Below are 72,089 nucleotides of genomic sequence, written 5' to 3'. Positions count from 1 at the left end.
AAATTCATCCCAAACCTGGGCATAGCCCAATGCCTCTCAACTGCATAACATATAAACAAACTATAATATATCTCCAACAATTTCAAGGAACTCAACACAACAAAGAAGAATCCCCAGTGCTTTATATAAAAGCACAGAATCCATTTTATATACTATATTCCATTTTTATGACATTTTGGAAAATGCAAAAATATCCTTATGAAGAACAATCTTGTGGTTCCCAGGGTGGAAGAGTAGAGAGCAGGTTTTGAATACAAAGGAAGCAAGCACACAGGAGAATTTTTGGAGCAGCAATGGAATTTTTGTACATCTGGTTTGTAAGGGCAATAAGCATTTGCCAGGATTTACAAGAGCAGCAAATCTTACTAGATTTTACCAGATTTTCAATACATTTTGAAATTTATAGACCTCTCTGTGTGCTTATGAATGGGAAGTTTGTTTAGGAACTTAGTGAACGGATGTTAGACCATCTAGTTGTTCTATAACTCAGTCGTTACACTTTGGATACTTGGAACCAATAAACTTGCCATTTCTATTTCCCTGATTATCCTCACAGTATTTGGATCCTTTTCACAGATCCAAAATACATATGTAAACTATCTTCCACAGTCTGGTTACAGTTTATGTATTTTATGTGACAGCTCACAGAGACTGAGCTAAAGCCTTGGTTTGGTTTTAGCATAGGTCAAACTGGAATCATCCCCAAATGCAGTAATTTTAGAACTTTCTTTAAAAGTGATTTATACTTTGTCTCCCTATCAGACTAATCTTAATCAGATTAATATGGAAATAATTTCCTTGATGGGGAGAGGTGGATAAAACATCAGGTTTAACAACTGATTTTAAGATTAGCTTCAAATTAAAATAAAAACACCAACAGTCTTTATTTGGTGAATTTGACATTCCTAACCAATTCCACTGTAGATCATTTTGATTAAGGTCATAAATGTAAATATCTATTTCATGGGAAAAAGAGAGGTTTACTTGGCCAAGATTCAAAGTGAATTAATAGCATATTTCACAACAAGCTTCTTAAAGAAGCTTGAAGATTTGCATTTGTGAAAATAAATACTATAGAAAACATAAAGATACAGTGTGTACATGTATGTGTGTAGTCTTACTAGTTATGAATCTAATCTTGTATATGTACAATTTCACTGTATTAAAAAAAGCAAACAAACAACTGTATCCTGCTGGGGTGATCAGTCACTGAAACAAAGTGGCCACAATTTCAAAGCAACCAGGCTAAGACTCAAACAGAAACTCCCCAGTAAAGAAAAAAAGAAACAAGAAGCAAGCAATGTTTATGTTGCATCATAATGATAATTCCACAGTAGAATTCAGAAAACAAATAATAATTTCCCATGAACCAATGCAGAAACAAGTCATCACTTCCCATAAAGTGATGTCGATTCTGTTTCTATCCCCTTATACACATTTTCTAATGTACAAATCTCTTTGCTTGTCCTAGCTCAAATTATTTCTGTTAATACTGTTGTTTTGCTTCCTCCTCACTTTGCAACAAGATAGCTACAACTCTCTAAGACTTTCTGATCACATTGCATCTTTTTTTAGCAGTTGCTTGTGCCTGAGAGGAAATGGAGCTACAAGTGTTTCCTTTCCATTCAGAGCTGGCACTTTTTTTGGTATTGGGGGAGGTAGCTGAGGGCTTACAGTTTGCTTCTAATAGCTTGAAATAGGACTGAGTTCCCCTGTGAGCTTTTCTTGAAGTTTTTTTTTATTATGAATTACTTATAAATATTATGAAAACCTCAGGATGCAAGTTAGGCAAATTCTCCTGTTTCCAGATGGTTCCACAGACTTAAGTTGTTCTTGCTCTATTGCATGCCCTGTTTTTATTGCCCCACATCTCAAAATACATTCAACAAGAAATTATGTTTTCAAAATTTATTATTGCACAGGCTCCCAGGCAAAAAATTCCTCCCCACAGGTGAACGCACAAAGGGGAAAAAAGTAATTGGAGCTGACTTTATCTTGAGCTTAAAGCAATGATTTTGATCCTTCAAACTTTCCCATTTAACTCTTTTAGGTGGGAAGAAATAGATGCCACCTCAGAGACTATATATATGCTGTATATAACATATAGTATATAATATATTGGATATATTTAAATTATTTCAATAGAGACATTCTACTTCGTTATATATGCCTATGGTTTAAAATAAATTAATGTTTGTGGTTTGCATAAATTTAATATTTGTAAATAATTATTTCATAAGTGTGGCTATGTTTGTGGTATGACTTAGAATTCTTTGGGTTGTAAGCAACAGAACACATATTGCTTGGGCTTGCAGAATGAAGGCACCTATTGAACCACAAAGGACAAGAGAAAGGGTGATTCATGGACTTGAAGCTGTCAGTGTCTTTTTCCTCTCTGCTTCATGCTCTGCTTGTAAATGGTTAGGCCACATTTCTGTTTTGCCATAAAAAAAAGAACCAGTGCAGTATATTTGTGAACTACTCAGATTGCACATCAGAGAGGTGGAGGATGAAGGGACTGTTCTCCAGTGGCAGGGGCAGAGCACAGGCATGGTCCCTAAGCAAACTCTTTTGTAATAAGAGCTATTTTTACTCTGAGGATTCATGTCTTTCAGGAAATAGGCGTTAGGGTTCCCAAAATTATTTTATGTGTCTTTGAGAAACACAGATATGTGTGTCAGACAGCACGAGATGAATAATTATTTGGTGAAGAACCATCTTTATTTTCTGATAAGACAATCAGATGGATAGTGAGAGCCTTAGGCTCCTGTGAGAGACAAGGCAATGAGAAAGAACTCAAAATTAAGCAAGTTAGGAAAAATTAATCAGAATGTTGGCTTATGATGTAAGAGAAAAAGAAAGAAAGTGAATGAAAGTGGAAAGAGAAAGACAAGTTGATATGAATCTGGGAATGACAATAGAAAATCCCAATAGTGACAAGGCCAGTGGTTTTCTAAATGCTACGAGATGTGGTATTTAATTTGGAGAACTTATTTTCTTTCAGAGGTAAGCTATAAATTTTGTTTTCTTTTCTCTTTCAAAAACTTAGACAGCATTTTCCAGCTTTCCTTGTAGCTAACTATTTTTATGTGACTAGTTACAACCAATGAAATGAGGGCAAAAATAAGTGTTTAGAAGACCATAAACTCATGAGGTTTGAAAAAGTATTGAAATGGGCCTTAGCTTTCATGCATTGATGACAGAGGATACAGAGAACTTTTTTGGAGCTAATGGGTCCAGTAACCCTCAACAGCTTAGGAACTTTACTTGGTTCAGGATGCTGTAAGTGAGAAAAGATTTTGACTCATATGACAAATATGGGGGTTTTAAAACACTTGTGACACACAAAATTCTGGCATAATACTTGAGTCTTTTGAATGCCTAAACTAGCAATGAAAAGAGTAGCCAGGTACACATTTCCATCTGTCTCATTCTAAGTGCTGCTGTTTGCCTTTAAGGCATTAATGTGATATTTGTTATGGCATTTGATTTTTGGTATTTGTTTGGTTTTGCCAGTCCTGGGGCTTGGACTCAGGGCCTGAGCTCTGTCCCTGGCTTCTTTTTGCACAAGGCTAGCACTCTACCACTTGAGCCACAGTGCTACTTCTGGCCTTTTCTGTTTATGAGGTGCTGACAAATGGAACCCAGGGCTTCATGCATGCTAGGCAAGCACTCTACCACTAAGTCATATCCCCAGCCCTGGCATTTGATTTTTAATCACACTTTCCGACTAGACTCTAAGCTCAGCAAGGACAAGATCTACCTGGCACAAAGCATGGCACCTGCTACACGGTGGTTGAATGCAGGAAATTCACCTGACCAAATATATGTATATATACATATATTTTAGTTATGTGTTCATTTGAAAATACATACATACATACATACATACATACACTTTTCTTTATACAAGAATGTAAATATACAGTATTTATCATTAGGAGTACATTTCTCATAAGTGAATTTACAACAGTCCTATAGATATCAATTTTTATAGACAATTGTTTTCTAGAAAGCATGTGAATCTTTTCTCCATGTGTTGTAACCTAGACAGAGTTTAAAACCAATAGTGTTCCCCCTTTGAGCCCAGGCAGCAGAGATGCTAAGTAAAAGCCTTTCTGGCTGAACTTTGGCTGGCCTGTCTACTGGAACTTTTCTTATCAGAGTTCCAGGAATGATCACTTATATTTTTTAAGAGCACAATCTTAAAAGAGCATAGCAATACGTTTGCCTGATGCCTGTATTTGAATCTTGCAGTTCTTCCACAAATAGCACCATTTACACTTTTAATTATATATTTCCTCACTATAGTCCACTTTCCTCTGTTAGAATCCAAAAGTCCAAACTCCCACTTTAATATACAGCAGTTTTTAATATTTTTGTCAAACTGACATTAAATATACATGTATCTCCTTTCCTTTCTTTATTTGTAAACCTAGAAGGAGAAGATTCTACAAATACCTGCTCATTTTCTTTTCTCTCTCATTTTGAGAATAAGCCCTTGGGATCTTGTTTACTCCTTAGAAGAGTAGAAAGGAGAAAGAATAAATTCTACAGCAACCTCTCTAACAGATAGAGAGCTAAGACCTAATGTCTTGCCTGAAGTCAGCCAGATAGTTAGTAGATTATTGTTCTACTGAACTGATTTTGATACAACAGATTTTGCTTTTGGTGGGGGGAAGGGAGGGCGGAGGCAGTTGTGGACAGTACTAGGCATGAACTCATCAAGGACCACCAGCTAGGCAAGGGCTCTACCATGTGAGCCACATGCTCCACCTTATTTCCTTATTGACCTTGGGTCAATATTTCCTTAACACAAGTGTTTCATTTGTATAGCAAATGCTTACTTTGAGTTTATAAGGATACTGCAAAGTAATTTACAGTTTACCATTATAAATAGACACACATCACTCTAAGAGCAGAACTTATAGTAATGGTGAATTATATTACATGGCTCATTATGCTAAGTTTATACTCCATGAAGCCTCTTGCTTTACAGCCAGGATTTTGACAAGAATGTGTTTCCCCAAACCTAGCACTGGATTTTGTACTTACTGAACACAATATAATCAAAGGAGTAACTGAATTAATGAATTAGACATTGTCTATAGAAATTAGTTCTTCATTTCTTGGAGGTACAGCTCCAATACACATACACACACACACACACACACACACACACACACACACACACACTATTATTCTAGGGGAATGAAAATTAGAAGATCAGGGTTTGAGGTTCTGCCAAACATTGTGGAAACAGCTAGGCATGGTGGCTCATCTCTGTGACCTCAGCATGCAGAAGGCTGAAGCAGGAGAGTTGCAAGGCCAGCTTGAGTCACATAGTAAGATCCTGTATCAAAATTGTGAGGAGAAAAACGAGTGAATCACTGGAACGATTGCCTGTTCAGTGGAGGTGGATGAGAATGTTCACATCCATGCAACTGGAAAGAATATTTTGGGACCCAACACAATAAAAGCAAGTATAGTTCCATGTGATTAGAGTGATTTAGCCCTAAGATAACCCTTGATAATGTGCTTGACAGAGTTAAGTATTGCATTAGTCAACTTCCCACCACTATGACAAAATGAATCAACTTTTAAAAAGGGAAAGATTGGGGCTGGGAATATGGCCTAGTGATAAAGTGCTTGTCTTGTATACATGAAGCCCTGGGTTCGATTCCTCAGCACCACACACACATATAGAGAGAGAGAGAAAAAGCCGGAAGTGGCACTGTGGCTCAAGTGGCAGAGTGCTAGCCTTGAGCAAAAAGAAGCCAGAGACAGTGCTCAGGCCCTGAGTTCAAGCCCCAGGACTGGCAACAAAAACCAAACCAAACAAACCAAAAGGGAAAGATTACTTTGACTCGTGGTTCTAGTTTTTCTGTCCAGTTCAGATAGCTTGGCACTTTGTTTTTGGACCTGTGGTGAAAACAGTTACAACATGGTGGAATTGCATGACAAAGAAAGTTGCTCACCTTACTCCAGCAGGAAGCAGAAAGAAGCAGCCATGGACCCACTGTCCCCTTTGAGAGTTAGTTCCCAATGATCTAACTTCCTTCCGGTAGGTTCCACCTCCCAATAGCTCCATAAGCTGGCGAGCCAGCCTTCAACACATAGCCTTTGAGGAACACTAGACTATAACAATCCTCAAAAAGGATTGGTTTGTTTTTATTTACTCTTAATAAGTAATGGCTTTCCAGAAGCTTACTACAAAAAGGAATAAAAAGTAACTTCTGAGCTCAGGGAAAATAAGAATGCTACAATTGGTTAGTCATGTCTGCTGCAGGCACAAGAAAAGGAAATCAAGCCCTTGTGCTGGATCTATACTCTATTGGCTTAAGATAACTCACAGCCAAAACTCAGAAAAACTTTAACAAATGTGAAGATCCAACCACTTTAACATTAGCAGAATATACAAATACTATTTAGTATCAATAGCTACATTGTACAATAAAGTAGCTATCAGTCATATGGGAATTTAAATTTAAAATTCAAATGAAATGAAATTTTAACCATAGTTCCTCATATTTCAAGTGCTCAATAGCCAGATGCCCATACATGGAACACTATATGCATTATTTTCATGGTCTTTTTTTTCTTTCTTGTCGGTCACCGGGCTTGAACTCTGGGCCTGGGTGCTGTCCCTGAACTCTTTTGCTCAAAGCTAGTGCTCTACCATTTTGAGGCACAGCTCCACTTCTGATTTTTTAGTGGTTAACTGGAGATAAGAGTCTCACAGACTTTCCTGATCAGGCTGACTTTGAACTGTGATCCTCAGATCTCAGCCTTCTGAGTGGCTAGGATTACAGGTATGAGCCACCAGCATTAGGCAAGAAACTTCTATGAGACAGAGCTCTCCTCTGTTTTCTTACATGTTACTTAAGTTAATGCCTTTTAAAGATACTTAACTGATATATAGCTCACTTCGCCAATATTTCTTATTATGAATTTGTTTGGTTAATGTTCATATTTTTCTAAAATTTCAGAACTAATGTGTCAAACTATCCTCGTGCTAGCCAGTAATAATTAAATCAGATATGTGATATGTGATGGATGGTTTCACTTATTAAGGAATAGAGCACAAAAAGACAAAAAAGTGATATCACTGGCTCCATACCAGAAACAAAAGACAGAGGTAGCCATCTTATCCTGTGATTTAGTGCCAAGCTTTAGCAGGATTGTGGTAAACTAATTATGACCACACATTCTTTGTTATTTCTCCTGTGGTACCTGGGTTGGACTCAATGATTCACTGTACAAGTAGAACGTGGCAAAAGTGATATTCTTGTAGCTCTAAGGAGAAACATGGCATTCACGGAGCTCTGTGTTTCTTTGGAAACTCTTTTTAGAAGCTGTGAACTGCCATAAAAGAAAAAAAAAATTGGATTTCCCTGAGATACCAAACTAGAGAGATGATATGAGTTGGTTCTCCTAGTGACAGCCTTAGCAGAACCCAGCTTCTAGCCAGCCCTGTCAAAATACCAGACATCAGGTAAACCCATTCTAGACCCTACAGACCAGCCTGCCCAACAGCTGAATACCACAGAGTGACTGACTCTTCACACCACAAGTAGGAAATGAAACACGCAGCCATGTTCTGTTCAAGTCCCAAAGCCCCAAACCACAAGCCAATAAGTTCGGGGTTCACTATGTAACATACAAATAAATAACAAAAGACCACTTTATTATTTAGTAATTGTTCAGAATTCTAGGAACAGGCCATTTCCTTACATAAGAAATACTACCTTATTTAAACCAATCCCAAGATTATAAAGAAGACAGATACTCAGTGACATCATAAAAAATACAAGAATGCTTCCTTTCAAAAACTGCTATTTAAGTTCTCTAGAATTTTAGGCAAATTTCAATGAGCAGTAGCAACTCTGAGCTCTCTTGTTCTCTTGTTCTTATATGTTGGTATAACAAAGTGCCTGCTGCAATTCAGAGGCTTATTTAGCTCATAGTGCTGGGGGCATGTAATCTTAAGATTAGGCAGATACATTTGGAGAGGACCTTCCGTTGTACCATAATATGGTAGACTGCATCTCAGGGCAAGAGCACAAATGAGGTCAGTGAGCTGGGTATCTGATGCCTCCAGTGACTGCCTGATGTCTTCTTAGACCAACTTTGTTCCAGCCCCTGCTGAGCCACCTACTTCCCCGGCCTCTCTCACTCCAGGCCTTGTCCACTTGGCCTCTCTGACACTTTGACATCCAGTAGAATGCCTGCAAGAACCCCCATTCATCCACTTATGGTTTGAGATCAAAGTCAAGAGACCTCTGCAATAACAGAGGGTCTCCTGCTCAAGTGGGCTTCATTTTTAATTGAAGACTGTGCTGCTTCTATCTTAAAATTCTTAATGTGTTTTTTTCCTGCACTCAACAATTTTGTACATGTATAGCTGATCCTGCATGCACTAAAACTAGCAGAGAATATAATGGGCAGCTATCCCTTCATTTTTCTCACAAATGGACAGCTGTGGGACGGTTGGATTCAAAGAAGATGCCTATCACATGATCCCGTCTTGAGTGGTCACCAGTGAGCACTTGAGATCAAACATCTGTGTTGGTTTACCCTCGTCCGCTGTTTTACTTCCCCAACCTCACTCCTCTCTCATGGGTTCACTTCCCAAAATGCACACAAGCTCCAGGAAAAGGCTTTGTTTTTCTGGAAGGAACTCAAGCCAAAGTAGTATTTTTTGAGTACCTCTGTGTGCCATAGTTCTAGGTTCCAAAGATTCAGAAGTAAACCTGAAAAGTCTTCCTATTGTCGTTTACGTACCAGACGGTAATGATACTAAATAAATGGACAAGAAACAAAATCATTGTAGATTGTGGTCAAGGTCATGAAGAACACAGGTCTCATTGACATCATAAAGGAAGAGTGGGGATGTGGGTAATAAAGACATGTTCCAAGTAAGATGGAGGCAAAAAATATACCAGTGGCTGGGGAAAGAGAGAGCAGCAAGTCCAAAAGGTCTTGAAAAGAAAGAAAGCCAAGAGGTAGAAACACATAGAACTAAGAGGAGAGAGAGAGAGAGAGAGAGAGAGAGAACAGAATGCTACTGGAAAAGATAACAGAGGATTGATTAATTAAGGCTATCTTCAGGAATTGATATTTTACCTTAAATACTTTGGAGAGTCACTGAAATGTTTGTAATAAGACAGGGCATTCTAGTTTAGAGTATAAAACTACTACCCTGAAAAGACAATGGATTGAAGAAGAACCATTCAGAAAGCTACTGCAAGAGTCACAGTGAAAATTGCGGTTGGACCAGAAGAAGGTAGGAGCATGAAGAATGCAAAGAGGGAGGACTTAGATCAGAGCAGATTCATTCAGCGGCTCTCTGAGTCTGACCTCCTGGCCAGGGATGAACAAGCTCCTATTGGAGCAAGAAGCATGCTGACTTCTCTCCTCTGTACAGAGGCTGTGGCCATTGCCAGGACCCAGCAAATGAGGAAGAAGAGAAAAGAGCAGGGCTGAAGTGGGAGGAAGGAAAGTCAGATCACTGACCACAGTCAAGAGCTCAGCACACAACTGCCTTGGGCAAGCCCCTGACCAGCACCCAAGGCTGCAGAAACTCTGTTTACCCTACAGCTTCTACTTCCACCCTCCCAAAATAAGAACAATGTCCACTGCTCTCCTCCTCCCTTACCCCAACTCCATCCTCTCCTAGCTCTTTTGTTGTAGGAGTCAATAGGAAAGAGCATTATTCACACATTTTCAGCACCTGACAATACCGTTGAAATAGGAATCAAAGGCATACAGATTGGAAAATGTTTATGTTTCTTCCAAATCATCTGGTTATAATTCATATGACTCCACTATAAATCTTTTAACATTCCAAATAAAGTTCTTCAGGTTGTCAAATGCAAAATATCCAACAATGTCAGGCCATATAATAGTGAGGCTAGCAGATATGATAGGGTCCATGGATTGATAGGGTTACTTGCAAAACTGCCCAATAGCTTCACCCATAGATCTACTGCTGCCTAAGGTATACCCCAAGACCCTTCCAGAAGACTCCCAAGACCTCCAGCCTAAAAGGTGCCACATCTGATGTATGTAAAGCCAACCAGAGCCCTTACCTGGTGCACATGTGCAGGGGACAAGGGTGGCATCTTGACAAATGACCCTCAGCACCATGATGCCTGAAGTCTCCATTTGAGACGCCAGTCTCTGATGAGCATGCGAACATTCATTCCAACAGGTTCAAACAGGTCTGCTATCAACACATAAGCCCAGTCTATCGATTAACCTATCAGAGTTCACAACAAACAAAAGAATTCCCCCCCCCAAAAAAAGAATTCCCCAATTCCCTCCAACTATCCACCCACTTTTCCTAATTACCCTCATAAAATTAAGAGGTGAGGTCAGCCTTGGGTTTGGAGCCCTCTGGTTCAGCCTCCTCCTGCACTCTTGCAGAGCTTTCTTTCAGGTTCAATACTTTGCACTGCTTGCTGCTTTTCTGTGCTCTTCAATTGTTTGTTCAGGACACAAAGGACTTGGAACCAAGACCCACGTGGGAAATCCCTAAGACTTACAATACATCAAAGGTTTTCACAGAATCTCTGAGGATTGGGATTCTAGAACTTTATTTCTCCTGCATGGTCTAAATCTTACAAAATTAAATCTATGAAATATTTTAATAATAAAAACATCAGTGAGCACTAGATTATAGGTAAAGAGAATTATTAGGAAAGTGACTTGCACTTCTCTGAGGAGACAAATTGGGCACTGGTTAGAGAAAGCCCCTGTATTATATCAGCAGTAACTATGACAAGTACCTAAGATGAATCAACTATAAAGCAAAAGGGCTATTTTGGCTCATGGTTTTAGTGGTTTGGCACACCCATTGCTTTCAGATCTCTAGTGATGTAGCACATTGAGGTGGGAGCATGTGGTAAAGCAAAACTAAAAAGGGAGGGAAAGCCAGGTGCCAGGACATTGACCTGTAGTTCCAGCATTGGGGGAGGCTGTGGTAGGAGGATCATGAGTTGCAGGCCACCCACACTACATAGCAAGACCACATTTCAAAATACAAAAGCCAAACAACAGAGAGAAGAAAGGACCAAACTCCCACCATCCCATTTGGGATCATGTCCCAAAGACCTTAGGGCTGCCTGCTAGGCTGTACTTTGTAAAGTTTCTACCACTTCCCAAAAGCACAGAGCTGTGAGTCAAATCTTTAAAACATGGGCTTTGGAGAACATTCAAGATCCAAATGCACTCTAAATTTTACCTGCTCAAGCCTACAAATAGTGGCAGTGAACTTTGACCATTTCTGTCCAATGCAGAGCTATGAAGGAATGGACCACAACCCTATAGGTCTGGAATTACTCTGAATCACTCAAGCTATGAGCACTGGAGAAGATAAAAGAGATCTATTCTCTGGCTCAAAATACTTTGATTTGATAAGCACAGCTTAGGTTTGATAAGTAGGTTCAGACTCTCTGTTTTATTTATACAGTATGCCTTAGAGTTATAAAAGACAGACCAGAAAACATGAATTCAACTCATAGAGGTCTGGTTAATTTTGTTTGTTGTTTCGTTTTGTTTTGTTTTACAATGCTGGGAATTAAACTACAGCCTTACACATGCTTGTCATGTGTACATAGATGATAAGTACTCAACCATCAAGCTGTATAGCTCTAGAGATATGATCTTATCATTTAATCTCTTCAATCATTTAATTCCTTTAATCATTTGAGTTCTCTAAATTTTAGTATTGTCAAACAGGAATAAGAGAAGTACTGGCCAGTCAATTCAAATGCATTCAAGAGTAATTGACAAATGGGAATCCCCTAGATAAATAAAAATCATTTCAATTAAAATAAATAAAAATTATAACTAATTATTTGATGCATTTAATTTCTCCTCCCCCCCATAAAGAGTGTCATTGTTATCTGGGCAAGAGCTTGTGTATCATCAAAGGAAGGATGGACCCATTGAACTACAGATATGGCTGCTAACCCAAGTCTTGAGAGCACAATCTTCTGAAGTTTTCTGCCCCTTCCCAGTCCCCTAGGCTCTCACGAATATGAAAGGATCTGAACTCTATTACTGAGCTACAGCTTAGCCAGCTTTACTCTATTTCAAAAGCTACTTCCTTTATGTGACCTGAATAGATGTTTAATGTAAACAAGCAATACATTTGAACTTCCTAAGGGTGTATTTGCCCTGAAAGTTACATGTTTGTCTGGTTGGAGTGAATAGCAATCTTTGAAAACTCTCAGCCTCACCCTTCTACACATGAAAAAGTTACTAATCACTTTGTCTTTAGTTAATAAGTACTAGGAGAAACACAAATACACCAGTTGTTAGATATGATTTTTTTTATCCAAATATTTTTTGCTTTATCAAGCCCAGGTGAGGTGAACGTGAGTAGCTCCTGAGGCAAGAATTCATTAAGGCCTGAGAGGCCATTCAGTAAGCTTCTGGAAGACAAACCACAAAATGAGAACATTTTTGGGGTTTTTGTGGGTTTTTTTTTAAGTCTTGGAGCTTGAACTCAGGGCCTGAGCACTGGCCCTGAGTTTCTTTTGCTCAAGGCTAGCACTCTACCACTTGAGCCACAGTGCTACTTCCGGCTTTTTCTGCTTATGTAGTACTGAGGAATTGAACCCAGGGCTTCATGCATGCTAGGCAAGCACTCTACCACTAAGCCACATTCCCAGCCAGGCAACATCTTTTAACATCATAAAACAGCATATGCCTGAGATCCCAATAAGATTCTGTGCAACCTCCAGGGATCTTGGTCTCCAAATGTACAAGGAAAACCAAGACAAATGTTTAGTTTAAATAAGACAATTTTTAGCTCACTAGTCCATGACTGTTGAGGTTGATGTGGTTCTTGACCCGCATTTCCAGTCTTTCTGCCTAGACCAAGGACAAATGAAGTTTGAAGTTTCTCCACTGCTCCTTGAGCACCTGGGAAGACATATACCCTTCTTGGAACTCAATAATTCTTGGAACAGTCTCTCTGAGGCCTCCTCTATAGAAAGGATTCTAGCTATTTTTATTTTATGGTCATGTAAAACATGATTTATAGTACAGCTGATAAATTACCAAACCTATTTACAAATACACAATTGTATATAGATTGAAAAACCCAGAAATGGCCACATTGAATGTTTTGTGTGTATCTCCTGGTTCTTCTTCCATCACACTCTAAACATCAGCATCTAGTTTGTATTTAACACTTCATATTAATTTATTCATTCACATATTGTCAATACAGTACATTTTTTGTACACAAGAATTTTCTACAATATAAAATCTTAAATCACACAGATCACTAACCAATTCACTGTTAATTCATACTTGGGACTTTGACTTTTTTTTTCCATATAGGAGTACTAGACAATTTCTGATTATAACCTTTGTGCAGGTGGGTTTAAGTCAAAAGGAACCCATATTTTCAAGGCTTTCAACATAGAATAAATAATAAACTGGATTCTAGCAAAGTGATACCAATTCACGCTGCAACCAGCATCAAGGAAAAAGAAGTATGTAAAGTCCTAGCTAGCTTTACTTCTCAATGCCATGAAAGGAGAACACCACAAAACAAATTCGAGACCTGAGTAACTTGAAATAAACTGTTTACCCAACTGTTTCGTTAATTTCATTTGTAGTGAAAACATTATAAGGGAGAAAGAAGCATGGTGGTGAGCTCTTTGGGGTGTGTGTGAGGCCAGAGTAGGATGAGAAACGCATGAGGGCATTCCTTTCCTGACATCACTCAGGTGGCTGCCCTCCCAAATCTCATGAGATGCTGCTAAGGCAAAGCTGGGATGATACACTTCAGCAAGAAGTTTGCATGAAGAAATTCAAAATGAGCAATCCTACATTAAGCAATCCCACATTAAGGAATATAGCCTTTATAGGATTTCCTTCAATTCCTGCAATGGAGAACCTGCTTGATAGCTATGTGCACCTTCGTCCTCTCTTCTGGTTCTCTGCCTTCAGAGTCATTCTCATAAGCTAATGGAAGATTTCCAAGATTTTTTTTTTTTTTTTTTTTTTTTTGGCCAGTCCTGGGCCTTGGACTCAGGGCCTGAGCACTGTCCCTGGCTTCTTCCCGCTCAAGGCTAGCACTCTGCCACTTGAGCCACAGCGCCGCTTCTGGCCGTTTTCTGTATATGTGGTGCTGGGGAATCGAACCTAGGGCCTCGTGTATCCGAGGCAGGCACTCTTGCCACTAGGCTGTATCCCCAGCCCCAGCAAGATTTTTTAAAATTTAACTTATTTATTAATTGAACACAAATTTTTTTGACAAGGTGTTGTGCAAAAAGGGTACAGTTACATAGTAGGGCAGTGTGTACATTTCTTGTGATATCTTACGCCCTGTTTTTCTTTCCCTTCTCTAGGTCCAGTAGACATATATACAATATACAATGTATCAAGAACATATACAGTAGCCACGTGGCCAAGCCCAAGAAAATTCACCTAGGGCTTTAAATGTAATGTCGATATTCCAAGATTCTTAAAGTGATAATATTTACTGATTTACTTCCTTTTTTTTTTTTTGCCAGTCCTGGGCTTGGAGTCAGGGCCTGAGCACTGTATCTGGCTTCTTTTTGCTCAAGGCTAGCACTCTGCCACTTGAGCCACAGCGCCATTTCTGGCCATTTTCTATATATGTGGTGCTGAGGAATTGAACCTGTATATGAGGCAAGCACTCTTGCCACTAGGCCATATTCCCAGCCCCTATTGATTTACTTTCTAGCTTCAGGTTCAATTCTCCATTTTAGTTTGCCTCAATAACAAGGTGATTGCCAATTGGTTTCAATTTTTTTTTTTTTTGCAAATGTCTTCATACTCTTCAAGACTGGCAAATAAATGCTAACATCTGAGACGGGAATCGTCAGTTCTTATATTTAGTTTCACAAATTTGTAGGCATAACCTCTATGGGGAAGAACTCTGTCATTATGCAACTTCTCCCAGATACAAATGTCAGCTTGAGGCTCCCACAGTGTTATTAAACAGTGTGATTTTCATGGCTTTGGCATTGTAGGCACTTTTCCAGGCTCAAGTACATTTTCCAAACATAGTTGTAAATAGATCTCACTTTCTATAGAGACACCTGCCATTCAAATATGATAAAAAAAAAAAAGTTCTACATAAGCTCTTACCACATGCTCACTCCTCCACTTTCTGGCTTTCCAAAAAGAACGAAGCTCAGTTTATCCAGGCAGCTGCAGTGGACAGAGCGTTTGGTGAGGTTGGCTAGCATGTTAATGACTCCCTTGAAGATATCTAGAGAAGCTTGGTCCACAATCTCCACCCAGAAGCTGGTGGCTGCCCTCTCCCATGCCCAACTGTGCTGTGCTGTGGTTTGGGTCTCTAGCCTTTGAAGATTGTCCACCTGTGGCAGAGCCACACTCCCCAAATTAGTCAGTATGGACTGCCAGAACAGAACACAGCAGACTGCCTGGTATCTGTCAGAAAGGTACTGAAGCCATAGAGCAGGATCCCAGCATAGTCCCTTTCTAGTTAGGGCTCTCTTCCTGGCTGGCAGATGGCCTTCTCCTTACTTCTATCTATCCTCATCTTATTGATGAGAAACAGAATTGGAAAGAGTTTGGCTACCTTATCCAATATCATTCAGCTAACAATTATCAGTGCTAGATTTTAATATAGACACACTGCCTTAAAATCTTGTTTTAACCCTTATGCTATTATCTCCTTAAATAAGAGTTAATATTTATCAAGTGTTTAAAGTGAACAAGACCTATACTACTAGCTCATACTATGATGTTGATAGAATCATTTCTTTGTTTATGGGGTAAATCACTACTTTAGAAGGATTAGGAGAACCCTTATTAAACCAGGTTGGCAAATCCTTACCTGGGCAATCTGACCCAAAGCCAGTTCTCTTAACTAAATCAGTTTAGCTTGTGCAATGGCCTTTCTTTGAAGAAGAACAACACATAGATGGTGAGGAGAGCCTGGCCACCTCAGAAGGATAGATAGTACCACTTAACCCTTGAGGAAATCCATCAGTCCTCAATAAAGAAATTAATGGTCTTCAGAACTATGACAACTTGAGGAAGTTAAATGGATTAAAATTACAGATTGTGTTTCACACCGGGAACTGTACTTGCACTTTTAGTTCCTGTGGCTTGAAGTGAAATCCCAGAGTGAATCATTACCTCTGTACTCTGACTTGAAGTCCCAGTGAGAGTGAGCGGCTTCCCGGAGTTCAGGAGCCACTTTGAACAGGAGAGCTCTGAGACAATCTAATGCATGGCTCTGTTTTAGTCTAATCTGATATGATCCCAAGCCTGGCATGATATTAGATTGTGTCACGAGAAAGATCTTTAGCACTGTTTCCTTGCTTTAAGGCATTGCTCTAATCCTTTCAATATGGTTGAAGGTTGGAAACATGATGATGATCTACAGTGTTGGACAAATATACCATTTTAGGTTCATATCCAAAAGTGTCTTCAGAGTCAAAGGGTTAATGAGGGGCAGAATAGATCTAATAACCTTACTTCCTTTCATTCCTGTGACCAAAAAAAGGAAAGTAAAGGAGAAAAATAGAAAAGCTCACTTTTCTTCCTCTATTCTGGTGACCCATGTTAGCCTGTGGTGATGTCATCTATGTGATTATTGTAGCAGAGGAACTAATGAATCCCCATGAGACATCTTGGTTCAACATTGCTTAAGGTGTTTTCCAGGCTTTTTCTCTAGTGGAAGACTTTACTAATGGTCACAATCTTTAAAAAACATTGTTTGATTTTGAGGAATACATTGCCTACAGTTGGTTAAAACTAACAGTTAACACAAAAAGATCTTTAGCTCATGGGGAAAGATGGCTACTCACAGTGTGATTTCTGAGGCAGGATCTCATGTCTCAAAGCAACAACAACAAAATGTGTGCACACATACACACACACTTTTTCTCTAATTTAAAAAGTGTATACAATAAAAAGTGCATGCAAAACATATATAGCCTGCACCCTCAAATTCATCCCCAATTAATACCTTATTTAAAGTATTACTTTAGTTTCTTTGGCATTAAAAAAAAACCTGTGCTCTTGTTCATAACTAGACTATCTAGAGCATTTTCTTCTGCAAAATTAGCATCCAATTCAGTTATATGCAAAGAATTCTATAGATGAAGTGACAACAAAAGTTCTCAAATTTAACATGTATCAGAATCTCCCAGGAAGCATTTGAAACCATAAATTATGAGCAAGGTGTATTTATTATTATTAAGATAGGGCATCATTTTTATGCCTGGAACAGCCTGGATTGTGATACGGGTATTTGTGCTTCCAGGAATCACTGAGATGATACGACAAGCATGTAGCATTACACTCTGCCATAGAACTTCCTGTAGCAGTGTTCCTGCATCCAGCCATTGGTCGAGATAGAGCCATATTCTTCTTCTTTTTTTTTAATCCTGATACTGGACTGGAACTATTAGTCCCAATCTCCATCTCCCAAGGAGCTAGGTTTACAGGTTTGAGCTACTAAGCCCCTCAGCAAATTTTCATACATTTTCTCCATAGGGTAATACTCCTGCTAATTTTTTCACCAGATTGAAAATTACTCAGCTAAGAGTGTCCCCAAATTAAGGATTATTAATGACAAAGCCAGTGAGTCAGGATCATATTCTTAAAATCCCTTGTGGTTTTTATTTTCCCTTTTTCTGTAAGTGGATAGGAAAGGGTAAGTAGCAAGTTGGGAGTAACAATCAGATACAGAAACTGAAAAAATATGAAAAAATATGGTTGGACCTTTCTTTTGGACTTTTACCCATCTACTGTCTTTGGTCCTAACCAATTCCTGCACCAGAGACAGAGAGCTGACCCCCACTGGTTGATCCTGAAGTACACTGCTAACTTTTAACTATCTCATCTTTTGACACCCCAAAATAGGTGGGTACTCCAGGAGTGGAGATGAGGCGTTCCAAGGGGCATTACATTAAGGGTGCCTCCGTTTCCAAAGGTGTGTGACTGGCTCCAGATCAGATTTAAGACAATGATCTTGAAACCTAAGGCCCGGCTGAAGTGTTAGCCAACCCTTATCTAAGGGCAAGGTATTTAACTTCCTGCAATCTCAGGTTTCCCAACACATAACATGAGGAAACACATTAGCTTACACAGAGCTATTATATGAACAAGTAATGTGCTTTTATTTACTAGAAAGAAAAATAAATACTCATATAGATTTATTTATTAGGTTGGAAAATGCTTCCATTTTTAATATTGTAGGCACCCAATTACCCCATTGGAAATACACAAGAAGCTTAGAGTTGATAATTTTTTAACTACAACTCTTATACATGTATGTAAAATTCAGCCTTCTGTTTAAATATTTCTTAGATCAATAATCAATTGATTGAATGAAGGCATTTTCAAAATCAAGTACACCACTACTAAAAAAAATATCACAGATTGTTATCGAAAATAAATAACTTTGTGACTGTTTCCCAAGCAGAATTCATTATGGTAGTCTATAACCATCTTGCATTATGGAGATTAAATATGTGAAATCAGTAATAAATTTCTAAATTAATCAGTTTACTAATGGCTGGGTTAGTGCAGTAATCAGAGTAGAAAAGGTACCCATCACATTAATAAGATCTATTATTTCTTGTTGTGCGTGATCAGAAATAATGTAATCCCCAAAGCCCCTACCCTGCTCTACCTCCATAGCAATTACCAGCTTCCAAACAGTATGCATTTGGCCTCTGTAATATGTTTATTATTTATTTTCTGTCTTTTCCCCCTAGTACTATGAGGATAGGGATATTTGTCTATTTTGTTCATTGATATAGCCTTGCTTTTAAATCATCCAGCAAAAGTAGATACTCAATAACTATTTGTTAAATTAATCAATGAGTGGAATAATAAATTCATATCCTTTTTGTGCCATTCCACTGCTATCCAACATTCATATACCCTATGCCCATGGAAAGGAAATGAACAAGGCTTTAGACACATCTGGGTCAATGGCTTCCAGAAGTCCATTCAATAAGTGCCAACTTTCACTGATTCTTAGAAAACATGTGTATGTAAACTTACCATATGTAATTCTATGTTTTCTTCCCTTTTGGACATTAAAAATTATTTTTATTTTGTAGAATGGCAATGATAGCAAATGGCAGTTGGGTAAATTGTGTGTGTGTGTGTGTGTGTGTGTGTGTGTGTGTGTGTCCATCCCTTATGTTATTTATTTTTATTGTGTGGTATGTGAAATCTCACACATAAGGAACTAATGATTTAGTTGAAGACCTCTTTACAGATAAGGAAATTCATGCTTAAAAAGTGTCTAATGCTGCTTAGCTTATCACTTGGAAAGATAAGGTTTAAATTGAGCTCTTCTAACAGTCAAAGTTTGCTTTATTTGGTTCTCTGGTTTTGAGTGCTGGGAATTGACCATAGGCCTTGTGTATGCTAACTAAGCATGCATTTTACCTTCCAAACACTCCTAGCCAACAATCCAAAATTCTTTACACAGCATCAACTTTTATTTTCATATTTATTTCCAGTACTAAGGGCCAAAAGCTCAGCTTATTTGTTCAGCTGGCTCTCTACCACTTGAACAATGCCTCCAGCTCTTTTGCCTCTTTTGGATATAAAATTGCTCAGACTTTTCTGACTGGTCTGAATTTGGATCATGATCCTCCCTATCTCGGCCACCAGAGTAATTAGGATTGCAAGTGTGAGCCACCAGTGCCTTGCTTGTTTAGGTTTTGTCTGTACTGAGGAGAGAACCCTGGCCTAGTGCACACCAACTAAGCATTCTTCCATTTGAATCAGTCCCAAGTTTCCAGCATCAACTTTTGAAGAGGAAATTCATTGTACTAGACTAGCTTTGTTTTTACCACAAAACCAACCCATTCTTAGAGTTCATATTTGTGTGTTGAAATGCGAGTTTTTTAACTTCCACATTTTATATGGTTTCATACTTGATAAATGACTAGTCTATTACATTAAAAGACCAAAGAAAAATGTTAAGTGGTCACATGCTTAAACTCTGATATGTCTTCTGGATTGTTTTTGTGGTTTTTTTGTTTGTTTGTTTTTTACTTTTGGGGGAGAGTTTGTTTGTTTTTGCCACTCCTGGCACTTGGACTCAAGGCCTGAGTACTGTCCCTGGCTTCTTTTTGCTCAAGGCTAGCACTCTGCCACTTGAGCCACAGCGCCACTTCTGGCTGTTTTCTGTATATGTGGTGCTGCGGAATTGAACCCAGGGCTTCATGTATACAAGGCAAGCACTCTTGCCACTAGGCCATATCCCCAGCCTGGGAAAGAAGTTTTAGGTTTGGGGGGATCTTGATTGTTTTCGGGTTGTTTTGTATTCTCTTGTTTTCTGCTTTTGTGGTGTTAGGGTAGAATCTGGTGCTTCATACTAGGCAAGCTACCACTGAGCTATACTCTATTTCTAGTGTTTTCTGAAAAATCCGAACCAGCATTATTTTATGTAGAGCCCAGTAGAAGATATGGAATCTAACTCATAGGAAGCAATGTTGATACATTGGTCAGAATGCACTCAGAATACTATGTTCAGTTCTTACACCATCATTTTGACAAGACCAGCATAAGCTGGAGTGATGTAGTGGACAGTCACACTAGACAGCCATTTCAAAGAATGAATGCCAGGATGGGCATAACAGCTAAGAATTAGGGCATAAAAGAGGAGCTATAGAGTGTGTGTGTGTGTGTGTGTGTGTGTGTGTGTGTGTGTGTGTGTCTGTGTCTGTGTCTGTGTCTGTGTCTGTGTCTGTCTGCCTGTCTATCTGTCTGTCTGTCTCAAACAGATTCGGTTTCCATAATAAAATCGTATAGACTGAGTGGCTTGGAAAAATTAAAGTGAACTTTTCCCAGTGCTGAAGCCTCTGAAGTCCAACATCAACGTGCTACCTAGTTTGGTTTGTGGAAGGGTCAGCTTCAAAGTTTGAAAACAGCTATACCTTTTCTCTGTGTCACCTTGCGGGGAATAAAATCATCCTCTCTCTTTTTCTCTTCTTATAGGACTAGAAATTCTATTGGATTTGAACCCCCACCCCCTGACTTCTTTTCTCTTAAATACCTTCAAAATTCCCAGTCTCAGTGGAGGTTAGGGAGCTCAAAGAATGAACTTTAGAGATACACAAATCAGATCTTTGTTTTGTCTATAGTCCTCTAACGTACTGTCATACAGTAAATTATCTGAGAAGCCACATTTTGAAGGATCTAATCTTGGAGTCTTTATTAGAGCATTAGCAGTCTGCAGGCAGCCAGTTGTTACAAAGGTCTATAGCCTGCAAATACCCTTAACACTGTCAGGAAACAGGCCAGAGAGGAAACAAAGAACAAAAACAATACCAGCAAACCAATTCAGTTCCAATGGAGAGCTGACTTGGGATGCCATGGTGACCAGAGATAAGCCAGGAGACAGGACACAGGTTGCAAAGACAGAGTCATAGCATAAAGGTGCCTGGGCTGGCCTGACCCTAAATAAGATCAGGGCAGGGGGCAGGGTCACAGGAAGCTCCTAGTCCCAAGCACTTGACTAAAAGGTTCAGCAACCCACAGGCCAAGGGCCCACCTCTCTCCAGGGATTAGGGAACACCTATCACCTAAGGATGGGATGTCCCTTCCTCTAGGAGTTCAGGCACACCCATCAAGACAAGATGCCAGATTGTACAACTTCCATGTGGCCAATGATGGCGCTGGCCAGATCTGACCTCCATTGTACAGTTGGAATCACACATTAATTGCTCATGTTCTATGTTGACTTGTAGAGAAGTATCCTTAGTCTCAAAGTACCGCATAGTAAGAGAATCCTGTAATTTCCATGTGAAAATGCTCAGGACCCTTCTGAGTGTGAAGGAGAAGACAATCATACTAGCTGCAGGCCTAAACAGGGACTGTGCTGGGAAAAGCAGATCATTGTGTTGCTGCATGTTTGGGAGATAATGATTATTCTAAGATAGTGGCCTTCAAGTGTGTTCTCAGAATGGCAAAGCCAGCATCTCTTGCCAACTTGTTTATGAAGGATTGATACCCACCTTATTGCCCCAGGCACATACAGACACCAGGCAATACCTCAGGTATGAGCAAACCTGCTTTGATATGCAGGCAGGGCAATTCACCTAAGCCCAGCTGTAAACAATCCTTTGTGGGCCCAAGGAAGAGCAGCCCACTTCCTAGACCCATCTCCTTGCTCTGTCCTCTTGCTCAGACCCCTTATAATATAGCTTGGTCCCAAATTCACCCCTTGGCACAACCAACAATCCCACAGGAAGGTCTGTGCCCCTCCTTGCTGTTCCTCAATAAATAGTCCTTGCCTGTTGATGACTGGTTGATGATCCAGTCCAGCCTATTCTTGTTCTCCTCCATTTTCCTAAGTTTACAATGTAAATTCCTGCTCTGAACAATAGAATCAGACATTCTGAGGCTCAGCAAAACAGCAATAATGTTCTCACAAGCTCATTAAATGACTCCAATAGAACTAACCTTTAGGATCCACTGGTAGAAGCTACTCATAAGCCATTTCCTTTAGCAGTGTGGGGTTTAGAAAGCCAATTTAAGCCAATGAAATAAAAAGAGAAGGTAAAGTTAGTGGCTTCTGGGAAAAATAATTTTTCTTACGTGGGATATGAATGAAGAAACAAATTACCTGTTACATCTCTATGAACTCAATATCTGGCTCTTCAGTGGTGCTGCTGGGCTGCTAAATCAAGTTACCTAAGCCCCACCCCATCTAAGAACCATATGAAAAAATTCAGTTATTTAAGCCCTTCCTTCTTTCTTTCCTTCCTTCCTTCCAAAAAGCACTTATTTAAGCCTTTCCTTCCTTCTTTCTGTCTTCCTTCCTTCCTTTTTCTCTCCTTCCCTTTCTTTCCTTCTTCTTCTCCTTCCTTTCTTTCCTCGCTTCCTTACTATATAGTTATTTCATAGAGTTGCTGTGAGAATGGACCATCAGGATGCAAAGCAGAGAAAAATAACCAGCATATAGTAAGCCGTACATGTTACTGTCATCCTGATTTTCACACACAGTTATTGTTATGCATGGAAATTACTGCCATGATGCTCCTGTTCCAAAGCATTGTGGGGGGAAAAAAGAGTGGTTTCTGTTAGTTGATTATTTTTTTCCAACCTTTCCATTCTGGTCCATTTTTGACAAATCAGAATAATGAACCTTCTTAGATGGCATTTGTGAGACACCTGAATGAAATGGCAAGATGCCACCAAGGAAAAGTACAATTTGGAGAGCAATAAGGAAAGATTCTAGTCCCCAAGGGCAAATTTCTAGCTGTGTGCCCTTGAGCAAGTGGTTTAAGCTGTCAGAACTGACTTTCCTCCTACATAAAATAGGAATGACAATAGTTTTCATACTGGTTCATTTTAATGATTAGTTGGAATATAAAGTATCTCACAAGAAGATACACATAAGAAAGGGGAAAAGATATCATTTTACTTGCTATTTGTGACTTGAAAATTTGTCTCTGGTCAGACATAGAAAATACCATAACTTATCCCAACTTTAAAAAAATCACATTTTCTTTTATTTGAAATCAAAATCATAGTCCAGATGGTTCAGAATAGTTTTCTGTATTTCAGTGAAATCACTCAATCCATCTGTTGATGGTCATAACACTGTTTAAAAGTCATGTTTACTCTCTCTTACCTCCTACCACTAGAGATAAACACCAAAGCACTATGACTCAATCTTTCATTTCTGTTTCCACCTTCATGCATGCAGAACAAGAGTAGAGAATATGTAAAGCAAAACTAAAATGCAAGTAAAAGATGCTAAAAGGAAGAAGCAAAGGAGGAAAGAATGAAGGAAGAGATGAGCACAAGGTGGGAGGGCGCTGCTGCTCACTTGACCACTGAGTCAACTCTCTTATACTCTGCATGCTAAAATCAGAGCTGGACACAGACAAGTTCAGTGCCTAGAAGCCTTAAAAAGTTTTTAAATCTAAATAAACAATCTTAAATTATCACTGGGAAATTCTGGAAAATTATCTGAGACTCCGGATGTGAGAGAAGAGGTTGCATAGATTTGGGAGAGGTTACAAAACATATCCATATTTCAAGATATTTCAATAATTTGTTCCAGGTTATGTTTTTCCTTTTCCCTACACTTTTTATTCACCAATTCTCACTCCCCTGAAAACAAAATGTAACAAAAGACACAAAACTAATTGCTAATAAAGGTAAACACTTGTCTTATGAGTTCAAAGCCTTAGTTGAAGTAAGTATACAATAGGAAGACTTGGAAAGAGGAGTTTTTGATCTGTTTTTGTTGCCTCTCTGATCAATCTCCCTCCCCATCTCCTGCCTGGATAAAGATCTTCCAAGTTAAGGAGTGAGAACGTGGAGAAATGAACGTAAACAACACAACTATAGGCAGTGAAGAAATAAGAAAGGGTCTTCCTCCATTGCCCTGACTTAGGGTTAGCTCAAGATGGAGAGCTACGGAGCTTGATGAGGTTGATGATAACATTGAAGACCTGTAAACATCTGGAAACTTGAGAGGCAGCAAATTCATAATTTTTTTCCTAGAACATGATGTTGTAACTTCTTCCTGACAAATGTGTTCCACTCTTGTTCACTATCACCTTGCATTCATCCCTAATGTCTCCCTCACCTCACTTCTTTCCAATGACAACTAAAGGAAGTTAAAATTACACATCAACTTTGTTTTTGTTTTTGTTTTTTTTGGCCAGTCCTAGGCCTTGGACTCAGGGCCTGAGCACTGTCCCTGGCTTCCTTTTGCTCAAGGCTAGCACTCTGCCACTTGAGCCACAGCGCCACTTCTGGCTGTTTTCTGTACATGTGGTGCTGGGGAATCGAACCCAGGGCCTCATGTATACGAGGCAAGCTCTCTTGCCACTAGGCCATATCCCCAGCCCTACACATCAACTTTGGGTGTGTATTATGTACTAATTCTCATGCCAGTTCTTTGCTTATGTCATCTCATTTCAGCCTTCCACAAACCCAGGATAGACATATTGTATCTGACTAATTGTACGGATGAGATGTTGTACATCTCCCGAGGACTTCTAGTTATCAACAGCTGAGCCTGCGTCACTAAGAATGACACTCTAGTCCAAGCCCTCATTAGCATCAGTGCAGACTCTAAAGTCCCTTGCTCTACCAATTCATCAGAATTCACTCTTAAACCATAAATGTCTTCACAACAGTCTTCTATTTCAAAAACTTCATACAAAATAGGGTCCACTAAAAAGAGAATTTCCATATGACTCATCAGTACCACTCTTGGGCAGTTACCTGAAGGAATATAATACTGTACATAATTGAAGTACCAGCACACCCATATTTATCGCAGCACTATTCACAACAGCACACACACACACACACATACACACACACACGAGATCAAGTTGGGTAAATACAGGTGTGAGACACCATGGTAAAACCTCTCTGAACAATTAATATTCACTTTAACAAAAAAAGAATATTAAGAGGTTTAAACATGGCTTATCTGAGGTGTAGAAAAACAAATGGTTGCGGTTAGACAAATGAGAATGGTAAGAGAGGGAAAATATAGTCAAAATAATGTATATCCATATGTGAAAATGGGACAAAGAAATTTGATGAGACTAGTTTGAGAAGTAGAAGGGAAGGGGGAGAACACTAAAGGGATGACTATAATCATAACATATCACATACATCAATGGATTTGTTAAAATGAACCTGAACACAACTATTTAATATAAATAAATATTTTAAAATTTAAAAATATAAAGTCTAAATCCTTCATGTGATATGACTCTGCTGTCCATTTTATAAGAAATGTACAATATCTGGTAGCCTCCTCATCTGTATAATTGGTTCTATTGTCTTTTTTCACCCCTTGCTCTTTTTTCTTCTCTCACACCTGTCTTTTCACATTTCTGCTGCTTTCTCTTGTGGTTCCCCAAGCTGAATTGTCTCCTTCATTTTCTCACCTGGTGAGCTCCTATTCATCTTTTAAGAGCCTGATATACTATCACACCTCCTTTAGAAACCATCTTCACATCTCTCTGGACAACATAATCATCCCCTCTTCTGAACCAACATGGCACCTTGTTCACTGGGCTAGGCACAGCATTCATAACTTTGTATATGTTGGGAGAGAATAACATGAGAAGCAAGAAATCTTTCCAGTCTACTATGTAGCCCTATGTTCATTTGGGGCTGCTGGATTATTTTTTTAATTGGAAAAGAGATTTATGTAGCTGATAGTTTTGAAGGCTAAAAGTCCAAGATTGAGTGGTCCTTTCTATTGGCCTCTGGTGGGTACCCTGGAAAGAAAATGGCCCAATGCAGAAGAAGCATGTGCATGGGTGACCTAGCCTTGATGATCCACTATTAGCCATTCTGAGGTGGTGCTTCTGGAATCCAACTACCTCCCACAAGGCCCCACTTAAAGGTTCCACCTCTTCTCAACCTCATCTTACCAGCAATGAAGCTTTTGGCACACAAATATTGGAGAAGATTAATGCACCGGTTTTCCTCTATTCTTATTTTCCTCTATGGCCTAGAAAACTCCAACCTCCTCAGTTCTCTTCTAAGGTGAAAGATTATTCATTTGGAATTATTTGCATTTCTGCTGTAATTTTTTCATGGCCTAGAGCATCTGCTCTGGGAGAACATAATATCCTGAGTGAATATTGGAAAACAGTGAGCAATTAAGTAAAGAAATGAAGACAGCAATGATAGACCAAGGGAACAGCCTAAGTTGTCTTCTTGGCACAAGAGTCAGAAACAGATTATTGGATGCTGGCCCAGAAAGCATTAGTAAATAGGTAATGTGTGATCCTAGAATTGGAGGTCATGTTAGGAGATAAAGCTAGAGGTGGAGGTCAGATAATGGAGGACTTATCACATATAAAAGGGGGCTTAGATGGTAGGAAGGGAGTGACAAGGTTCAAAAGAGTCAGATGGTCCCATATTCAATACCGTGTAAGAATCATTTGAAGATCTTATTATGGGTATATAGTGCTCCTGATGAACAGTAGCTTAACAACAAGTATTATGGTATATCTTACCATTTTTGAGTTGGGAATTTGGGCAGGGTTCAGCTAGACAATTCTACCCTGTGTGGCATTGATTAGAATCACTTGGCAGTATTTATCTCATGGCCAGGAAGTTCCAAGATAGCTTTACTCAGATGTCAAGTACTTGGATGGGACTAATAGGAGCATGGGATTGTCTGAGCCATGCTCCTTCTCTAAAGAGGCTCAGATCCCTCCAGATGTTTTAACAATTTAATTGGACAGCTTACATGGTGGGGCTCAAGAAACCCAGAGGCAAAGATGTAAGCTCTTTTTATAAAAGTTAAGCCCCCAACTGATAAAGAGTCAGGTTTTTTCTCTACTCATTTGGCCAATGCCATACTTAGACCTATATAGGATAATAGCTTAATATTATCCTTGTAGCCCTCTAACATTGTTATAATGTTCATTTATTCATCAAGTTCATTATACTTTGGGACCCGAGACAACACACACATCTTTTTTAGACTGATGTCTGAGTGCTGACCTATAATTGATGCTCAGTAAGTGTTTACTGAATACATTTGAATCATCAGCATTCTCTTAACTCTTGGGACTTTGGAACACCAAAGCAGACTCCTGATTGATAGAATTTTCTACTCTAGATACAAATATTCTTAAAATGTGTTTGTTTTTGTTTTTGTTCCCAGTGCTGGGGCTCAAACTCAGGGCCTGAGCACTGTCCCTGGCTTCTTTTTGCTCAAGGCTAGCACTCTGCCACTTGAGCCACAGCACCACTTCTGGCTTTTTCTATATATGTGGTGCTGAGGAATCAAACCCAGGGCTTCATGTATATGAGGCGAGCACTTTACCACTAGGTCATATTCTCAGCCCCTTAAAATTTGATTTGAATGTATAAGTTTGATTTCAATCTATCCTTGCTCTAGTGGTTCTCTGGCGTTGCTTTTTTCATTTGTAAAAAAAAAAAAAAACTACTTCATATTTTTAGTTCTCTACCACTGCTGTGTAATATATTACTAAAAAGTATACACACTGATTATGTTACAGATTCTGTGGGCCAGGAATCTAGGCCAGCTAAACTGGATTCTCTGCTCCAGAGTGGCTGGGGATGCTGTTTGCATCTGAGACTTGACCAGATGCAAGATCTGAATTCATTTCCTTGAGAGGGGGGACTGAAATCTTTGGTTTCTGGTTAGTTTTTGTCAGAGGAAGGTTGTTCTCAGTTTGACACTTGGCTCTCTCCTTATTGAAGTTCATGTATGGCAGTCTGCATCATTAAAACCAGGAAAGGAGAGACATTTGCCTCACAAGACAAGCATCAAAATCCTATGTAATACAGATGTCTCAACACAGAAAGGGAATGAGAAGCACTAGCCAGACAGGTACTACAATCTTATATAACTTAATGACACAAATCTCTTCACACCCCAGGAAATCACACCAGGAGCACCAGGAAGCAGAAAGTCATGAAGTTCACCCTGAGAGTCTTTCCAGCATGCACCTTTACATCAAAATAATGATTCTCATCATTTGATACATGAGCTGAATTAGTTTGATTTCCTATTTCATTTGACTCAGATACTGAATTCATTGTTGATCATGGAACATGGTCATACTCTGAACTCCTAAAATCATAGCAGATGATTTTCAGCAAATTTGACCCTCTCCAGAAGCAAAGTCACTTTCAGTAGGCCTTTCAATAGGCAATGACATCTTCCTTGCCAGTGGTCAATACACATTAGCCTAAGCAACTTCATACAACCAATATTTTTCTCTTTATTCAAATCCTGTGTTGGGGGCTAGAGATGGTTTAGCCACAAACCTAAAAAATAAATTCTTCTTAAGTTCATATTGACTTAAAAAACATATTTGGCTGTATCATGTGTAATTTGGAATCAAGGAATCTATTTCATAATGGCCGAAAATTCTTTGGAGGAAGATTGCTGAGATGAGAATCTACAAAGGAAGTCTTGCTTCTCAGCCTACTCAGAACAAACGGTATTCTGAAGCAAGCCTGGGCAGATCCACAGCTGCAGCTCCAATTCATTACTACCTTATCTAATGCATATGTCTGGAAGTAGATTGGACCTAATTGTTGCTTGTACTTCTGCACTGGCCCTTCACTCTCTGCCGGATTCTCTATGAAATAGGACAATGCAAGAATATTAACTAGCCCCTCACCATTTAAAAGGGTACAGCTGAGGTTCAGAATATGAAAACTGAGACTTCTCTTCAATCTGCATTTAACCCTTATACAAAACAGTACTTCCTTCCAAACCTTCTTGTTCAAGAATAGTTAAGCATTAAAATGAAATAAAATAAAAAATGCTAATGCTATAAAGAAGGTTCTGTTAACTTTTCAATTTTAAAATGATAGCCATGAAAGTATAAGGTTGGAAGTCAGAATTCTTCTGGTAACCAGGGAGCAGGAGGGGCTTTGAGAGTACTGGCCACGTTCTGTTTGTTGTTCTAGATACTAGCTATATGTGTGTGTCCAGTTTGTGGGATTTTTTTCAAGCCATTTTCTGGTTTGTTCATGCTTTTAATCTGTATTATTCATTAGTAAAGCCTTTGAAATTATACTCTTCATGTGTCTTAGTTTTATTGCTCTGAAATGATTTTTGCTAGGTGTTTTTTTTTGGTTGGGGGAAGGAGGGCAGTTGAAATAGGGTCTCACTGTATAACTCAGGCTGGTCTCCAATTCATTAGCTCTCTCTGGCCTCTGCATCTCAAATGATGACACTATAGATATATAATTGAGCTATGCCTAGATCCGTTTTGCCTGTCCGATTGCTTGGAAATTTCATCACAACTTGATTTAAATTCACTGTTCATATTAAACTCATTTTGTCAGGTGGATTATAATGAAGTTCAATCTACTTCATTTTGAGACTTACATGTACTTAATTTTTGTCTGGTGAATTAGATGCTGTTAGGGTATAAAGATTTGCAGACATATGGAGAAGCCATCTACAGTTCACTACTGCGTTAATATTTATTTTTTTAAACTCTCTAAGGTATTTAACATTAATAATGAAAAATTAAAAATGTAAACTGTGGGACTGAACTTTTAAATTAATAGGCCTTTCTTTCTTTGAAGCATAAGAAAAAGGAAGGGAAGAGAAATACAGGCAGGAGTGGAATCCTAAGTTGGAGAGAAGACAAAGATGCTCAAAAATGATAGTCATGATGTTTTTCTGGGAATAATGGAATACATTTCTGTACTAAGAATAAATGCTGGGGTAGAATTAATAAATTCAAGGAGGTGAGTAGTTAGGAAATGGGTTGATAAACATGGCTGTAGGTCAAGGGGAGATACTAATGAGAATACAATTCATATGGCTGACAAGATTTCATGGCTTAGGAAAGTAATAGAAGACAGGAAAAAAAATGATAAGCTATGAGAACAAAGACTGGATGGAGGTCAAGCTGAGGACAAATTGCAGACTCAATGAGAGTCAGTCAAAAGGGAAGTAGAAGAGTAAGTGGCTATAGTACAGAGAAGGAAACACATTCAAAATTTTGAAGGAGTAATTTCATGCAATGACTTGGTTGAAGGTATGGTTTCATGTGTGGGAGGTGTCAATAGAATAAAGTTGATGATCCTGGGAAAAGAAAACCATGACACATTATGAGATCAGGGTGCCAATGGAGTCATCTACAGGGATGCTGAAATCTGTCCTGATGCAGGATATGTGGTTAGTTTTCAAAACAGGACTGGACACAAGCCAGGAAGAAAATAGATATCCTGGTCATGGCCAGATCTAGATAAACAGAAAAGTAGGCAAGCTTTGCCTGCAACATTTATCACCTTTGATCTATCATGCTTTTTCCTATCTATGTTCAATTACTCCCACATAACTCGTTGTAATTGCCCTGCCACTGCACAAATTACTCATTCTCTGCCCTTAACAAAAAGTCCCAATGGTCATGGCCATCAGTAGAGAGAACTCACTACTATTCATTTTTCTCCACTTACCTGGAAATTTTGATAGAACCAACCAACCTTTCTTCCTGTCCTCTTCTCTTTTTTCCTTCCTTCCTTACTCTTTCCCTTCGTTTTTTTCCTTCTTCTTCCTTCCCCTCTCCTTTCTTTGTGTTCCCCTCACTCTCCTTTCCTTCCTTTCTTTCTTTTATCTCAGGGATGGTATTTATTATCAATCAGAGTCACAAGATGCCACAACTGTAATGAAAAAGCACATTCATTGCAATCTTTCTAATGACAAATTCTTAGCCAGAAAGTGGTCATTTCAGGGCTAATATTCTACAGAGGTCTGCAGAGTCAAGTAATCTCAGCAGAGTACATTTTTCCTGCTGTCATGTTGTTCTAAAAACTCTTTTTCTAGTATTTATCCTTTTAGTCTAGGATTTTAATTACCTCTGCACAATGTGAGTTTCTTACAGGCAAGGTCTCAGCTAAGCCACAAATGTATTGATGAGACAAACATAACTGAAAGTTAATAGAACTGTGGGTACTAGTGATAGGACTTTAGACCTTTGCTTTCCTGACCAGTGTGTCAAGACAGACTAGTGTGTTGTAAGATAGTGATTTCTTCCTGCTCACCTCATGCCTGAAAATGATATAATTTTAAATATACTTGGGATGCAAAAGTTTTGAGAAGCGTTGAAATTGGAGTTCTTCAATGATGGCAACAGCTGATATGCCTTTATTTTTTTAATTTTTATTGTCAAACTGATGTACAGAGAGCTTACAGTTTCATACATTAGGCATTGGATTACATTTCTTGTACTGTTTTTTACCTCTTTCCTCATTCCCCTATCCCCTTTTCCCCTTTCCCTTTCCCCCCCATGAGGTGTTCAGTTCATTTACACCAAACAGTTTTGCAAGTATTGCTTTTGTAGTCATTTGTCTTTTTTACCCGGTGTCTCTCAATTTTGGCATTCCTTTTCCATTTCCTAGTTCTAATACCAGTTTACACGGTTTCCAATGCACTCAGATAAGATACAGAGATAGTGCAGGTACACCACAGGAAGGGGATACAAGAAGATCATCAATAATAGAAGCTACGGTTACACATAGCACGTTGAAAGTACTTACAACAGTGATATAACAATCGTTTCCATAACATGAAGTTCATTTCGCTTAGCATCATCTTGTGTGTTCATAAGGGTATAGCTATTGGGCTCTTGTAATCCTCTGCTATGACTTGCCTAAACCGGTGCTAATTATTCCCTATGAGGGAGACCATAGAGTCCATGTTTCTTTGGGTCTGGCTCACTTCACTTAGTATAATTTTTTCCAAGTCCTTCCATTTCCTTACTAATGGGGCAATGTCATTCTTTGATAGAGGCATAAAATTCCATTGTGTATATGTACCACATTTTCCTGATCCATTCATCTACTGAGGGGCATCTGAGTTGGTTCCATATTCTAGCTATGACAAGTTGTGCTGTGATGAACATTGTTGTGCTGGTGGCTTTAGTGTGTTCTTGTTTGTGGTCTTTTGTGTACATGCCCAAAAGTGGGGCTGCTGGGTCATAGGGGAGCTCTATGTTTAGCCTTCTGAGGAATCGCCATACCACTTGCCAGAGTGGCTGAACCACTGATGTGTTTTAATAAACCTGTTTTACTTTTCAAGCCATTCAATCCCTGTATTAGTACTATTAGGTAGGTACCATTATTATAACTTCACACAAACTGAACTTGCAGAAATTACAGAAATTGAAAAGATTTTCCCAAGGTCATGGAACTGGGAAGTAGCAGTACTAGGATTCAAATTTAGTAATATGAAAACAGAAGGTACACATTACCCTACTCACTGCCCTGAAGCAAATGTTAGCTGGATCTATACAAAATTTCCATGGAAGTTTGTTTCTGCAATAAACATCTCTCCTACAAATGGCAAAGACAGAATACAGCCTGGTCACCCTCTGCTAGTTAGTTGCAAGGTAACTGGATGAACATCTCATTAGTTGTAACACCATTCCCAGATTTGCCTGATACTTTTTCTTTGATTCATTTTCAGTGCCTTTCCAAAATTACCTGGTCAACAGCTAAAAAGGATCATAACTTAGGGCTGAAGATGTAGCTCAGCGATAGAAGTCTTGCCCAGTATGTGTGAGGCCCTGTGTTCCACCTCTAGTAGTGAAAAAAAAGAAAAAACAAACAAGGTATCAGTACCTTAATTTTGATGTTTTAGGCCATCCCAGTCCTCAAGATAACAAAGGATTTTGTACTTGTCTGAATTTACGCTATAATTTGGTCATCAAATTATTATGGACTTCCTATAGCCTGCCATTCCCTCTAGAAGTCAATGCATTCATCCTCTATTATTTCTTTCAGATATAGCACCTCTTAAAGTACCCCAGGCGTCTCACCTTGCTTTGGAAAATACAAACAGTAACGTGAGACTTCGATTCATTTTTCGGAAGGGGGAAGAGGGAAGTGGGGGTGAATTACACTGAAACTGGTTTTTAACTAGGTATTTTTTGTCACCGTTTTGGAGGCGCAAACCGCAGGAAACACTAGTTTCTTGGCAGGTCACCAGGTCAGAGATTCATCGATCACATCCAAACTCACTAACTTAAGAAAAAAAAATTACATTGTGGCAAGGTTCCTTTACATAGTAAGACTTGGACCAAAGCCGCCACCGCAACCTGCGGCTGAGCCGCGCAGCCACAGTCGCCGAGCCCGGTCCCCAAGGCGCTCCCACGGCCCCAGGGGAGCGCGGCGCCCCAGAGGCTCCGAACCCCGCCGGGAGCGCTGACGGGCTCGGCCTCCCCGGAGAGAGGGGAGGGCGGGAGGCGCAGGCAGCACCCGGGGGCAGTTCACGACCCCGTTATTCCACGGAAACATGGAACATTCCGCTCCTTCCGCCCGCGGGGAGGCGGGGGGGGGGGGACCCTTCGATCTCGTCTGGGAGAGGCAACGGGGGCTCAGCCACCAGAATCCGGGATGCCGAGAGCCGCGTTACGGGAATCGCAGCTGCTCGGGGCCCCGCCCCCTCCTCGTCGGCGGGGGCTGAGCCAATGGTAGGATGCGCAGGGACTCGCCGGAGCCAATCACCGTACAGATGTTCCGTCCGGGGGCGGAGCCCCGCGGGGCGGGGTTAGGGGGAGCGCTGCTCCCAGCGGCGGCGGGTGGAGGGCGGCGCGCGGTGACCGCGGGGAAAGGTCTGCGAGTCCCGGCGAGTGGCCCTGAGGCCCACGAAGCCATATCCAGGGGATCGCTCGGTCGCTGCGGAACTGGGGGCGCCCGTGCCCGCTTGACGGACGGGTCCGGCCTGCCGTCGAAGGGGACGCGAACGCTGCACCGCGGCGGATCGTGACGCCGGGGCGGATCGAGGCGCCGCGGCCTGAGGTGAGGAGGCCCCGGGCCGGGTGAAGTGAGGGCTGTGTAGCGCGAGGGTGTGGGCCAGGACGGGGCGGCGCGGCGCAGCGCGGCCACCTGGACCGGAATGGCCCCTCGGGCCGCGCGCGCACCCCGAACTTGTCAGTCCCTGCCTGGAAATCCCCGCATTCCGTCCTCCAGCCGCTCCCGACTCCGCACTCACTTCCCCAACTTTGTCACCTCGGGATCTCCGCCCCGGATCCCGCCTCCCAGCCCGCACACCCTCCCGCGGGAGCCCCCGGCCCAGGCCGCCCTCCCCGTCGATTTCCTTCCCCCGGGAGGTGGGGGGGGGTGTCCCAGATCCCAGGCTGGCTTCCCAGGCCCCCTTCCATCTGCCCTTACACGCCACGAGCCCCCACTTGACGCTTGCCCTTCGTGTCTTACTCGGACCTCGATTTCTCTTCAGACTTCAATTGTAACGTTTCGTTATTGCTGAAAGTTCACGGTGCTCTCTCTATACCCACCTTCATACCGTTCCTAATAAATCGCCTAAATCACTGTATCCTACGGGAACCGATCCGTCTGTATTAACAATTTCACCTCCCACAGCTTAAAGACAGGCTTGCCCAAGAAGCAAAATTCTGGTTTTGCAGGAATGAACAGCATTTTATTCATAATCCCCCCCCCAAAAAAAACAAAAGTGTTACAGGTTAAAAATAAGACTTGCCACTATTGTTCTTTTTTTTTTTTAAGAAAAGTACATTTGGGCTTATTTTGTATCCTATTGGCCGCCCCTTTCAGCACAATTATACTACTTTAAAGTAATTAATTATTGGAATGGCAGGGTAAACCTTCCGAAAGGTTGGGGTATTTGGTTTAGTCAATGCTGCAAACAAACCCTTTAGACTGTGTGACTGCCAACTTCAAGTTGGAACAACTCTTAATTTGAAATTACTGACTCAGATCTTTATACAAGCTGTTCACCATTATCTTAATTTCCCAAATTTATCTTAATACAGATTTGGAAGCATCTTTGAACCATAAATGGGAATACTGCGTTTGTAGAGCCACCGGGATACAAAATTAAATTGTGCTTTCCAAATATTTCCTTGGGGGGACATTGGGGCATTTTTTTAAATCACAAGTGAAAGAAAAAAATTGTAAAGGGAAAGTGTCAAAAAGGAAAGAACTTTGTAGTTTTCCCCTCTTCTTAAGTCTTCATTATCAACTTCCTTAAGTTTCTCATAAATACAACTACCAGGTAATTTTATACAATACACTCTTATGCAACCAACCATGTTGATCTCATTTTTATTTATGACTTGCAGTGTTTTTATTTTAGATTTTTTTCCGAAGGGTATTTTGTCATTTTGTTCAATTCCATGATGACTGTTGATTACATACATACCAGTGACATTGGTTTTATATTTTCCACTTTGTAAAGAAGGAAACAAACTTAGGGTTACCTGGCTCCAGATCCTGTCCATACAAATATCTTGTCCTGTTGACACATTTCTCAAGGAGAATCCGATGCTGCAGTTTAATTGGGGGAGTTAATTGCTGCCTACAGCTTCTCTGCAGTGGCAGGGAGGGGCTTCTCCTCTAGAAGCTACTTCAAGTTTTCACATTTTAATAGGTGTCAGAATTCTCTTGCTCTGATACATTTGCAGTTTGACTTCTAGAGAGAGTTCTCACAGCTTGCCCTGTATCTCTGGTCACAAAGACTGAGGCTTCTATTGAGATTATTTCATACAATAAATATTAAACACCTGACCTGCTCTAGAACTTCATGGAGATGTCTGGAATGTCATCAGGACCTTCAAATAGTTTACAAAAATTGACTTGACAGACTTAACAGTTAAAAGAAGGAATTACATGGGTACAAAGCCGTTTTAATTCAATACAGAGTGATACAGAAAATGCTATAGATAGTTAAGTTTGAGAATAATCTTTTGATGAGAATCATCAAGGAGGTCAGTGTTGGAACATGAGTGAGATTTTGATAAACAGAAAAATGGAGAGAGCTTATTTATAATAAAGAATGGAGGGCAAAAATGGAGATGATACAACATAAAGTACCAGAAAATGGAAAGAAAAATAACATATATAGTCATTATAAAAATTAATAAATATTTTGGGGTTTTCTTGCCAGTCCCTTTTTGAGTGTTTTGCTCATACCAATGCATTTTTAATCCTTATATAAGGTAGATCTTATCCTCTTTTACACAGAGAAATCCAGCACAGAGAGGTTAATGAAATTGCCCAGAAATTAAGTAGTCGATCTTAAATTTGTACTTAGGTTAGCTTTGGAGTTTAAGCTTTTAACTTTAATAATATTACTTTGTCATATATAGTATGTATAAGTGACAATGAGTAGAATAATATGGTCTTAATAATAGGTTTTCTCAAACTCATTCTTGGGCTGAAGATGTAGCCACTGGCATTTGCCGGGCCCTGGGTTCATGCCAAATCACTACCGACACATAAAGCCCATTTTTAATTGTCTGCTTGTTGCACCAAAGTATATTTAATTCTGAGCATATCAACACTTGAGGTAATTACTGAGCAATGTTATGAGTCCTTTTTAGGGAACCACGTAAAAATTCATTGGGAACAAAGATGTTTTTGAGAGTGGGGGGAAATTCCGTAGAAGAGATATTTCATCTGGGTTATAAACAGTCAAGTAGAGCACAGCTGTTAGGAGGCATTGCCAAAGCAAGTTCTAGTGTTTAACACAAAGTGTTAGAGAAAGTCTAAAAGATTGTTGTGGGTTGAGCCTATTGAGTCTAGGGGTGGCTAGACGGAATGATCAAAGGTAAGACCAAATTGTAAATGCCATGCTGTGGCCAAGCATAATAAAGAGCTCAAATATTTGCTTTGTAGCTAGAAAAGTACAAAAATTCTGTCACCATAGTTGTAGTAAAAACCAGATTGCTTGCAGTTCTCTCTGGAAGTAAGGGATGGCTTGAGAGAAATGTAGGGAAAGAATTTGCTTGTTTTATTTTGTGGTATTTTATTGAACCCAGGGCCTTCTAGGTGGTAAGCAAATGTTCTACCACTGACTACACTCCCAAAGGGATCTCGCTCACACATATCCCCCTCCCCCCTTGTTTCTCTCTTTTTTTTTTAACAAAGAATAGTAATGGCTTATGCCTGTAATCCTAGATAGTCAGGAGGCTGAGATCTGAGGATCAAGGTCTGAAACCACCCTGGGCAGGAAAGTCTCTTAAGACTCTTATCTCCCCCGAACTATGAAAAAAGTCAGAACTGGAGCTGTGGTTCAGATGATAGTATGATAGCCTTGGGGAAAAGAAGCTCAAGGACAGTCCCCAGGACCTGAGTTCAAGCCCCAGTACTGGCATGTGTGTGCATGCGCACACATACATACACACTGAAAAGGGTCAGTTGGACAGGGCAAGCACATTGAAAGCCCTTAATTAGAAAAAAATATTTAGCATTATCATTCACCCTGTAAACCACTTTTGAGCAAGAGTGGTGACTCTAAAGTAGTATTTCAGAAAAATTTCATCTATCAATAGTGTTAAGAATGCTTGGGAGGGAAGAAAGAGATGGGAAGTAGGAAGGCTGTTCCAAGTATAGTGATTAATGCTCTTTGTAGAGAATCAAAAGATACTTAATGTCAAGAAACAATATGAAAGAAGTCTGGATGTGATTTATAACAGAAAATGGAAAAATGAGTGAGGAAGTGAACAATGAGCAGTTGAAGAAGATATGTTGTTTGTAGGTAGGGAGGAAAGGTAAATTCTTAGGCTTGAAAAAAGTGTATACTTTCATGCCTTTCATGTATGTGTGAATAAGCATGCATGTAGGTAGGTACTGTTTTACACATCATAAATTGATTTGAGTCAGAGGCAGACTCTCCAAGGAGATTATTTATAGTATTTTTTTTTGCCAGTCCTAGGGCTTAAACTTGGGGCCTGAACACTGTCCCTGGCTTCTTTTTGCCCAAGGCTAGCACTCTATCACTTGAGCCATAGTGACACTTCTGGCCTTTTCTATATATGTGATGCAAAAAATCAATCCCAGGGCTTCATGTATGCAAGGCAAGCACTCTGTCAATAGGCCATATTTGCAGCCTCTATTTATAGTGATTTTATAGTAAGATCCAAGCCAGAATTCTTGAAATTATTCTGTTTGAAGGTAACAGTTGGGCATTTGTCTTCAAAGATGTAGACAGTTTAAAAGAAAAGTAGCTACCAATTATTTTTGTCTTTGGAAACATTTTTAGCCAAAAGATAAAAACAGAGAATTCAGCAAAGAATATAGGAAAGTAGATTAAAAAAATGAATCGTCTGAATTACATGGTTACATAGAAATCAGGAGAAATGAGAAATTTTTAAAGCAGGGATTTTTTTTTTTTTAAGCATGGAAGGCTCTAGGAACACTGCTGATGTTGCACAGGGCTGCAGACTGACTCTTCCTCTTTTATTTTATGGCTATCCAGTATGTTTTGGAGAGATTTCATGAAAAAGGTTAGCCTATCAGAGCTCTTAATATATGGTGATAATTTAGATTGTATAAAGCTGCATGTATAGCGAGCCAGAACAGGAACTTCACTCCTTTCATAATAATGAATATGTTTCACAAAACAGATGTGTTGCCTTGTTAAAATTTGAATGTTCTGGCTTCAAAATTTAATATTCTCTTGTAATCACTTTCATCTTTTGCCATAAGGCAGATTGGTTTAATCATTATTTCTGAATAGTATATATCATTACTGCTGTTTTCTGTACAGTCTCATTGTTAGGATGTTCTGTTTTATTAAATATGCATCCTTCACCTCGTGCAAATTGAAGTCATCAGAGCTGTATTTCAGATAGCCCAGTTCTAGGTAGTGGATCAGCGTGCTGGGGCTTGGCCATTAGTTATCTCACTTGACAAAGTCAAAGATGATGTGTAACTGATATACCTACTGTTTTCTTGGTCTAGCAACCTCCATCTTTATTTTATGGGTAGATAGTCCATGGTCATGTTTGAGTTGTGTTTGCTCTGTGTGCTTGTAGCACGTGGTGTGTATTTTACCTTTCTAAACTTTGACCTTCTTGAGAACATTAACTATTTATTTGGCTTGAACTATTTCTGAGTGATGATAGCCTTTTCATCTAGCTAAAATAGTCAAAGGTAATTCAAGAAAGGTCTCTACTATGCCAGGTGCCAATAACCCATGCCTGTAATACTAGTTACTCAGGAAGCTGAGGTTTGAGGATCATGGTTCAAAGTCAGCCCAGGCAGGAAGTTTGTGAGACTCTAATCTCTAATAAACTACTCAGGAAAGACTGGAAGTAGGGTTGTGACTCAAGTGGTAGAGCACTAGCCTTGAGCAAAAGAAGCTCAGGGACAGTGCCTAGGCCTGAGTTCAGTCCCCAGGACTACACACACACACACACACACACACACACACACACACACACACACACACACAGAGAGAGAGAGAGAGAGAAAATGCATCTATTAGACTACAAGGTCATAAATGCATCCCGTATTTTTTTCATTTTGCTTTTGCGTTCTCTCTCTCTCTCTCTCTCTCCCCCCCCCTCTCTCTTCTCTGTGGTACTATACACCAGTCCTATAAATTGTAATGTATGTCTAAGTCTGTTTGATGTTGTGCTACGACTTATCTATTCTTCTGGATCAGTACCATGCTTTAATTACTTTTATAGTATGTCTCACTAAATTATACAGTAAATATGTTACTTTTATTTTGTGTGTGTGTGTGTGTGCATGCCATTACTAGGACTTGAACTCGGGGCTCATGTTCTCACTCACCTTTTTTGCTCACACCTGGCCCTCCGCCACTTCAGCCATGCCTCCAGTTTGAACTTTTTGCTGATTAATTGAAGATGAGAGTCTCAAGGATTATCTTCTCAGGATGGCTTCAAACCACATTCCTTAGCCCTCAGCCTCTTCAATAGTTGGGCTTATGGGCAAGAGCCACTGGTAGGCAACTACTTATGTTTTTTGTTTTGTTTTGTTTTTGCTAGTCCTGGGCCTTGGACTCAGAGCTGAGCACTGTCCCTGGCTTCTTTTTGCTCAAGGCTAGCACTCTGCCACTTGAGCCACAGTGCCACTTCTGGCCGTTTTCTATATATGTGGTGCTGGGGAATCAAACCCAGGGCTTTATGTATGTGAGTCAAGCACTCTTGCCACTAGGCCATATTCCCAGCCTACTTATGTTTTTGACACTAGTCTTTGGCAATTTATACTTTTTATATGAAGTGTTAACTTGGTTCGTAAAGTTCTGTAATAAAGTACTTTGCTACTTGGATTATAATTGTATTACATTTATATGTTTTGTGAAGAATTGACAACTCTATATACATATACACATGCACTACACATATGTGTATGTATACCTTTTTTTTTTCTTTCAGTGCTAAAGCTCAAACCTAGGGCCTTCTACATGCTAGGTAAGCTTGTTCCCACATTCCTACCATCTTCCCCTTTTTACTTGGACCTTATTAATGTACTTCTAGGTATGATTTTATTGTTTTCTCTATAAAGTTCTTATATAGTTATGATTCGTTGTTTTTTTTTTCTTTACTATGTATTTTTTCTCCTTTTTTGTTTTTGTGCCTGTCCTGGAGCTTGAACTCAGGGGCCTAGGCTCTGTCCCTGAGCTATTTGCTCTAATACTTAAACCACAGCTGCACTTCCACCTTTTTGGTGGTTAGTTGGAGATAAGAGTCTCATTGGCTTTCCTCACCCCATGGCTTTGAACCATAATCCTCAGATCTCAGCCTCCTGAGTAGCTAGGATTACATGTGCTGGGCCAGCAGTGCCCAACATAAGTTATAGTATTTTTAAAATACTAGTATAAATTGTATTTTCTAATTAATAGGACTTTAATAATCCTAGTAGTTTGTCATTTGATTCTCCATTTTTTGTGTGTGATCATATTATCTACAATATTTTTGTTTCCATTTTTATCTTATTTTACGCTTTCTGGAACAAGTGGGATAGCCTTTAATGATTGCTCTAGCCTACTGCCAGTCTGTTCTTACTAGAGTAAGCAAGAGTAGCTAGAGTAGCAAACATCTTGGTTAATGGAGTGTAAGAAAGAATAGTAGATAATGTAATATTGTTTTCTAGTTTTGTGTTGTATTTTGATAAAAACTATAAGCCAACAACTCCAAGAAGCTCAATAAACTCCATGCACAAAAAACATAATAAGACTATACTAAGAGGCATCGTAATCAAATTGCTCAGTTGCTCAATCACATTGATAAAAAGGAGTCTAATATCCATTCCGAGGAGAAAAAGAAGAGCTTACATGCAGAGAAATAAAAGGATGATAGCCAGTTTTTTAAAGCATATTCGAAACATTGATTTCAAGACTTTAAAAGCTACAGTTGTCAAGGCAGAGTGTGGTTGCATAATGGTAAGCAAATAGATCAGTGGAAGAAACCGAGTCAGCAAACTGCAGCCCACAGGTAAAACCCAGCTTACCTCCTGTTTTTATCAAGTGTTATTAGAGCACAGCTACACCATTTATTAATGTATTATCTAGGGTAGGTGGCTTTCATGCCACCAGTAGAATGGTATTTCTACCAGAGACCTTATGTCTAGCAAAGCCTGAAATATTTACTCTTTTGTCCTTAACATAAAAAAATTGCCCTCTCCTGGCATTGAAAATTCATAAATAAACTTGGCACTATATGTTAACAACTGATCTTTGACAAAGTACAAAGACAGCTGGAAGAGAAATAATATCTCCAACAAATAATCCTGAAACAATGGACTATTCAAATGTACATTATGAACTTATATATCCATATTAACTCAAAATGATTTAGAGATCTGAATATAAAACCTCAAACTTATGGAAGAAAACACAGGACAAAATCTTTATGGCTTTAGCTAAAGATTTCGTAGGTATAACACCAGAAGCACTATGTGATACTTCATTAACATTAAACCTTCTGATCTTCAAAAACAATTTTAAGAATGTGAAAAGACAAGCCACAGATTGGGAGAAAATTTTGTACAAGTCAATTTTCTAATGCAGGTCTTATATCCAGGATGCATTTTTAAAACTCAAAACTTGATGAGAAAACAAAGAGCCCAGCTAAAAAGTGAACAAAATATTTGAATCAACACATCACCTAAGGAGATATATAGGTAAGCATAACACCAGACAAATGCCCTCTCCATTCTATTTGTAGATATTTACCTCAAAGAAATTAAAGCATATATCCAAAGACTCAACAGTTAAATCGTATCACATTTATACACATATATTCTGTACAAATTTAAGTAAAGGTATTTTTTTCAGCTAGCAAATATATCAAGTTCCTTTGGTGCTATATGATTCTAAAGTCTAGGGCTATATCAGGGAACAAAATAGACAAAAGTTCTGCTTCATTTACTATATTCTGTTTTGGTAATACATTTCTAAGGATTTCTGTAGCAAACCACAAACTGGATGGCTTAAAGGAAATTTATTCTATCAATATTGTAAAGGTGAGAAAGTCCTTCCAAGACTTCAAAGACTCCTCCTTTACCTCTCCCTCTTCCTAGCTTCAGATAGTAACCAGCAGTCCTTGACATTTTTAGCTTGCAGCTACACACTAATCTCCACCTTTGTCACATGTCACCCTTCTGTGTGTTTTTCTCTAGTCCCTTTGTATTAAGGGCCCGCCCTACTCCAGTATGACATCTTTGCTAACTGAGTTAGCAATGGCTCTATTTCCAAATAGCACATTTTGAAGTATTGAAGGTTAGGATTTAAAATGTATCTTTCTGAGTATTGGAGGCAATTCAAGCTATGGCAAAGGATAAGAAAAATAAGTAATTTATGTGTTGGTGGTTTGTTTTTTTTTTAGAATTGGCATAGTCAGCTGTGGCCTGCAGGCCAAACCCAGGTTGCAGTCACAATAGTTACATTGAAGCACGTCATAGTGATTTGTTTGCATGTTGTCTGTAGTTGCTTTTGGATTCCAGTACCATAGTGGACAAGTTTCAACAGAAAACTGAAGGCCCACAAAGCCTAAAGTATTTTTTATCTTGCTCTTTACACAAAATATTTGAATGTCTTAAATGCTGTGGAGGAAAATAAACAGGAAATAGCAATATGAAGGATGGTTGTAGGAAATCTGAGTGAGAAGAGAAATTTGAGCAAATATTACAAGGAATTAATTTATGTATAACTTAGATGTTCAGTACATAGTGTTTCCTGGGGGAAAAAAAGCAAGTTTACAGAACATTTCTCACTTGTGTAATCCCATCACTCTAAAGTGGGAATGTATATTAAATACTAAAATTATATATGTGGGAAAAATTAACAAGACTATCTGCAGATTGTCCATAGTAGTTATTTCTTTGTGTAGGGAGATGTGGAATGATAGGAACTGTTTTTGTGTGTATGCTTGGCCTGGGGCTTGAACTCAGTGCGGGAGTTTGGCAACTCTAGAGCCCTGTAGGGACTATGAGTGTATGTAGGAAGTACGAGTGCTTGGAGAACCTGAGCCATGTTTGCTCAAAGCTAGCTAGCACTTTACCACTTGAGCCACAGCTCTACTTCCCACTTTTGGGTGGTTAAATGAAGACAAGAGTCTTACAGACTTTCCAGTACTGGGTAGCTTCAAACCACAATCCTCAGATCTCTGCCTCCTGAACAGATAGGGTAATAGGCATTAGCCACCAGCACTGGGCTTTATTAGAACCCTTTACATGACATTTGTTTATTTTTTATTTGTAATTAAAAAATAATGTTGTAAGTTTAATTTCTAAAAGTGGAGTGCTTTGCCCAAGTTTTAAGTGACTACATTACAAAAAGGAGTCTCTACTATGCATGCTAGAATTTAACCGAGCAAATCTTAGAGTGAGTTTTTATTTCTATGCTTAAAACTAAGTTTGACAGTTGAGGAATCAGCAGTATTAATTTAGTGCTAGCAGAAGACAAAGATCTGATTCTCTTAATGGATGTGTTTGTGTCAAATTCAACAAAACAACTCTCTCCTGTTTCTGTGAACCTTGTAGACATCAAAGAAGTTTGAATTAGTTGTGTGGTGACCTTGATGTTGCAAGTGTATCAGAGCAAACCACTAGTCTATCATGGCCACAGCTATTCCAGAGGCTAAGGCAGGAAGATTTCTTGAGCTTCATAGTGTATGGCCACCTTCAGGCAACATGGCAAGATCCTGTCTCCATAAAAACAAAAAAAACAATAGCTATTTTGCACAGATGCTTATAGGATTATTTTATCTGAAGTTCAAAGATCTCTAAAATGGGATTCTCTGTGCACACTTGAAAGCACAGTGAAGGATTTGTTGTTGTTGTTGTTTTTTCAGTCCTGGACCTTGGACTCAGGGCCTGAGCACTGTCCCTGGCTTCTTTTTGCTCAAGGCTAGCACTCTGCCACTTGAGTCACAGTGCCACTTCTGGCCATTTTCTATGTATGTGGTGCTGGGGAATCGAACCCAGGGCTTCATGTATACGAGGCAAGCACTCTTGCCACTAGGCCATATTCCCAGCACAGTGAAGGATTTTGAAAGAACAAGTATAATAAGTACTGTTAATGTCAGCTCTCTGAACAAGGCTCTTTCTGTTTTTACAGCAAGATCCAATAGGAAAAAAAAAATGACATTTGGAGGCAGAAGTTTTATTTCAAATCCCTACTTTTTCACTGGCTAATTTTGTGACTTGGGTAAGTAGTTTGCCTTATTTGAATTTTGTTTTTTGGTGTTTTTTTTTTCCTTTGTAAAAATCCAATGAACAATCCCTGTCTTCCTTCCTTTCCCTCCTGTACTGGAGTTTGAACTCAGGACCTCACACTTGCTAGGCAAGCACTCTACCACTTCAGCCAGGCCTTCATTCAGCCCTCTTTTTGTCAAGTTGTTTTAGTGTCCTAATTGAAGCCTCCCACCTGACTGGCTACAGATGTACTCCATTGCACCCAGATTTTTGTTTATGCATATAAGAAAAATATAAAATATTAAAATATAACATGTGTCTATTACAGAAATATCTGTACAAGATGTTGACGTTGCTGTTCTGGCTAGTGCAAGCTTGGGTTCTTTTCCTCACTGCTGAACCTTTAGGTAAGGTTAATGATATGTCCTGATTTCTAAGTGCGTGATTAGGCTGATATATTTTTATATACCAAATCATTAAGCTTACTTTTAATAATTATATAATTATGCTAATATGTTTATTCTTTCTAAGATTACTAATGAGAGAATGTCTTACAATTATTTTAATAAGTAAAGTTTATGAAGTTTTTTTAACATAATTTTAGTTGAAGTTGTTGGTCATTGAGCAATACTAAATGCTGATTAGTTATATTACAGTAACTTTAAGATGAGAGGGCAAAAAACATTTTGGGGTTTCAGGGGAGTTTGCTTTTATTATTTTTTATTATCTTTGCCATTTATCAAAGTGGCTTATGAATACAGTATAACGAGAATAGGAGATCAACTATTAGCTCTTCACTTATTAATTGCCCAGAGTGCTACCGAGCACTGAGCAATGTGGTTGCATTGCCAGAATGAAGAGATATCTGAAGGAACACTATTTAAACTCTCTTCCCAAGCTTGATGCCCAGCTGAGACTTTGTTGTTACTTGTCTAAAATGAGATATATGCAGAAAATAAGAATACATATTTAGAAACTCTTAACAGATAGTTATAGCTATGACATATAGGCATATAAATAGTGGAGTTACTGATCAAGCATGTAAGTCTATGACAGATGGGAAAAAAAAAAGTAATGTTTCATCACAGGTAGACAGGGAAGTGATGCTTTAACTTAACCATTTCCAAATTCAGGAGTACAGCTTCACTTTGAACACTTTACCTGTTAGAAAGTTCATGGTGAAAGTCATGCTTCCTAAGGAAAGCCATCATTATTTTTAATTTGTAGTGATAAGAATCAAACCCAGAGCCTGCCTCTGCCACTGAGCTGTAGTCAGCCTTCCTTATTCATGAAGATAAATTTCCTTTTTATAATTTTCCCCCATTAATTCTAAGTCTAGAGTAGTCCTAATTTCTTTTCTTACTGGTGACTTCTTTAAGTATTGAAGGACTTCTTTCCTTGTCTCCAGACTCTTCTCAAACTAAATTTAAGTTATCCTAATCATTCTTTATATGATGGGTTTCCACCCCTATGCAAGCTCATTGCCCTTGGGATTCTTCTCTTAGTTATCTGTATTATATTTAAAATATAGTGCCATCCCAGTGCTCCCTCATGCCAATCAGAAGATTGTGGCTAGTCATAATTTGTACCTCAGTGTTTTACCTATAAATGTGACTAATCATTGTCCATACTGATAGGTGTTAATGTGAAGATTGAGTTAATATGGAAAGTTACTGCAATTTACTGTTACGATCATTGACTTTATTAACAAATGTATCAGAACTACATATGGTCAGAATATAGGAGTTTCATTATTTACTTAGATGTGAATATTATTTGTACAGAGTTAACATAGTTTTCTGGCAGCTAAGATAGAGCATAGTTTCATCTCTTATTTTATTTGGGTCAGGACAGGCAGACAGCAAGACATAGCCAGACTGATTTCAGCATTACTCAACAATTCTTGGGGCTTCAGCTAGAGTATTCGAAGAGTACTGAGACCTCCTATGGGCTCTTCGACTTGTATGCTTAATGGTAGTGGCTACAGATGAGGGTTTTGCCATGGGCCATTGGCCAGAGCAACATCTATAGCCTGTTGATGTGGTCTTTACATTTGACTGGGTTCCAAGGCAAATATCCCAAGAGAGATGGAGCTGTCTTCTTTGTATTGTTGTCTTGGAAGTCGTATAGCACGCTGTTGGCTGAGACACCCACATATACTTGGGTTTTATTTTTCCATCCCAATCCTATTCTTTGACCATGTTAACTTTCAGTGTGTATTTCCTTCTTGCCTTAGGAAATATTTTAAGGAAGGCTGAATGATGGTGCAGTGAGTGCCACCAGCTAGGTATCATTCTATACCAGAACATTCAGTCTTTTTTTTTGTTTTTATAGTGCTGGGGATTAAACCCAAGGTCTCAGGCACACTAGTAAACACCCTGCTATCTACTAATACATTTTCAAAACTGTTGCTCTTTTTCAGGTAAACTTGTGGAGCCTTGTGGTTATATCAGCCCTGAATCTCCAGTGATACAACGTGGTACAAATTTCACGGCTGTTTGTGTGCTAACAGAAAAGTGTATGGACTATTTTCATGTAAATGCTAGTTATCTCGTCTGGAAAACAAACCATCTTTCTGTTCCTAAAGAACAATATGCCATTGTAAACAGATCAACGTCCAGCGTCACCTTTACAAATGTGGGTTCTCTGAATGTTCAGCTTACATGCAACGTTCTTACCTATGGGCAGATTGAGCAGAATGTCTACGGAATCAACATCCGTTCAGGCTGTAAGTTATGTCTTATTTCAGACTTTGTCAAATCTCTTGAACTGCAATTGTGTGTGTATGTGCATGCACCTGTGTGTGTGCCTGTCCTGGGATTTGAACTCAGGTCCTGAGTGCTGTCCCTGAGATTTTTTGCTCAAGGTTAGCACTCTTCCACTTGAACCATAGCTCCACTTCTGGGTTTTTGGTGATTAATTTAGAGACAACCATCTCACAGAGTTTCCTGCCTGGGCTGGCTTTGAACTGCGCTGTTCAGATCTCAGCCTCTTGAGTATCTAAGATTACATGCCTGAGCCACCAGTGCCAGACTTGAACTCTCTTTTTAATGTTCTCTAGTTAGCCTTTATGAAATGCAGTAAATTATGTGGACTGCATAACTTTTAGACTTACTTAAAAAAATTAAACTTAGGTATAGGACTTGTGTTTATATTATTAGAATACAAAACTGCTAAAGAATAACCCAGGTTTCATATCTTTTCCTAGAAGTCAAACATTTGTCAGTTTTCTGTAAAAAAATGTTTTGACATGAGATTTTCTTGCAAGAAAGTATAGTTGGTTTGAACTCTCATGTATTCAATAACTTTGTCTTCCTTACTTGCTTGGAGAATGGGTGGGTAGAGCTGTTACCTGCAGAAGAGGAGTAAAGTCTGCCTCCCAGTTCAAAGGAAGGAATGTAAACTATCATCCAAATTTATAGACCACCCAGGTTTCATAATCTCAGGATTTGTTTTGCTTCCTGTAGAGTGTGGGAAAGTAGTAAGAGCGAAAACATAAATAAATCATCCTTACTTCTATTTAACTGCCTCTAGGGAACATATGCAAATATCTGTTTGTTTGTTCTTTTGTTTTCTATGCCTGTCCTAGGGCTGGAACTTAGGACCTCTCCTTCTTAGGTGGCGTGGCTTTTTCACACAAAATTGGTGCTCTACCATTTGAGCCACATCTACAGTCAGGTTTTTTTTTTTTCTGATAAGAATCTCTTGGATTTTTCTTCATGGGCTGGCTTCAAACCTCAATCTTCAGATTTTAATCCCCTAGGTAACTGGAATTAAGGCTTGGTGCAAGCTCATAAATACCAGGTTATAAAATATACATAATAGAGAAATCATTGATATTTTTATATCAGTTATAAATTTATGTACAAAATTAATGGGAAACAAACTAGTAAGTCACAAAATGAAGTTGAAGAGTTTGAGGAGAAATTAACTTTGTAATCATTATGTCCCTATTTATGTCTTGGGTTGTTTTCGAAATCTAAGTAGTAAGATATGTATACATTGGATAATACTTTTTCTATAAAGCTTCTTGAGAATAGCTTATTCTTTCTTTTTTAGTTCCTCCAGAAAAACCTAAAAACCTGAATTGCATTGTGAATGATACGAAGAATATGCTGTGTCAGTGGAACCCTGGAAGGGAGACATACTTAGAAACAAACTACACTTTGAAATCTGAATGGTGAGTTGTTGTGTTTTATGTGTTGGGCTTAGTAACTGAGCCATTTTTGCTGGAACTTTTATTTTATCAAGTAAAAATCTTGAATGAATTTTAAATATCTTTGTTTAATTCTGGAACATCTAATCTATATGCATACATATAAAATGTATATATACATACACATGCACATATATACATATACATATGTGTGTATATACGTATATACACATGCGTGCACGCGCGCGCGTGTGTGTGTGTGTGTGTGTGAAAGTAAAAAGAATTACATAGCCTGGCATCGATGGCTCACTCCTAAGTTACTCAGGAGGCTGCGATCTCAGGATCACCGTTTGAAGCCAGCCCAAGCAGGAAAGTTTGTGAAACTTCTGCAATTAACCACCAAAAAACCAGAAGTGGAGCTGTGGCTCAAGTTGAGCAAAACAAACTCAGGGATAGCTCCCAGGACCAGCACACACACAATTATATAATAAATCTCCATAAGTGCCCATCACCTAGCTTGATCAGCTGTGATTGAGTATGTATAAAGTAATGATATGTACCTATATTATTCTATCTCATATTGTCTTGAAGAATAGATATATTCTGTCTCTTTTGTGTGCTGGACCTGGGGCTTGGGCGTTGTCCCTGAGCTTCTATATTCATTGCTGGCACTCTATCACTTGAACCATAGCTCTGCTTCCTGCTTTTTTTGGTGCTTACTTAGAGATAAGATTCTCATGGACTTTCTAACCAAGACTGGCTTTGAACCTCAATCCTCAGATCTCAGCCACTGAGACTTACATTCACATTATGAAAATATAGAATGTGAGCCACCAGCACAGGATTTTATCCATAAACATTATAGTGTGAACCTCTAAAGGACAAAAAGTGAATACACACCATTGTTATACCCAAATAATTTTAAGTACTTTAGTATCATCTGATTTGTAATGGATGTTAATTTTCCCACTTGTCCCATCAAGTACATGTTTTTTGCCTTTGTTTAATTGGGATCCAAATAAACTGTATATGTTGAAAACTAATATTTCTTATATCTCTTTTAAATAATAGCTCTGCCTGATTCTCATCCTTTTTCCTTGAAATTCAATTAACTATTGTACATTGTTTAATATATTCTCTTGTTCTTTTACTCCCTAAAAGTTACTGTTAAGTCTTTAGGATGGATCACATTCACATTTGATGTTTTTCAAATATTTCATAAGAGGTATATGCTTCTATTAGGAGCATTGAATTACTGGTTTTCTTTTCTTTTTTAATATTAATATTGATCAGTGATTTCAGGTACTGTTAGCCGTATGCATTCTCTATACAGTTCCCTATTTGTTTATCTCAAGCATAAAAACACTTGAAGAAGTTCACATACTCACCACCTACATTCTACAAATGACATTTCACTGTATTTGCTATATCATATACCAGTTCAAGTCTGTATCCAACTCTCCACATCTATTCAGATTTTTAATGCATTTCAAAATAGTTGTAGACAGTATATTTTACCCCTAAGCACTTCAGTATTTACATGATTAACTAGTAGTATTAATTTTTAAGTGTGGTTTTATTTCAGCTAAAATTTATTTAATGAAAATGCAGGTCATAAGTGTGTATCTCATTCAGTGATTTATTTTGACAAATGCATAGACCTATAACTCAAACTTGAGCTTTGGAACATTACTAATATTCCCATAAAATTGTCATGTGTCTCTCCAGTCAGTCCCAGCCCCAGCCCAACCTAAGAGACAGCTAATCATCTGATTTTCTTCCCCATAGATTATTTTTGAGTGTTATGGAATGTGATCATGTAATTATACAGTATATGCGCTTCTGCGGAAAAAGTATAATCACAATGCTTCTGAGTGAATCCTGTTGCTTTTTTTTTTTTGCCAGTCCTGGGCCTTGGACTCAGGGCCTGAGCACTGTCCCTGGCTTCTTCCCGCTCAAGGCTAGCACTCTGCCACTTGAGCCACAGCACCGCTTCTGGCCGTTTTTTTCTGTATATGTGGTGCTGGGGAATCGAACCTAGGGCCTCGTGTATCCGAGGCAGGCACTGTTGCCACTAGGCCATATCCCCAGCCCCAATCCTGTTGCTTTTGATTTGCTTTTCTCCTAAAGATGTGAGCAGTCAACAGTAATCATTATTGATATTATTATTGATTATATTATTTCAAAATTATGGGGGTTCTTTTGTTTTTTTTTTTCTTAGCTTAAAAACTTCCCTTCAACAACAATAGGCTATCCTAAGGGACTTTATATAAGAAAGGCAAAACCATTTTAATATCTTCCTATATTATTTTTATGATGATTCCCTAGCAGCCTCAGAAAGTAAATAGTGAGAGATTTTTCTCCTTCCTTAAATTCATATTTAAACATATTTGACACGTTTCAATAAATTATGCTTGTTATTATTTTATTTTTTTGTTGCTAGTACTAGAGCTGGAATTCAAGGCTTCAAACTCTTGCTGGGCTTTTTTTCCACTTAGCTGCTAGTATTCTACTACTTAAGCCATGCATCCAATTCAAGCATTTTGGTGTGGCTAACTGGAAATAAGAATTTCTCAGATTTGTGTGCCTGGGCTGGCTTCAAACCTCAGTTCTCAGATCTCTGTCTCCTTAGTAGCTAGGATTATAGATGTGAGTCACCAGTGCCTGTCAGAACTGTTATTCTTCCTGATGGTTATATTGTCCTCTCTTTGGTCATGGACTTACTCAGATTAGGTCATACATTCTTTCCATACAATTCATTAGGCTTTGATGGCTTCGTGAATTTTTAGTATGGTATAGTATTTAGTATGGTTTCCAGGTTTATGTTATATATTTCCCCACCATATATTTCTCACTCAGGCCAAGGACCACTGGTTCCATTTAGTATGAAATACTAAAGACTTGTTTAATCAAGGCTTTTTCCATGGAAAGGGCTAGGAAATGTGTGTTATTTAAAATACATTACATCATAAAAAGTAGAAATTCATCATGGACTCCGTTTTTTTTAATTTAAAAATAGGACTGCAGGTTTGGCCTTTTTAAAACATAATATCATCCATCTAACATCTATCTACCTCTCCCTCCTGTATTAAATTCTATTTTTGGATAACACTAATTATTTGTTTATTATATCCCATAATGCAGATAACTGCAAACACAATTCTTGCATTAACACTAGCAATCTCATTACTAAAATGATTTTTCTGTTATAGAATGTAGTATAATTACTTTCTTAAAAAATAGTTTATTTCTATGTCATTGTACCTCAAACTAATATACAAGTTCCTATGTTCTATTTTTACAGATTTTTTAACTGTAAAAAAGCCAAATCTTTGAAGTAAGGTATATTCAAAGAGTCTAGGTTCATCTTTATCTCTTCTGCTTTATTTCCTTCTTTCCTTAGAGATGATGTACTTTCTTTCTAGTTTTAAGTGATTAACTGGATTTGACTGAGGATATTTTCTGGCTTGATAGAAATCCTTACCCCTAGTTTATTTCCATCTTCTTAGCAAACTGTGTTCAAAGAATGGCAGAGCTGGTCTAGGAAGAGGGCTGTTTCAAGAAGGAGAAAAAATAGTACAGTAAGTGCTGTCTGTGGTTATACTCTAAAAGTATTAGCTGGGTGATTCCAGAAATAAACAATTTATAAATTTTAAATTACACACTGTTCTCAGTAGCTTGCACCATCATCTCTGTCCTGCTTAAGGTTCAAATTCTGTCTTTGCCCATCATATCCATACTTTAGACTGCGACCTGCCTGTCAGGCACCGAGTAGCCATCTCTGTTACCAAGTTGACTGTGGGTAAAATCAGTACCTGGGAGAAGAAATACTTAAACAAAAGTAGAGGTGCTGTTAGTGTGCATCTACAAGGTTTGCTATTGCAAGTTTCCTTTAAGTGAAAAGGTGAAACTTTAATTACTATAGGAAGAAGAAAGTGCATCCTAGAGTTGCTACAGTCTACACTAAGAACCAATTTTCTATTCCTGAAATTATGAAGAAGGAAAATGAGGCTGAGCGTCAGTGTCTCACGCCTATAACCCTAGCTTTTAGGAGGCTAATATCTAAGGATTGTGATTTGGATGAGCCCAGGAGACGAATCCACAAGACTCTTAATTCCAGTTAACCAGAAGAAAATGAACTGGAGATGTGGCTCCCATGGGAGAGCACCAACTGTGAACAAAACTGAGCGAAAGTGTGAGGCTCTGAGATAAAGCCCCACTACCACCACGAAAAGAAAAGGGAAGAAAAGATCAGTTGAATTAGTTTTACTTTCAGACCACAAACTACAAAAGTGAAAGTGACAGCTTCAATATTGTAAATACTTAGTGATGTAAACAAAACATGTTTCAAGTGATAGTACTATGTTCCATCATGTTGCACCAGAACATGTTTCTTATAGGTCCAGAAAGCATTGGGCCTACCAAAAGACTTCATTCAGCAAGTAACTGCAAACCATTTACTACAAGTACAGATTCAAGAATAGACTTGAACTAGAAAATATAAAGATGTCCTAAGAGGCCACCTGTGCCAAAGAATAAGCTACTACCACATTTCCAGCAGAGTTGAAACTGATGAAAGATAAGCAATACTATGTGCAAGAAGATACACAACAGAGGCTGCATTCAGTAAGGTGCAAAAGGGGCCCAGGGCATAAGCATGGGACAGACTAACTCCAGTATGTGGCTACCATTCAGGACATAGGATTAAGCCTGGTGGTAGTGTACAAGGGAAGAACCCACAAACGATCTGAACTTAGTGTTTATCTTTCACCCTGTACAAAAACTCCAAATGGACCAAAGAAACTCAAAGTAAGACCTGAGGACTTTAAATCTAATACATGGAAAACTCTGCAAGCTATAGATTGGCAATTATTTTCTGAATAAGACTCCACTTTCACAGAGTGGAATTGACACATGGACTATATCAAATTAAAGTTTCTTCACAGCAAAAGAAACAGTTATCAGAACTGAGAGACAACCCACAGAATGGAAGAAAATCTTTGCCAGCTATTCAACAGGTACCCAGGATAATTTAAAAAATTACACAGCAGCTGGGTGGGGCGACTCATGCCTGTAATCCTAGCTTCTCGAGAGGCTGAAATCTGAAGATTGTGGTTTGAAGCCAGGCTGGGCAGAAAAGTCCCCCGTGTGACTCTTATCTCTAATTAACCACTCGAAAACCAGAGTTAGCATTGTGGCTCAAGTGGTAGAGCTCCAGCCCTGAGAACAAAGAGGCTCAGGGATAGCACCTAGGCCCTGAATTCAAGCTCCACAACCAATAAAAATGAACAAACAATAAAAGAACAAATAATCCAATTAATAAATGACCATGTGAACTGAACAGACAATTCTTAAAAGAAAGCCAAATAACTAATATATGCATGAAGAAATGTTAATCATTCTTAGCTTAAAAGGAAGTGAAAATCAAAACCAAACTTAAGATTTCATCTCCCCCCAATCAGAATGGCAGCCATCAAAAAAACAAATGCTAGCAAGAAGGTGGCACTAACCCACTGTTGGTGGAAATAGGAACTAGTGCTACCTAGTAACTACCTTCTGAGATCTACATCTTTCACATCATTTTTAGCTCATCACACAGGCATTACATACAGTAGCTCACATCATCACAGAAAGGTGAATGGAGGGCAATTAACGTTTTTTTTTTTGGCCAGTCCTGGGCCTTGGACTCAGGGCCTGAGCACTGTCCCTGGCTTCTTCCTGCTCAAGGCTAGCACTCTGCCACTTGAGCCACAGCGCCGCTTCTGGCCGTTTTCTGTATATGTGGTGCTGGGGAATCGAACCTAGGGCCTCGTGTATCCGAGGCAGGCAGTCTTGCCACTAGGCTATATCCCCAGCCCGCAATTAACGTTTTTTGAGAGATATCACACTCAACTTTTTTACAGTATATTGTGGTTCTTCTAGGTTTTTTAAATTGTGATCTCTTGCCTAATTAAATTTTTGCTGTATTATGTAGAAGATAAAAACATTGTATTTAGGGTTTGGTGTCACCCAAAGTTTCGACACTGGAGGGCTTGGAAAGTAACCCTTGTGGAAAAGACAGTATTGCTATAGTAGAATAGAACCACAAGGGCTAGAGAAGAATCATTAGGAACCAGAGCATACCATTCTAAAGTAGTACACTCAGATTAAAAATTTGAAAAATCACTTTTTAAAGATATAAATCGAACTCAGTTTTAAAGAAAAGTAGATTAATTTTTAAGAAATGGTCTTTGTCTTTAATGATCAACAATTTGTGTCAGACATCACTAGAACAAACTGGGTCTCATCATATTCTTTTCAAAACTTTTTCACTCTAGTCTTTTCCATTCTGTTTTTTAATGGTTGTTTTTCCTGTCTTTATATTTAGGGCGACAGACAGGTTTGCTGACTGTAGAGCAGAACGTGACACCCCAAACTTTTGCCTTGTTCAAAATATTCCTGTGTTTTTTGTCAACCTTGAAGTCTGGGTAGAAGCAGAGAATGCCCTTGGGAAAGTCTCATCCAATCATATAAATTTTGATCCTGTAGATAAAGGTAACTTTATAAGCTTGAACTTGAGAATTTGTTAAGACATTATAGTGATTTTTGTAGTTACTCTGTCAGCAGTAGTAAATATAATATGGAAAATGAAAAATAGCTGTATTTCACCTATATTAGGCTATTGTTACTTCACATATCTTTTGGCTTTTCTCTAGTTCTCTATTTTTTTTTATTCTATTACTGGGGCATGAACTCAGGGCTTCAAGTTCTCATTTGGCCCTTTTCATTGAGCTTGAGCTCTTCTTGAGCTACATCTCTACTTTGGATGGCTTTTGAGGTAAGAATCTCACAGACTTTTCTACCTGGGCTGGCTTTGAATCACTGTCATCAAATCTCAGCCTTTTGAGTAACTAGGATTACATGCGTGAGCCACCAGCACCTGACTGGTTCTCAAATATTTTATGCTATTGTGGTCACAGTATACCTGTTTTATTTTATTCTCTTCTAAGTTTCGACTTCTTATAAGCATTGTCTGAATCTTTAAAAACTTACATATATATCAATTAGACAAGGAAAACAAATTTCCTTTAGAAACCTTTGCTTTCTGTTATGTAGTATAGTATAACCATCATTTTCAGAGAAATTAGTTCATTTAATAAGAGTGACTAACTGTTATAAGATAAATAAAATTAAGACTGTGTTTGGCTTTGTATATGTAGTAAAGGTAAACCATGATCACCATTGGAATTTATTATTTATTGATATTTATTTATTCTTCAGTGAAGACCAGTTCACCATATAATTTATCTGTGAGCAACTCAGAGGAACTGTCCACTATCTTAAAATTAACATGGATCAATCCAAGTATTAAAGATATTGTACAACTGAAATATAATATTGATTATAAGACCAAGGATGCCTCAACTTGGAGCCAGGTAAATTGAGTTACCATTTGTTCAAATAGTCTTTTTTGAACATTCTAACCTAAAGCCTCAGTCATTTTCTTTTGCTTTTAATGACTCGTTCATTCATTTTACTTATCTGATTGTAATAATGACCTTATAATGAACAGAATTATGTCCAGGGTCATACTACTTTTCTCTATCCCACTTTTTAAAGGGCTCAGAATATAATAAAAAAGCAACAAAACTGAGTCATGTTGTGCAGAAAGACTCCATCTGAAGTTCTTCCAAATACCTTAATTTTATAGAATCTTAACTCATTAGTACAAGAAAAATGTCTATTTTATACACTGAATTAAAATTCCAGAGCAACTGAAAGAACCAGAGCTATTTAGCTATATTTAACCTCCTTTTTCTCGACTAGGCATGTTATTATTTTTCCTGTGGGACTTGCTAGCTTCCTTTTGTGTATGCAGATCTAGATTCTACCCTTCTCCATATAGCAGTTTGTCCTAGCATGCTAACCTTGATAGATTTCATTTGTGGATTCCATTGTAGCTAACTCCCAGTTAATGGAAGGAGCAGGCTTGGCTGTTAAGAAGAGGGGTTGTGAGAAGTAAGATAAGTATATTTATTTTGCCTGGTTTCTCCAAGGAGCAGTCTTTGACATTCAGCTTGATGTTTCTGGCAAGGCAGCCCTCTGACAATCTTCTCACAAGTTTTGGTACCTTGTTTCATCCCTTTGGTCCTAGGGATGGTAATTGCTAAGAGTCCCAGAGTACTAATTGCACTAAGGCTTCCCTATACTCTTGCCCATATCATTTTAATAAGCCCTCCTTTAATTCTTTTTTTATTTGGGAAGGGGGGTAGTTTCTTTGTTTTGTTTTGTTTTGTTTTGTTTTTGCCAGTCCTGGGGCTTGAACTCAGGGCCTGAGCACTCTTCCTGGCTTCTTTTTGCTCAAGGCAAGCACTCTACCACTAGGCCATATTCCCAGCCCGGTGGTCTTGTTTTGACTGTGTATGTGTGTTTTGTTTTGGGGGACAGAGTCTCACTATGTGATTCAGGCTGACATTAAACTTGAGAACCTTTTGTCTCAGCCTCCCAAGTGCTGGAATTTTAGGCTACATCACAGTCGTTAGCTTGAATTAATTCCACGTGAAGTATACTGTGCTGAGATCCTAAGCGCTGTAAGCTTTATGAAGAAAGAAAGGAAAATAATAGATGCTTCCATACTTCTCAAGCCTTTAAAAAAAACACCTATGGATTTTGACTGCTTTTTGATTTTTATTTATTTCTCTCCAGAGGTTGAATTTATCTTATTGCATTGAATTGGTTTCTAAAATCATACACAATTTAGAAATGCTTTTATTTATTTTTTGCTTGTTTATTCTACATTTATTTATTTACTTTGCTTTTTTTCAGATCCCTCCTGAAGATATAGTCTCCACCCGATCCAGCTTCACTGTCCAGGACCTTAAGCCCTTCACGGAGTATGTGTTTAGGATTCGCTGTATGAAGGGAGACGGGAAAGGCTACTGGAGTGACTGGAGTGAACCTGCAAGTGGAATCACATATGAAGACAGTGAGTAACAGAGTGTATGAAGATTAAAAATCTACTAGGATTTCTCCTGAGAACTGCAACTGCTTTTGATAATATACATCTCACAGCTTCTGGTTTTGTGATCATTTTATTCAAACTAATGTCTTACACTTCCTTTTTTTTTTGGCCAGTCCTGGGGCTTGGACTCAGGGCCTGAGCACTGTCCCTGGCTTCTTCTTGCTCAAGGCTAGCACTCTGCCACTTGAGCCACAGCGCCACTTCTGGCCATTTTCTGTATATGTGGTGCTGGGGAATCGAACCTAGGGCCTCATGTATACGAGGCAAGCACTCTTGCCACTAGGCCATATCCCCAGCCCCTTACACTTCCATTTTTTTTTCAAATTTTTATTATCAAACTGATGTACAGAGAGGTTACAGTTTCATACGTTAGGCATTGGATACATTTCTTGTACTGTTTGTTACCTTGTCCCTCATGCCACCCTCCCTCCCCCCCTTTCCCTCCCCTCCCTCCCCCCCCCCCCCCGAGGTGTTCAGTTCACTTACACCAAACAGTTTTTACACTTCCATTTTTAAGGACATCAAGATTCAAAAATAATGTGCATTATAGGTAGTATTTGATGTCTAATTAAGTTTACTTTAAATTGAAATATGCCTAAGCCCTCATCCATGTCACCTATTTTATTCATTTTTTTCTAGCAGCCTTTGATATGTGCCTGGGAAAGAAGTGATTTTGGATTTGCGAGTGATTTTTGTTTTCCTCATATATATGTGTTGTACAGTATATATCTGTATTGACAGTATACATATGATATATGTATTGTACAGAATAAAAGATCACAGAAGGGTGTATAATCTAGCGACAGATTCCCTCCTATGTAACCATCAAGAAGTATATAGATTTTTCTTCTTGAACCTTTTTTCAGTCCTGGGGCTTGAACTCAAGGCCTGAACACTGTCCCTGGCTTGTTTTTGCTCAAGGCCAGGTCTCTACCACTTAAGCCACAGCACGACTTCTGGGTTTTTCTATATATGTGGTGCTGAGTAATCGAACCCAGGGCTTCATGTATGCGAGGCAAGCACTCTACCACTAGGCTATATTCCAGCCCCATTAACCTTTTTTCTATACCAGTCTTTGGGTCTTAATGGCGGCAGCTCTGGTTTGAAAACCTACCCTTCCATATGTCATTTTCAGCTCTTTTAAAGGTGTAGGTCATGGGTGGGGGCTCACCTTATAATTCTAGTTATGCAGAAGGTAAAGATCAAAGGATTGTGGATCAAGGCCAGCCTGTGCAGAAAGTTCAAGAAACCCCCATCTCAGCCAATAAAAGCTGGGTGTGAGAGTGCACATCTGATATCTAAGCTATTTATTAGCACATGTAAGTTGGAGGACTGCAGCCTAGGCCAGCCTGGACATAAAAGCAAAAAGAGCTGAGGGCATGGCTAAAGTGGTAGAACATCTGCCTACTAAGCACTGAGTTCAAATTCCAGCACCACCAGAAAAGTCAAAGGAAAGAATTCTACTTGCTAAGGATTTTCTCTGTCACACTCACAGTGCCACCAGAGAAAGCACTTGTGCAGTGGCTGATTTAGAGCTCCTAATCAAATTCCTGTGGCTTGTTAAGATTTGTTTTTCTTTTTTTGAGGTAGACTCTTCTTGCTCTTGGCTGTGGCTATAATATCCTGTCTCTGCCTCCTGATTGCTAGGCCTTCAGGGGGTGCTGCCAAGTACTACTAGTTTCATGGTCTTTATTCTACTTAAGTTCTGCATTGTGCTTATCAGAGTCAGCTGGAAAACAAGACCACATCCCAAAAATAAATAAAATAATTATAATGTAAATTATCAGGTTAGCACCCTGACTAAAGTAAGACCTAGTGTTTGTGCTGAGATGGAAAAATGCTTCTATGAGAAACAGTAGTTACTTGACAGGCAACGAGAATAAAATGAGAGAATTAACATTTTATTTCATTGTTATGATAAAAGCATTTTATCTTATGTGCTTTTTTTTTAGGACCATCCAAAGCACCAAGTTTCTGGTTTAAGATAAATTCATCTAAAACTCATGACTCTAATAGATCTGTACAGCTTATGTGGAAGGTAAATTTTAAAAATCACAGGTTTATATTCTTTAATTGTACATATTTGATGGTATATAAATATTTAATGGCAATAGGAATGCAGATTTTTAGCACTTAAACTTTTATTTACCTTAATATTAGCAAATCATTTAGTAATTGTTTTTGTTTTTGCTTTTGTTTTTTTTGGCCAGTCCTGGGCCTCGGACTCAGGGCCTGAGCACTGTCCCTGGCTTCTTCTTGCTCAAGGCTAGCACTCTGCCACTTGAGCCACAGCACCACTTCTGGCCGTTTTCTGTATATGTGGTGCTGGGGAATCGAACCCAGGGCCTCATGGATATAAGGCAAGCACTCTTGCCACTAGGTCATATCCCCAGCCCCTAGTAATTGTTTTTATAAATAGAAACGTGAAATTTTATATGACTTAGAAATGGTCAAACTGATAAAATGCACATAATACCTCAAATGTATTTCAACACAGTTCTATGAAAGTTTGTGCTCTGTAAAATCTTTGTTCTATAGTTCACTGAACCTAGTAAGGTACATCATAGAAAATAATAAAGGTTTGAGATGATCCATGTGTACTGATGAATTAATTTATATATGTGCTCTGAGTAGATCGTGCTCTAGGTAAGGAGAATAATGATTTGAACATGAAGATTGTAGGCCCACATAGCAGTACTGCACAATTCTGTGCAGAGCTCAAAGCTAATGGAGCTACCCCACTTTCACTTGACTGAGGACCAACTTTTATTGTTTGGTCAGTGAGTGGTAAGTACTATTACTTGAAAGCTAAGTTCAAAATGAGTTTTTCAGCCCACTGTGTGTTTAGAGGTTTTATGTAAATGGCAAAGGTTTGTGAACATGAAAAATTGATTACTCAAGACTTAATTTATCAATTCAATAAATGATGTTGTTCTAGACACTGCCTCCTTTTGAAGCCAATGGGAAAATCTTGAATTATGAAGTGATTCTAAAAGGGAAAACACATCTACAAAATTACACTGTTAATAACACGAACTTCACAGTAAATCTCACAAATGATCGTTATATAGCAACTCTAGCAGCAAGAAATCTGGTTGGCAAGTCAGACGCAGCAGTGTTGACCATCCCCGCCTTTGACTTTCAAGGTTTGTGTCTGAGATGGAGCCTGGCTAATGGAGGACTGAAAAGTGATTAGGGCTGGACAAGGATCATGGGGGAAAACTATACGGATAGTCTCAGATAATGACCTCAGAATTCAGGATGATAATATTTTAGATAAGCAGGTGGATTTCATCAGAATGAATGAAATACCTTCATCCTTGTATGTATCAATTAAACTTGATAATGAGATACTCAAGCACTTCCAGGTTACATAATGGAATTTTTGAGATATTTCAAAGTTTCGAGAACTTTGTAGTGTTTATCTATAACTTTCAAATAAATTTATATGACCTTACATATATGAAATGTAAAGAATTAGGAGAAAGCAAGAATTTAAGTTTAAACGCTAGTTGACTACCTTAGAGGTAAATTATAATGTAACAAAGTGATTCTATTTACGGAAAACTTGATAAATCACGTTGTAGAATGACAGTAAAATACTGGAATTTGAAATCTGTGATTGTTCATTGTATTAGCATCAAACTTTGTTTTTTAAAGCTTCTCATCCTGTAATGGATCTGAAAGCATTCCCCAATGATAACAAGCTTTGGGTGGAGTGGACATCTCCAAGTAAATCTGTGAAGAAATACATAATTGAATGGTGCCAGCTGTCAGACACATCGCCCTGTGAACCAGACTGGCAGCAGGAAGAAAGCACTGTGCATCACACCTACTTAAAAGGTATAGTACACCTGGCTAACATACTGAGTTGATACTTTGTTGCATATCATTGGAAGTCTTCCAATAAATGGGCTGGTCTCAGCAGGTCACACTTAACACTTCACCTCTCGAAGGTCTCAATGCTGTCTTTGAATAGCTCAGCTAAGAACACCCACAGAAGTGTAATGCAGGAGAAAAGTAGAGTCCACCCTTCATTCCAATATGTATGTATGCATGTATGTTCTCTTTACCTTTATTGGAGATAGTAGTACATTTTGGCCACTTGCCTAACTTCTCACAGGAACTGTTGGAAGATCCAAGCTAGAACACAGGTTTCCTTAGGCCTTTCAATCAGAGGTATTCATAAGACAAAGTATGTATTGTAGAGTTTTAAAATGCACTGTTCTTGGAAGTAAGATACTGCCATACCAAACAAAAACAAAAACATTCAGTAAACAGACATCTGCTATGTATACTTTTCAGTGAAGAAAACAATCATTCAGATTCAGTTGCAAACAATATGACTAATAATTGGAAAAGTCCAAAGTATAAAGCTATCTTCCATAATACTTAGGGCTATTCATGAAATAGGCTATGTGGTTCTCACTAACCTGCACAATTTTAATAAGCTTGGTTGTCTAGTTGATCAGCCTTATCAAATAAAAATTCTTATCAAATAAAGAATTTTTGACAAGGCAGTCGAAACTTAAAAAGCCTAAAAAGCATAGCAGAGGCCCTGAAAGCATCACCATTACAGCAGAATTTAAAAATGTTCATTTTTTGGTAACATAATAATATGCGCAAGAAGGCAGGGGAAGCATTTTTTGTTAATCAATACTAGTTAAATAAAAGTTCACGGGCTAGGAATATGGCCTAGTGGTAGAGTACTCACCTCACTTACATGAAGCCCTGGGTTCAATTCCTCAGCACCACATATATAGAGAAAAAGCCAGAGTGGCGCTGGCTCAAGTGGTAGAGTGCTAGCCTTGAGCAAAAAGAAGCCAGGCACAGTGCTCAGGCCCTGAGTTAAAAAGGTTCTTTTGTTTGTTTTTTTTAAGACAGTGTTTTATTCTGTATCCCAAACTCATCTCAAATTTACTATGTAGCCCCAGGGTAGCCTTCAACTTGCAATGCTGCTGCCATAGCCTCCCCTCCAGAGTGCTGGGATTACAACTCTGTGCCACCACGCCCAGTTTGAAATATAAGTTCTTGTTGACAGTGCAAATGTCAGTATAACACACCTTAGTTTGTGGTATGTACAGATTATCATGCCTATAATTTTTTTGTACTATTGCATTCTAAAAGACTAGATTACTTCAGTAATTTGGAGAGATTATAAATATAAGAAGTGCTATGTGTATAAACAAATTGTTCTTTTAAAACTTGGGAAAAATAGCACTAGTTATCTTTTACCAACTCATCTGGCAAGCCAGGACCACTAGTTCTTTTCCCTAGGTTTTCTCAGTCGCATCTTGCAATGTTCAGACAATTAGGTAAGATAAGTAAGAATTTTCATGAATAAGACCCAAAATAATTTGGGATCCGTGTTTAGTAAATCCTCAATATAAATGCAGTCACTGCCTTTATTCATAACATTAAATTTTTTTGTCCACTGTATTGATAATAAAAGTGTCTATATTTTATTTTGGTTTTACTTTTAGTTGTTTGCTTTTTGTTTTGTTTCCTTCTTGAAACAAGAGTCTTTATTGCGTAGCCTGGGCTGGGCTAGCCTCAAACTCACCATGCTTCTGCCCCCATAGTGGTGGGGTTATAGGCACAAGCCAACCTTTTACTTTTTATAGTTAAGATTGAAGCCAGAAGACAGAAGGCAGTGCTCACTTAGAGAACTGCAAGTTTGCCGGTCACACTGTCTCAAGCCTGTAATCCTACCTTCTGGACAGGCAAAGAGCAGTGGATCATGGTCCAAGACCAGCCCTGCCATAAAAGTTCGTGAGATTCTTTCTTATCCAATGGCGCAGACAGTGTGCACCTGTTATCACAGCTATTGGGAGTAGAAGGAAGAGGATCACAGCCTAGGCCAGCCCAAGCCTAAAGCAAGCCCCTACCTTGAAAATGACTTAGGAACGGGAGGTGTGGCTGAAGTGGGAGAGTGCCTACCTAGCAAGCTTGAGGCCTTGAGTTCAATCTCCAGCACTGGGGATGGGGGAAAAAAAAACCTTACAGTTTTAAAAGAAAACAAACAAACATAAGTGGTTCCCCAAATATAAAATTACCTTGTAAAAGTAAAGAATACTTAATTGAATTTCCACTTTGGGCAAAACAATGCTTACTCTTCTATTCTGACTTTAGGGGACCTGAAGGAGAGCGTATGCTACCTGATCACAGTGACTCCTGTGTATTCATATGGCCCCGGAAGCCCCGTGTCTACAAAGGCATACCTGAAACAAGCTGGTAAGTCCACACCCACGGGCCATGGAAACTTTATTTGGTCCATTGAAGACATTTCATTATTTTCCAATAAGGAAACAATTTTCTCAAAAGGAACCTTTTCTGAATTCTGATTGATTTCTAAATTCAAATGCTTTTCAACTTACAATGCATTTATTCTGTTCCAGCACCTTCTAGAGGACCTACTGTTCGGACAAAAAAAGTGGGGAAAAATGAGGCTGTGTTAGAGTGGGAACGACTTCCTGTTGATGATCAGAATGGATTTATTAGAAATTATACTATATTTTATAAAAGCAGCATTGGAAATGAAACAGGTAATAAAACTACTGGTGATTAAGAACCGATCTTTTTTCTTAAGCTTTAGGTGCTAGTTTCTCTCTCATTATTTTATAATCTTGTAGCATTCCAGTAGACACTTACAGATATTTGCTGTGGGAATGTTCCTACCCCTATTTGAAAAATACTGTGTTATGCTTACAAAATGTTATGCCTGAGTTCTAAAGGTTGTTTTCTGGGAAAGTATTTTTGTTCTTTATTAATAATTTCAAATAGAGGAGAGCTGGAGCAAAAATCCTGGCATACGGGCCTCTAAAGCACAGTTGGGTTTCTTTTCCTGCAGTAGTGCGTGTGGATTCTTCCCACACGGAATACACTCTATCCCCTCTGACGAGCGACACACTGTACATGGTGCGAATGGCAGCGTACACCGATGAAGGTGGCAAGTATGGCCCAGAGTTCACCTTCACCACACCAAAGTTTGGTAAGAAATAATGAGCTTGGACCTTTTTTCAAATTTAAACAGACTTGACATGAAATGAACTTCCTGTGTTAAGATGTTCTTTAAATGTGTACTTCAGAGGATGAGGGAGTTCAGGGAAAGAGCACTTATCTAGCATTCATGAAGCTCTGCCTTTTCTACTGAAGAACTACAGATAAGAGTTTTGAAGTGAGCCAGACCCAAAGAAACATGGACTTTATGGTCTCCCTTATTGGGAATAATTAGTACAGGTTTAGGCAAGTCACAGCAGAGCATCACAAGGCCCAATAGCTATACCCTTATGAACACCTAAGATGATGCTAAGTGAAATGAACTCCATGTGATGGAGACAATTGTTATATCACAGTTGTAACTACTTTCAACGTCCCATGTGTATCTGTAGTTTCTATTATTGATGATGTTCTTGTATCACCTTCCTGTGGTTGTACCTACACTATCTCTGTAATCTTATCTGAGTATATTGGAAACTGTGTATACTGGTATTGGAACTAGGAAATTGAAAGGGAATACCAAAATTGAGAGACACAGGGTAAAAAAAGAAAAACAACTACAAAAGCAATACTTGCAAAACTGTTTGGTGTAAGTGAACTGAACACCTCAGGGGGGGAAAGGGTAAAGGGGAGAGGGGAGGGGGGTATGAGGGACAAGGTAACAAACAGTACAAGAAATGTATCCAATGCCTAACGTATGAAACTGTAACCTCTCTGTACATCAGTTTGATAATAAAAATTTGAAAAAAAAAAAAAAGAGTTTTTATTTCTACTGAAATCAGGTTTATAATCCCACCGCCATGTCAGGTGTCACTCTTCAAAGACTTTAGTCATCATATTCAGTGTGTGCTTTTTCAGTCTTTACCTGTTGCCTCTTCTTTTCAGTTCCCCTTTGCATCATGGTTCTCGTAACCATTCTCTTCCTTGTCTGTCCCCTCCCACTCTCCGGAATGACCCTTTTCAGTTTCCTTCTTCTTGTTCTCCTTTCCTGCTTAGCTTTTGCTTGTTCTGTATTCTCCAGAACTCTGTTCTTAGCCCAGTTTCCTAATGTACCCATTTCAAGCTCTCTACCCATGACTGGAGCCATTCTTTCTTTTTTAAATACAGTTCTCTTCCTTTATACCATGCCATAACCATGTCCAGTAGGACATTTCTCCTCTCACATACACCCAGGTACCAAGCCCTGCTGTGTCTTCCCTTTCATATCTGCTCCTCATTGTTGTCTGCAGCTTGCAGTATTCTCTGTATCTTGGTCAAGCCCATTGCTTTAATCCTTAGTTCTCTCATATTGGCACTCCTGTAGCTCCATTTTGTCTTTTTCCCACCACACTATGAGTCACTGAAGAAATTCTCTTTATTGAAACCATATTTGAAATTTTTATCTCAGATGCCAATAAGGAGGAAAAAAACAGCTGAAAATACTGAAAAAGAAAAAATTAGGGTAGCGTGCTTCTATCTTTTCAACAGTAATCTTGGTAGAAAGTTACATTGTGTCTCTTTTTTATATATCAAAGATTATTTCTCACCTTTTATTTCCCTTTTTTTTAGCTCAAGGAGAAATAGAAGCCATAGTTGTACCTGTCTGCTTAGCGTTCCTACTGGTAACTCTTCTGGGAGTGTTGTTCTGCTTTAATAAGCGAGACTTGTAAGTACTGGTATTCATATTTTTGCATTTTTCTCACCTTTATTGAGCTATAATTTATGTACAATAAGGTTTATCTATTTTAAATTGAAAGCTGGATGAATGTCTGTACTTAAATACAATTGTATAACTACCATCCTAATGAGATGGGGAATATTTTCATCACCCTGAAATGTTTCCTCCTTGCTTTGTAATCTCTCCTCTTCCTCAACCCCAGCCCTTGTGAATCACTAATCTGCTTTTACCTTATCTAGAATGTCATGTATGTGGAATTCATGTATGAATAATGTATGATGTTTGTTTAATGTACACACACACACACACACACACTCCCCTTTGGCAGTCCTGCCCAATTTAGGGCCTTCTGCTTACTAGGCAAGCACCCTTGTCACTTGAACCAAACCTCCAGCCCCTTTCTGCACTGGTTACTTTGAAGCTAGAGTCTCACATTTTGCCAAGGACATCCTGGGCTGTAATGTTGCTACTTGTGGTTCCCACATCATTGGAATGACATTTGTGTGCCTCTGTGCCCAGCCATTGTGCTTCTCCTCTAGCTGCAGTAACAGATGCACTCGGCTTTGCCCAGCCATTCTTTTTCACTGGGCTTACCTAAAAGGTTGACCCCTATCTCTGCTTCCTAAGTAGCTAAGACTTCGAGCTTGAGCCACCTCACTCAGCTTAGTATGTTTGAGATTTGTTATGTTGCAAAACCATTCTAATACTTTCCTTCTTTATATTGCTAAATCTTATTCTCTGACATCAGTTGTGGAGGTTTTGTTTTTTTCTAACTTATTATGTAGAATGTTTCTGTGAGCATTTACATACCAAGCTTTGTATGGGCATATGTTTTCATGTATCCTGAACAAATAACTAGGGTTATGAGTGCTGGATTATATGTTTAACGTAGTTCTGTGATTGAACATTGTTCCTAGTGTGAACAAGGGCTTGGATTTCATACTAGCACCCACCAGAAAATAAAATAAAAATAAAAAGGAGTGAAAGAAAGGAAAAGAAACTGCCAAACATTTTCAGAATGGCTTAGCCAGCAGCCTTCCATACCCTCCCCAACACTCCCCAACTGTCAGTTTTCCTTGTAGTGATGCTTTTGAGTGGCGTGAGTGCTGTCTCCTTGTTTTCATTTCATTTCCCTGATGATTCTAATGGAACTTTACACTTGTCACCCATGTTCTTTGGTGATGTGTCTATTGAAATCTTTTCACCAATTTCAAATTGGGTTGTTCAGTAATGTCAGGCTGTAAAAACCCGTTATTATGCTTGTTTTTTCAAATGTATGTTTTGTATATTTGTGTCCTAGTTTATGCGTTGCTATTCTGTTTTCTTAACTGTGACTTCAGAAAAGAGAAGTTGTATTTTTGTGTATTTATTTTAGCAAGAATTTATTTTAGTAAAATAGTTAAATGGGGTGGGGAAAAAATAGGTCCTGCACCTCGTGGAGTTAAAGACTCCCACGTTTCAAATTTCCAAGTCCATTTTATCTTTGTTCAATGTGGTTTTTATGTATACTGTGTTTTCTTTCTCTTTAGAATTAAAAAGCACATCTGGCCTAATGTTCCAGATCCTTCAAAGAGTCAGATTGCCCAGTGGTCACCTCACACACCGCCAAGGGTAAGAGAAGCCGGTACACGCGTGGATATAGCACCTTCATCCTAACGAAACTCAGACTCCGCAAATAGTGAAAATGCATAACGCACTCATGGAAGTGATTTGAGGGGCTTATCATCATAAGAGTATATTCTGATAGTCCTAATTCTATTCAGTAAACATTACAAATATTTGAACTTGCAAATTGATAACTTGAAATGCTGAAACTGCGACATAATACTATTATAAAGCATTTGGGGTTTGGGGTTAGATATTAAAATCTTGGTTTGAACAGTCTACAAATTTTAACATTGATGAAATTATTTCAGGATACCCAAATCTTCAAACCTAAAATGTATTCCAGAGTGTCGATCATTTCTTTTTATTTTATTTTTTGCCAGTCCTGGGGTTTGGACTCAGGGCCTGAGCACTGTCCCTGGTTTCTTTTTGCTCAAGGCTAGCACTCTACCACTTGAGCCACAGTGCCACTTCTGGCTTTTTATGTTTATATAGTGCTGAGAAATCGAACCCAGGGCTTCATGCATGCAAGGCGAGCTCTTTGACCCCTAAGCCACGTTCTCAGCCCCCAGAGTGTCAATTATTTGTATTATTATTCTTGAATCTTTGAATTTAATTATAACAAAAATGAATATTCTTAAATTTTATAAAACTCAGCCATTCAAGTTTAACAGTTTCTTAATGTTTCCTAGTTTTTCTATCTTATTAGCAATAGGCTGCTTAGTCTAGGCATGAATTATTAAATGCTATTTTAAACTACTGGCTTATAAAAATGTAACTTCAAAAATATTGATTTGAAACTCTTAAGGAGAAAATAGAAACTGATCCAGACTCCTTAGATGAGTTTATATTATTTGCAATTCAGCCAATTTATGATATCCATTATTTCCATACCACTAAAAGTCACCGAGAAACTTTCTACCTGCAGTCACCGTAGGAGTTTTTAAGCAGACATAATTCTATAAGTAACAATTTGCCTTCTCTCTTTTATAGCACAACTTCAGTCCAAAAGATAAGATGTATTCGGATGGCAATTTCACTGATGTAAGTGTTGTAGAAATAGAAGCAAATGACAAAAAGCCTTTTCCAGAGGATCTGAAATCACTGGACCTATTCAAGAAGGAAAAAACGAGTACGGAGGGCCACAGCAGTGGTATCGGCGGGTCTTCATGCATGTCATCTTCGAGGCCAAGCATTTCTAGCAATGATGACAACGAGTCTTCACAGAACACAGCCAGCACTGTCCAGTATTCTACTGTGGTGCACAGTGGCTACAGACACCAGGTTCCATCGGTCCAAGTCTTCTCAAGATCCGAGTCCACTCAGCCCCTGTTAGATTCGGAAGAGCGGTCCGAAGATCTACAGTTGGTAGATAGTGTAGACAGTGGAGATGGCATTTTACCCAGGCAACAGTATTTCAAACAGAATTGCAGTCAGCCTGAAACCAGTCCAGACATTTCACATTTTGAAAGGTCAAAGCAGGTTTCATCAGGCAGTGAGGAAGATTTTGTTAGAATTAAACAGCAGCAGATTTCAGATCGTATTTCACAGGCCTGTGGATCCGGGCAAATGAAAATGTTTCCGGAAGTTTCTGCAGTAGATGCTTTTAGCCCTGGGACTGAGGGACAAGTGGAGAGATTCGAGCCAGCTGGAATGGAGGCTGTGATGGATGAAGAAATATCTAAAAGTTACTTACCACAGACTGTAAGACAAGGTGGCTACATGCCCCAGTGAAAGTCTAGTAAAGCTAAAATATCTGTGATTTCAGTTACAAAATAATCTTCACTCCCTGAAGATGATCATTTGCCTTTTAGGACAAGCTCTCACCTGGGCCATTGTCATTCCAGAATGTCTGGGATTCTACTTTAAGCACTACAGAAACTGACTTTATTCTCTGAATAGCTGAATGACTTTGCGCTGTTCCAGGATGCTTGCACTGAAAAGAAACAGAAAGCTTGTCTGATCATTTGTAAAGTAAAACTTCACTATGCTACATAGAAAACAGAGGGTATTTAAACAGTGATCAGTGAGCACAGCTGCACTGGTTGGATGAAGTCACCAAAACAGATGGCTTATGGATGGGCAATGGAAGGAAAAGGAGCAGTACAGAACTCTACTTCAGCTAACTGCCTTCGTGGAGGAAGAGACCACAGGGTGTAACCAGCTGCTCGCAGCTTTGGAGGGCTAACAAGAAATGGTGGGAGGTTCATTGACAGTTCTACCATCATTCAGATTATGCCTTATTTCTTTTCTGTTGGTAATGATGTTATTGGAGCCAAAGATTTCCAGAGCTTAAACTTCAAAAAAAAGTCAGGTTTGAATATTACATAATCAAAACTCTCCATGAAATTATTTAAATTTGCTTTTTATTATTGGCTCTTTGCAGATCTATTTTACAAACCCAGCAGGTGCCTGGCAGGAGCTAGGAACACATACCATCAGCTATCTTAAACATTTTCATGTTTCCTATTTTTAAAGGCTTGTTGATATTTTTCTGTGTATAAACATATACATACATATTTACATACATATATATACACATAACATACATATATACATATTTTACACACATTCATACATATATCATTGACCCTTGTTAAGACTTTAGAGAACTTGGTTGACAGAGTACTTTATACACATCTTCAGCTTAAAATGTGTTTGAATTGAACATACCTTGTTTTGATTTTAAGTATGCCAAGGTTTAAATTTTTCTAAGGTATTTGAAGCAAACCCAAAGGGCAGTATCCACCACAACAAAACCAGAATCCCAAGACTGTATATATGGATCTCAGTAGATATCACAGCCAGTATCTTCACTGTAGACATGTAATAAACAGATAGGGTTTTGGTTTTTGTTGGTTTGTATGATTTTAGTTTTCTTTTGTTGTCGGGGGGGTAATTTTGTTTTGTTGGCTATGTTGGGGATTGAACCCAGGGCCTTACACATGCTAGGCAAGTGCTCTACTATTGAGGAACCCCATCCCTGATTTTATTTTTGAGCTAAGTTCTTGCTGCGTGGCCCAGGCTGTCCCCAGTGTGGGCTCAATCAGTCCTCCTCCCCGGTCCTGAGTAGCTAGGACTACCGCTGTGCACTGTCTGCCATCTCTACATTCTATCCCAGAATGACATTTCATTCTACAGTGTGCTTCAGAAATATTTTAAACCTCTCCTTTCCAGTTCTGTTCCTCAGGAGAAAAGTGAGCCAGGCTTTCAGGGCTTAGCAATAAAGCCACTAAGCATTTATGCCATTCCCTAACTATGTGAAGGCAAGAGCTAGGGGCTAAAAAGGAAAAATAATCGGAAGAAATGGCCATGTTTCGTTAGTGCCTGACTCTTACCACCCAGTGCATTCAGAGACACAAGCTTGTCTTTCGGTTAAATTTAGTTTCAGAAATTTGATACACTTAATACTAGTTTGTTACAGGTTATTAAAGAAGAAAAGGCTAGAAAAATTGGTATACCTTTATAGTTGAGATATTCTACTTTTTACTCAGAATATTGTTCATGTTAGACTTCCAAATATATTTTACCATTTTTATTCTTTTGTTATGTAATACCTAATAGCTTATCTGCATTCCTTCTTATATATGTTTGTGAGACAGAGGAGCTACTTTGTTGTAATAGTAGCCAAACTAACCTGAGATTGGTAAGAATAAGAGGAGTTGATAAGAAAAATAAGGTGAGAAGTCAGGTAAGGACCTAGATTTTCAAACTCACTACAAGGTTATGGCACTGCCACCTTTCAAAGGTGG

General features: G+C 38.8%; 1 protein-coding gene and 1 long non-coding RNA gene across 3 annotated transcripts; one reads left to right on the top strand and one right to left on the bottom strand.

The window, feature by feature from the left end:
- Window positions 1-34,061: 34,061 nt before the first annotated feature.
- On the top strand, window positions 34,062-71,624 carry Il6st (interleukin 6 cytokine family signal transducer). Of its 2 annotated transcripts, XM_048368036.1 has the most exons (17): window positions 34,062-34,296; window positions 44,843-44,932; window positions 45,248-45,326; window positions 47,342-47,647; window positions 48,979-49,099; window positions 55,443-55,609; window positions 56,336-56,490; window positions 57,881-58,040; window positions 60,029-60,114; window positions 61,015-61,222; window positions 61,737-61,919; window positions 64,209-64,310; window positions 64,475-64,621; window positions 64,927-65,067; window positions 66,624-66,720; window positions 68,262-68,343; window positions 69,331-71,624. In XM_048368036.1, the coding sequence occupies exons 3-17, from the start codon at window positions 45,263-45,265 to the stop codon at window positions 70,069-70,071; spliced, it is 2,760 nt and encodes a 919-aa protein (XP_048223993.1). In that variant the 5' UTR covers window positions 34,062-34,296; window positions 44,843-44,932; window positions 45,248-45,262; the 3' UTR covers window positions 70,072-71,624. The 2 variants fall into 2 exon arrangements, with proteins under 2 accessions (XP_048223993.1, XP_048223994.1); XM_048368037.1 differs by lacking the exons at window positions 34,062-34,296; window positions 44,843-44,932; window positions 45,248-45,326; ... (1 more) ...; window positions 48,979-49,099; window positions 55,443-55,609 and adding an exon at window positions 56,276-56,279.
- On the bottom strand, window positions 44,983-45,238 carry LOC125367392. The gene is made up of 2 exons (XR_007214076.1): window positions 45,054-45,238; window positions 44,983-45,019 (listed from the first exon to the last, which is right to left on the bottom strand). It is a non-coding gene; the product is annotated as an uncharacterized LOC125367392 (long non-coding RNA).
- Window positions 71,625-72,089: the final 465 nt, after the last annotated feature.

This window comes from Perognathus longimembris, chromosome 19, assembly GCF_023159225.1.
Source record: "Perognathus longimembris pacificus isolate PPM17 chromosome 19, ASM2315922v1, whole genome shotgun sequence".
Taxonomy (NCBI): Eukaryota; Metazoa; Chordata; class Mammalia; order Rodentia; family Heteromyidae; genus Perognathus; species Perognathus longimembris.
This window is presented reverse-complemented; position numbering and strand designations above follow the sequence as displayed.

What these genes read in the sequence shown, in the direction of transcription:
- Il6st (XM_048368036.1), top strand. Translation starts at nt 45,263, where the DNA reads ATGTTGACGTTGCTGTTCTGGCTAGTGCAAGCTTGGGTTCTTTTCCTC. An exon ending in CCTCACTGCTGAACCTTTAG is followed by an intron (nt 45,327 to 47,341) that starts GTAAGGTTAATG and finishes GCTCTTTTTCAG; the next exon opens with GTAAACTTGTGGAGCCTTGT. An exon ending in TACACTTTGAAATCTGAATG is followed by an intron (nt 49,100 to 55,442) that starts GTGAGTTGTTGT and finishes CTTTATATTTAG; the next exon opens with GGCGACAGACAGGTTTGCTG.